The 71,169-nt window shown below is 46.5% G+C and overlaps 2 protein-coding genes across 3 annotated transcripts; both read right to left on the bottom strand.

Moving 5' to 3' along the window:
* Positions 1–12,720: 12,720 nt before the first annotated feature.
* RBM28 (RNA binding motif protein 28) lies at positions 12,721–48,653 on the bottom strand. Its single transcript, XM_028129071.2, has 19 exons — positions 48,481–48,653; positions 43,749–43,907; positions 43,349–43,443; positions 42,895–42,970; positions 42,308–42,400; positions 40,833–40,904; positions 38,956–39,166; positions 38,647–38,789; positions 37,177–37,249; positions 31,568–31,677; positions 27,432–27,505; positions 26,490–26,625; positions 24,224–24,288; positions 22,329–22,487; positions 20,204–20,353; positions 19,800–19,874; positions 16,909–17,165; positions 16,208–16,307; positions 12,721–14,245 (listed from the first exon to the last, which is right to left on the bottom strand). Exons 1-19 carry the CDS (start codon positions 48,596–48,598, stop codon positions 14,111–14,113), a joined length of 2,301 nt encoding a protein of 766 aa, XP_027984872.2. The 5' UTR covers positions 48,599–48,653; the 3' UTR covers positions 12,721–14,110.
* A 5,410-nt stretch (positions 48,654–54,063) lies between these two features.
* On the bottom strand, positions 54,064–61,946 carry PRRT4 (proline rich transmembrane protein 4). Of its 2 annotated transcripts, none has more exons than XM_008154042.3 (4): positions 61,295–61,946; positions 61,106–61,210; positions 60,638–60,757; positions 54,064–55,889 (listed from the first exon to the last, which is right to left on the bottom strand). In XM_008154042.3, exons 1-4 carry the CDS (start codon positions 61,944–61,946, stop codon positions 54,064–54,066), a joined length of 2,703 nt encoding a protein of 900 aa, XP_008152264.2. The 2 variants fall into 2 exon arrangements, with proteins under 2 accessions (XP_008152264.2, XP_054582525.1); XM_054726550.1 differs by having other exon boundaries at positions 54,093–54,628.
* Between the last annotated feature and the right edge of the window lie 9,223 nt (positions 61,947–71,169).

Genomic DNA, 71,169 nt, shown 5'->3' with positions numbered 1-71,169 from the left:
CCTCATCAACTAGCAATAACCAATTAGGAAATATAACGAGGGTGGGTGGGATGGAGGAGCACAGAGTATAGTCACAATAGCAACAACAATAACAAAAATACCTAGAATTGGCTTACCGACAAATGTGGAAAATGGAAATACTCTATCTTAAAAATTTGTTACCTTCTCTAGAACACATGGGATCATTAATTAGATGGAAAGGCATGCCATGTTCCTAAACTGAAAGACTGAATATGCTGCAAAGCTAAGCTGTAGAATTATCACAGTCCAATTAAAAGTTCAAAGTTGTTGTTAAGCATGCCAGTTATGCTAGGAACAGAAATAGAATGTTGGGGACCAGCTATAATTGTAAGAAATATTATTCATGTTCTGTTAACAGTGACTGTTTTGTTCTGATTAAAGAAGGCACATTCTAACCTGGCTGGGAGTTGCCCATGGGACCTGGGAGCTCACCTGGAAATGCAGCCCATCCTCCCCATCAGGGAGCTGCCTGTTATCATGGAAAGATTAACAACCGCATTGCAGAAACCAGAGCCCTCAGCCCTTTGAAGACCCTCAGCCCTTTGCATATCACAAGCCATTTGAAGACCCCCTCAGCCTTTGCATACCCATAGGCCTTTGCAAATCTCCAGCTTGTATTACTATAAACTGCCCATTTGGCATGCCCTTTGCCTACTTCCCCTTGTAATCTTTGTCCTTCTACCCAATATAAGCAGCTGGCTTATGGGGAGAGGCAGAGCAGATTTTTGTGGATGACCTGCTGCTCTCCCATACAGCTCATATATGATTCAACCCTGTCCCTGCTTAATTGGCTCATAGGCAGCACGGACCCGTTGGTTGTCCTGTTACAGTTAGTCTGAAGTTTAGCAGAAGAGATACATAGATAAGAATAGCTAAGAAAAATATTTGAAGATGAATAAGGAGGAATTTTGCCCTACCAGATATTGCATATACAATAAAGCTAAAGTAACGAAACCAGGAGATCCCTAGTACAAGAGTTGGCATACACGTTACTGGGTCATACTTACAAGCAGAAGTTAATATGCAAGAATCTAGTGTCCAAAGAAGGCGTCATCAAATTCCTGTCAGAGAGGCCACATTATTTAATAAATGGAATAGAGACAATTTGTTAACCATTTGCGGGGGGCGGGGGGGAATGATGCCTTCTCTCACAACACACATCCAAATAAATAGATTCCAGGTGATGAAAGAGTTTTTATGGGTTGAGTTATATCCTTTGAGGGGAGAGATATGTTAATGTCCTAGCCCCCAGCACCTCAGAATGTGACCTTATTTGGAAATAGGGTTTTTGTGGATATAACTAATTAAGATAAGGTCATACTAGAGTAGGGCAGGCCCCTAACTCACTGTGACTGGTGTCCTTACAAGAAGACTGCACATGGCCCTACCTAGTTTGAATCAGTGGATAGAGCATCAGCCTGCAGCCTGAAGGGTCCTGGGTTCAATTCCAATCAAGGGCACATGCCCAGGTTTCAGGCTCAATCCCTAGTGGGGGGTGTGCAGAAGGCAGCCGATCAATGGTTCTCTCTCATCATTGATGTTTTTATCTCTTCCTTTCCCTTTCTCTCTGAAATCAATAAAAAATATATATTTAAAAAGGAGGAGGAGGAGGAGGAAAAGAAGAAGAAGAAGAAGGAGGAGGACGAGGAGGAGGAGGAGGAGGAGGAGGAGGAGGAGGAGGAGGAGGAGGAGGAGGAGGAGGATGGGGAGGAGGAGGAGGAGAAAGAAGAGGAAGAAGAAGAAGAAGAAGAATGCGGCTGCAGGTGAAGACAGATGGGAGCTTTAGCCAAGGACCTGGGGCTACCAGAAGCTTGAAGAGGCAAGAAAGGGTCCTTCCTCCCCTACAGATTTCAGTCGGAGCACAGCCCAGTTATCACCAGACTTCTAGCCTCCAGGTTTGTTTGTTCGTTTTTTAAACCTTAATCTTACATTAAAAATTTAGTTTCCCAAAACTCAAAGTAAACAGCAACGTGGGAGATGTAATTGCTACAAAATGACAAGTGACCATTATTTTTAATATATAAGGAAAACTCTAAAGAAAAATGGGTGGAGACCAGGAACAGACAACTCACAGAATGCACGTGACTGTAAACATAAAAAATGTTTAATCTCATTAGTAATCAAGTCCTCATAAATTATAACTTTTGCTTTTCAAATTAGTGATATTTTATCTGATAGTGCTTAATATCGATAAGGGTGCAGTAAAAATGGTTTCCCTCCATAATACTGTCAAGATATAAATTTCTACATTTTTTAGAATGCAATCTGGTGCTAGGTATAAAGAGACTTTTAAAAACCCATACCTTTGACTGAGTAATTCTCCTCTTAAAAGTATATCTTAGAGAAACAATTAAAATATTGGCAAATATTTATGTACAAAGATGTTCATCATTGCATTATCCTATATAATAAAAGCCTAATATGCAAATCGACCAAACAGCGGAACGACCGGTTGCTATGATGTGCACTGACCACCGGGGGGCAGACACTCAACGCAGGAGCTTCCCCCAGCCTGCAGGCCCTAGGCCAGCCAAGGTGGGTGCCAGCAGGGCCCCCCCAATCAGCCCGCCAGTCACCCCGTAAAGGGAGGCAACCGGCGGTGGTGGCAGCAGTGAGGGGCGGGGCCAGCGAGCAGGCAGCACCAGGCCGGCCAAGGTGAGTACCAGCAGCCCCGCCCCCCCGCATTGCCCTGCCAGTCGTCCCACCAGTCACCCCACAGGTCACCCTACAGATAGGCCCTGACCGCCGGCCAGGCCTAGGGACCCTACCCATGCACGAATTTTGTGCATCGGACCTCTAGTTTATAATAATGACAAAATAGAAACAACCAGAATGTCCAACAATAGAGGAATCGCTGTATAACCATGTAATGTTAAATTATGCAACCATTAAAGGCAGTGATTTCAATCTATTTAGAGTCATGGAAACTATTCACAATAAAAACGTAAAACTAAAAAGCTTGCTATTATATGTGTGCTATAAACCAAATTTTAGAAAACATACCTACAGGGAAGGAAAAGGATTGAAATCAGTCAAAACATTTATCTTTTCTGGACAGTGTGATTTTATGGATGGTTTTAATTCTTTTGTATTGTGGTGAAATATATATATAATATAAAATATACCATTTTAAAATGTACATACACTGGCATTAAGTACATTCACAATGTTGTGTAAGCATCACCATTATCTATTTCAAGAACTTTTCCATCATCCCAAACTGGAACTCTATACCTATTAAACAATAACTCCCCATTCCCCCTCCCTCCAGCCTCTGGTAACCTGAATTCTGCATTTTGTCTCTATGAATTTGCCTACTCTAGGTACCTTCTATCAGTGGAATCATACATTTTCCTTTTGTGGCTTATTTCACTTAGTGCAATGGACTGAATGTTTATGTCACCCACCCAAATTCATTTGTTGAAATCCTAACCTCAAGGCGATGATGTTAGAAGGTGAGGCCTTTGGGCGGTGATTAGGTCATGAGGGTGGAGCCCTCCTGAATGAAATTAGTGCCCTTGTGAAAGAGACCCCAGAGGATCCTTGCTCCTTCAGCCAGGTGAGGTCACAGGGAAATGATGGCTACGGATGCGGAAGCTGGTCCTCACCAGACACCGAGCCTGCTGGAGGCATGATGTGGATTTCCCAGCCTCCAGAACTGTGAGAAGTACATTCCTATTGTTTATAGGCCACCCGGTCAATGCTATTCTGTTACGGCAGCTTGAACGGACTAAGACGTTTAGCACAATGTTTTCAAGATCCATCACGTGGTAGCATATACCGCGGTGCTTCCTGCCCTCCAGAACTTGAAATCTCTTGGGAGGAGACCTGGACTTTCTCTCGATTTCCTCCCTGTGTCCCTCACCGACGTGAAAGGATTCAAATGGTTCACCGCCTCCTTGGGAAAGGACACCAAGCCCTTGCTAAGACTCTAAATTTAAATCTCATGGAGGTGCCCCCGGCCCAGTGGCTCTGTGTAAGACCTTGGGAGCCGTAGAGGCCGTGCCTGGCCCAGGTGTGCAGCCCTCCACCCCTGGGGATGGTTATACTTCCTGGAAGTATAGGCAGCCTCACCCCCACCCCACGCTGTACCTCCACGGCTGCTGGGGGTCGCATGGAGATCACGCTCATATTTATTTAAGTGCCTGCTCCCTTCCCGAGTATGCCCCGGGCCTGGGCAGACAGAAAGACAACCCACCCCACCCACCCTCCTGCAGCTTGTACCCCAGGAGGAAGGACAAAACCCAGAAATAGACTCTCATTGGCGCCGCTGAGGGAGCCATAGCGCTCTGGGTGCGCAGAGGGGACTAGCTCAGGTCATTGGCCCAAATCCCTGAGGAACCGAGTGTTCTGAGCTTGGTAAAAAGGGGCGGGTGCTTTGGTAGGTGTAAGTCTCCTGTCCCAGAAGGTCTGCAGGAAAGGGACCTCTTGCCTTGCTCCAGCTTTCCCTACGTCGTCCTCATCTGGGCCTCTGGGTGTGGGGCTAGGGACGGCACACGCATTTTACTTAACAAGATGGTCCTTAGCACCCACCCACACACTGCGTGCTCAGCAGTGTTAGCCGCTGTAGGAACTACTATTTGAGGGCAGAGCACCCAGCCTCCATCCTCCCGGGAGTGAAGAGAGCAGAGGCAAAGGGTTCTCCCCCATGGCCAGCCGCACCCACACAGGGATGGCTGCGGGGCAGGAGCACCCAGCTAGCAGCTGTCCCCCGCAGGCAGGGAAGCAAGGGTCTGTGATTTCCTGAGCAGCCACTTCAACCCTAATGTCCCTTTAATAGCCCTCGTCAAATTGCCATGGCTCTCCCCAGAGGTTTTCATAACTATGGGAAATAAATAGCCTCTATCTGACCTCCAGGGAATGAGGATGTCTGCAAATTCCAGGAAAGGCCGTTATAAAACCGAGCGGAGCCAGCACAGCCTCTGGGCATTGGCAATCCCAATGCAAAGCCAAGGTATGGAGCTCTGGCTACTGCCAAGGAAGTCACAAAACAAATGCATTCACAGCTCAACCCGCTTTTCACCTATTGTTATGTGTATTCAGAACTGGGCAGTGATGGCACAGGGGAGTCAGAGAGAGGGACAAATAAAAACACTACAAAAGTACGCGATCCCTGGTTTCTTTTGCCCTTGGGTTGGGGCAGGGGGAGCAGGGAAGAATTGGTCAAGGAAAGGAATTAATTTTTACGTTAATAATTCGTTATGAAAACTTTGCATTATCGATTACATGAAGGAAGTTTTAAAAGGTTTCCCTGCCGCCTGGCCAGCGTGGCTCAATGGTTAAGTGTTGACCTATGAGCCAGGAGGTCACAGCTCAATTCTGGTCAGGGCACATGCCCAGGTTGCAGCCAGTGGGGGGCATGCAGGAGGCAGTCAAACCAATGATTCTCTCTCTTGCTCATTGATGTTCTTTATCTCTCCCTCTCCCTTCCTCTCTGAAATAAATAAAAAGCATATATTTTTTTTAAAAGGTTTCACTGTCATCCAAGGAATGTGTGAGAAGAAAAATGTCCTCCCTTTTCTTACCATATAATGTGAAAAGAGAAACAATTTTTTACCCTGAAAACATTTGGTGTAGCTGGAAAAAGTATTTTCAAATACAAGAGAGTTCCTAAATAGGCCCCAGAGACAGAGCTCTGGGCCAGCTTGGAGCCCTGCTCTGGTCCTGACCCAAGCAGCCAAGGGTTCTTAGGAGGGTGACGTTCTGTTTCCATCGGCTGTGAGACGGGGGTGGGCACCATCGCCAGAATTGTCGCCAAGATCACCTGAGAGAAGATGTGAGAGGGTTTTGAACAAGCCCTGCTCAGCCAGTCTTCATTTGAAATGAGCAGTGCTCAAACCCATTATGGGACGGCATGATCACCACTCTGCAAACCTGGATTGAGCCATCATAGCCAGACCACCTGTCCTCAGGCAAGCTGCGCCCACTTCTCCAACAGCCAGGCTGCCCTACTCTCCCTGGGAAGAGTCAGGAAGGGGATGCGAAGGAAGGAGGGTTCTCAGTGCTCTCTCTCATCTGGAAAAAAGTTTAAAGCCAGGAGGGACATGGAGGGGCCCAGCACCCCTGCCCCACTCACTCCCTGGGTCTCTCCCAAGGGATGGAGAGGCTCCGGGTCCCGGAACTGCCTCAGAAAGTCCCAGGTCCCAGGCTGAGCTTGATTGGCAGCCCCCAAGCCCCATTTTTATCCATACTCGAGTCTTGATCCAGAGTCTGTGGCTGTGATCCTGCCCCCTCTCAATAGCCATGGACTCCTCTGGGCCACATCATCCAGGAGCTGGTGAGAAGCAGGGCAAGGGAAGCCCGTGCTTCTTTAGGAAACTCTCTTTTGTACCAATGGAGAAACTGAGGCCCCTGAGGCGTAAGGTCATGGGGCAGCTGAGATCAGATGAGGACAGAGCACTGGCCTGGGAGTTAGAAGACTTGGGTCCATCCCCTGCTCCTTCCCGGTCTGGGCCTCAATTGCACCTGGAGATGGTAGCCATCGGTCTGCCTACCACCTGAGGAGGGCCTGGGGTCTGATTTGAAGAGAGGAGGCTTTCAGAATTCAGGTGGCTAGGAAGGGGCCCACGTGCCCTGCCTCTGAGTTGTTCATCATTTTATGTGTTACTCACTCTGAAGCAGCACCAGTCTGCTTTGCTTCCCAGAACCCTGCCGCGGAGCTGGTGGTGTTGAGGGCCGGCCAGCTTTGCTTACTCTGGCACCGGATGGTCAGTGTGCTACTGCAGGGGGATGTTTGTTGACGGGCTTTTATTTATTTATTTTTGTTAGTCCTCAACCCGAGGATATTTTTCCATTGTTTTTTTTTTTTTTTTGGTGTTTTCTTAAGAGAGATAGTGGAAGAGAGGGGGAGAGACAGAGAGAAACATCGATGTGAGAGAGACGAATCGATTGATGGCCTCCACAACCAAGGCACTTTTCCTTGACCAGAATCAAGCCCCGGACCGACACTCTAGCCACTGAGTCAAACCGGCCAGGGTTGGCATGCTTTTAAAAGTAAATTGTCTTTCATTCTGACATCAACCACAACTCTGCATCCAATTCCGATGTGTAGGTCCCCCCCCGCCCCCCCACACCCACACACACACACACGAAGCAATTCTCCCACACCAGCTGGGTGTCCTACAATTCAACTCCGTTCCGGCGCTGTCTACCTGGAGATACGGTCAGGGCCCAAAGGTGAAGGGCTCAGTCCTACAAGACTGGCCCTGCCCCACCTCAGCGCCAAAGGCAAATCCAGGTTGTCATCCGTGCTCCTTGGGCGGGATTAATTTGCTAGCGCAGCTCACAGAACTCAAGCATTTCACTTACTAGATTACTGGTTTATTATAAAAGGATGTAACTCGGGAACAGCCTGATGGAAGAGGTGCATAGGGCAGGGGTGGGAAAAGGGTCAGAGCTTCCATACTTTTCCAGGGGCACCATTCTCTGCCCCCGTCTCCACGTGTTCACCACCTGGAAGCTCTCCGAACCAGTCCTTTGGGGTCTTATGGAGGCTTTATTACACAGGCCTGATTGGTTAACTCATTGGCCATTGGTGATTGGTTCAACCTCCAGGCCTTCTCTCCTCCTATCAGAGGGTGAGACTGAAAGTTCCAAACTTCTAACTCCATGGTAGGTTCTCCTGGCAAAGACACAATATATTGTATGTTTACTATTATAAATCATATCATATTATCTTATTAGAAGGGTGCGCCTGAATCCCGCCCTGTCAGTGTACACAGTACAGGAACAGTGTTCTGGACCTCACCCCCATCTGAGGTGCCAGCCTTCCCCAACGTGGGCTAGAAGAATGCAAAGCCAGCACCTTTTCCTGCAGGAGCATCCCGAGGGGAACCTCATCAGACGCACAATGCTTAAGTATCATTTGGTTGAGAAGTGCGAGCAGTGCAGCGTCAAACCCAGGAGAGAGGAAAGGGAAGGACAAATGGAGAGAGGTTGAGAGTGAGAAGGGGACACTCGAGAACCAGTCTCTTACAAGTAGGCTTTTTGCACACACGGCCTTTAAAGTGCAGCTGAGTCTCTCCCTGGATCCCTCGGGCAGCAGGGCTGGACCAGGATGGGATGGACTCTGGCCACAAGAAGGATTAAGCAACATCTGAGGGAAGTTGCTGGTGGACTGAGGCCCAGACAGTGCAGGGAAGATGAAAAGGTCCCAGGTTCGATTCCAGTCGAGGGCATGTACCTTGGTTGCGCCCTGGCCGGTTTGGCTCAGTGGATAGAGCGTCAGCCTATAAAAAAGAGCAAGTGAAAATACATAAAATGACAGATTGGGAGAGATCGCTGCAGCAGACAATGGTCTAGTTTCTCCCTCCTCCTCCTCCTCAGTAAACAATTACTAGGACGGCATTACAGGGAGTTCTTGCCATCAGGGGGCTCACAGTCTACTTAAGGAGACAAACCCTACTAAAGAGATGACAAGTAAGTCACCTTATCTATCAATTCAGTGGATGCCAACCAGAAGGTGTGTCAGGGACTGAGAGAGGGATCATATGGCCCTGGGATGATTAAGGTCCCCAGGGAGAAATGGCCTTGAGCCTGAACTTGAATGCTGGATGGCACTTGAGTGGAGATAGATAAATCCATACAGATAGGCAGTGCAGAAAGAACACAGGTGGTGTGTTCAAGGGACCATGACCAGCAGTTTTTTTCTTTTTCTATCACTTTGTATTTTGCGGCCCTTCCACATATATTACCTCAGGAAATGGCTCTGTTGTCCTTCACAAGCCCAGCTCAGTCCTGGGACAGATGGCCTTCAGTGAGTTCAATGGAATTAAATGATCTCCTACTATGTGTAAATCATTGCTAAGGATTGCAAAGTGTGTTGAAAAGTATAAAATATAGTTGCTGCCCTCAAGGACAGAGAGGACTTTCCTTCTGTCAAGTGGCCAGTGAGGGCGATTCCAGGTGACTCTTCGGTCTGATAAAAGGCAGCGGGCTCCGGGCAGCATGGACCAGTCCAAGAAAACTGGATTCACCATCTATCAAGATGCTCCACTTGGAGGTGGTCCAAGAAGTTTCAGTGACTCTGCAGTTTTCTTCTCAGAATTGGTTTCCAGGCTCAGTCAGTCCTGTCTCTCACATTCTTCCCAGTGTATTCCTCCACAAGCACAGAGGCTTGTCTGCAGCCAAACACCAGTTCAGAATCAGAAGCCAAAGTAATTGCAGATGTACCTATCACTCACCTGTGGCTGGGCCACTGAAGTAATTAACTCTGCAATTAATTCTGGAAAGGAAGTGGACTGGAGCAAAACAAAGCAACACAGGTGGGTAACTTCTCAGTTGGTCAACCTTGGGCAAAAGGAAGTCTTTGCTTGGCCCGAGAGAAACAAAGCAACCTAATCCTGGTCCTTAAAGCGCCCGTGAGAGCTGAGGGGGAGAAAGCAGGAGCTGACATCACCTGAGACAAATTGAAATGCAAACTCGGCTTGGGCATCCTCACAGTCGAGTGATGTGGCTACTGCCATGAGCAGTCTACAGAGACGCTCAGGAACCTTCCAAGTTACATGGGCAGAGTTTCTATTTATATGACAAAATCGGCCGATGCCTGTCAGTCACTTCACAAAAAGGGAGTCGCAGGGGTGCTAAGCAGAGAAGTAGGACCTGGGTCAGCCGGAGGGATAAGATCCTGGGCGGTTGGCTCTCACTGTGGCGTACTTGACCCCTACTTCCTCAGATGACTGAAGGCCAAATACATGGTGAGAAGGGGGTCACTGGAGCCTTGAGGTTCTGGGCTCTGAATTTTTAGTTGGAAAACCTCTTTTCAAGGCAAGAACAAACCAAAGAGGCTGCAGGGCTTTGAAGACAGTTGAAGAATAGCTGCAGGCTAACTCTAAGGAAGGGACTGTACATCCTGAATCAGAGCAGAGAGCAGTGCTTCAAAACTACCTAATAGCCAAAAAACACAAAAACAAAACACCCCGCCAAGGAACGGCCAGCACACAAACCTTAAGATTCTTTATTTAAAGGAAATGTGTCTGAGCCAGGCTACTGTGTCACCAAACAGGAAAATACTACTGAAACTTGACCGTTTTTTCTGATGGCCTTCAGTCTTGGATGCTAACAAAAATGTTGGTTATTGGTGTTGTTTTTTAACCAAGCAGTCTGTACCTCCACCTTCATGTTTAATTCAGAAAACTCCATTTTATGAAACTTCAGGCTATAAAGCAAGTAAGCAAGCATACCTCTCCTTGCACTCATGCTCCCCGATAACAGTCAGGTGTGCCAAAGGAGAATACCACACAAGGAACCTGGTTTGTTGAGAATCCGGTGGATCATTTGTCCTATCACTTTTTTTAAAACCCTCACCTGAGGATATGTTTTTATTGATTTTAGAGAGAGAGGAAGGGGGAGAGAAAAACATCGACCCGTTGCCTCCTGTAACGCGCTCTGACCAGGAATCGAACCCACAACCTCTTGGTATACGGAACGACCTCCAACCAACTGAGCCACCTGGCCAGGCCTGTCCTATCATTATTTTAGAAGAACTGTGCAATCACTTTCCAAGCAGTTGAATGTTTCAAACATCCTGGGTTGCTAAAGCTGACAGAAGAAATATCTAGGTCTAAGAAAATCTGGAAAAGTTATCTGAAGGAACACTAATTTTCATCTCTCCTAAATGTTAAGATGTATTTTTGAATGTTAATGCACAGATATCTGTATTTTAGGGGAAAAAGTGGTGAGCAGACTGAGTTGGCCGAGGGAAAACAGGTCAGCTGACAGGCAGGTTGTGAATATTCGTGTATAACCTTAATAAAGTAGCTTACTCCCTCCCCAGTGGACAGACTGGGGAAGATGTATTGTCAAGTTATTGCAAGAACATTTCAAACTCCCCAAGTCACACTGTCTCAAGGTAACTGGAGATAAAGCCCCTGTCTAATTCTCTGTTTTATCCATCTTTAAACCAATTAAGGGCATTGTGGAGCATTCGTTTCCCAAGACAGTGCAATGAAATTGCCATATCCCTGGGTCAGCAATAGTTCTGAAGAAAACATCATTTATTACAGCACCAGGCTGGACTAAGGAATGAAGAACTTTGGGCTATATTTAACTCTTTCTCTGGCCTACTGAGTACTGTTTCTGCCTTTGCCCCCTTATCTTTTCATTCAAAAAAAATGTTTACTCAATACCTTCTATGTGCCAGGCTCAATTCTAGGTGCTGTGTCTACATGACTGAACAAGAGAGATTAAGTTCCTCTCACAATTTTATGAAACTTCAGGCTCTAAAGCAAGCAAGCAGGGGAAACAAATAGTTTCAGGTAGAGATGAGTGCTAAAAAGATAGTAATAAGCAGGATAATAGAATTCCGTGCAGGTAGGACAGAGAGGATGGATAGGAAAGCTCTACTTTAGTCAGGGAAGAGCTCTGGGAGGCAGTGACCACGCAGTGGAGATTTGAGCCATAAGCAAAAGATCTGAGTGAATATTTCTCCAGGCCAAGAAAACAAATACAAAGGTTCTGAGGTGGCAAAAAGTCACATGAACTGAAGGAAGGCCTGTGTGGCCAAAAATGAATATAAGGTCAAGAGTGGATAAAAATGAGGTAGGGGAGGTGACAGAGGCTAGAGAACCTAGGGCGTTGCATGCTTTGGGGAAAAATTGAAATTTCAATCACAGTGAGATAAGAATAAATGAATGGATAAAGAAAATGTGACCTGTATCTATAATAATAAAAGCATAATATGCTAATTAGACCAGATGTCCTTCTGGATGACCTTCTGGATGAAGTGGGGGCTGCGAGGGAAGCCCGGGTCCCAGGTACCAGAGGGAAGCCGGTGCCAGCAGCCGAGGGAAGGAAGGACTACTCTGCACGAATTTCATGCATCGGGCCTCTAGTATATAATATTCATCCATGAAAAAGAATGAAATGTTGCTATTTGTGACAACATGGATGGACCTTGCTTAGTCAAATAAGTCAGAGAAAGACAAATACAATATGTTCCCACTTATATGAAGAATCTTAAAGAAACCAACAAGAAAACCCAAGTTCATAGGTAGAGAGAACAGATTAGTAGTTCTAGGGGGAGGGTGGTATGTGAAATGTGTGAAGTGAGTAAAAAGATACAAACTTCCAGTTATAAAAGAAATAAGTAGTGGGGGTGTAATAATGTATGTCAATTACATCGCAATTTTTTAAAAAGTGAGATGAAAACCACTGGAGGATTTAAACAGGAGCTAAACCTTCTCAACCATGGCCCAGACTTATTGAGGACCAAGTATATGAAGGATATAACATAGAGCAGCGGTCGCCAACCGGTGGTCCGTGAGGTCTGAAAGGTTGGCGAGCGCTGACATAGAGAATGATCAGGTTTTCTCTTGAAAGGGGCCTCAGGGCCTGGGGTGAGACATATCTTGGGTCACCTTGGGGCCAAACAATAATGAACTGACTGATACCCACCACCTCCTTTAGCCCAGTCGCCTGGTACTGGGATCCCTTGGACATCATAGATGACTACGCCCACACTTAGCCGTTCCAGAGGTAGGACTCATGCCCCATTGCAGGCCCCACCTGCATTACAGCTCTTCCTGATACTGAGTCCAAACCTGATTCCTTGTGACTTTTACTCATCTGCCCCTTACACCCTTCCCAGGCTCTACCAACAGCTAATACACTGCAAGAATTCTCAAGCAGGTCAGTACCAGTTACTCATCTGACTTTTAACTTTTTATTATGGAAAACTTCAAATGTTCACAAAAGCAGAGATAACAGTACAACAAATCTTTTATTTACCCATGACCAACTTCAACACCAACCAACTCATGATCAATTTAGTTTCCATCTCACATTTTTATTTCCTTGGCTAACTTCATCATTACATGTCTTACAGGTGTGGTCTGGTCGCTCAGAAAACTAGCAACTCACCGGAGACATCCCATTTCCACTGACACAGCCCAACAGTCCTATTACATTGTGGCAGCCACGTTGTTTCTCCAGTGCAAAATCACCTGCCTCAAACTCTCCCACCAGAACTTGTGCAGTTTTTGGACCCAAGAAGGGAATTTATGATGCTCCCTGTGATTTTCATCCTATCAGATTCAGTTCATCCCTTCAGGTTATTATGATCCTTTTGGACCTCAACCCTCTTATATTCACTATCCCTCTCAGCTTTTGTGACACCATAAATTCTGAAAAGTAATGGAAGTAATCTCTATCTTCACTGAGGTTAAATTGAGAAAGAATATGAACACGCATAAGAATGAATTAGAAAAAGAGTTTAGAGCTGGGAAGGATCACGCAAAACCTTTAGTTGAACTCCTCATCCCATAGATGAAGAAACTAAGACTCACTGAGTCTGTCTGGTTCAAGGCCCTCCATTAGGTAAAGGCCGGTCAGGCTAGAGGCTAGGCCTCGAGCTCACTGCTCTGTCTGCCACCACTTACCTCTCTAAGTCCTCAGGCAGAGGCGTTTGATGATAGAAAATGCAGGTTATCACCAGCCAGGCTAGTGTCTGTGGACAACTGCAAACTGATTTTTTGTCGACTACCAGCAATAACCCACTCATCTGGCAAATAATTATCACATGTTGCTCTCTGCCAGACCCATTGCCCTCAATTACTTTCCAAGTTTCTCCCATCCTCAGAGATTAGGTTGGAAATCATTTTTCTCTGCTCTTTCTTAATCAATTCCTGCAGTATATAGGACTGTAAGTGAATTAGAGTTAGGGATATAAAAAATGTTCATAAATAATAAAGGATTCATATATATCAGAAATAAGAGTCTGTTATTCAAATAGTCACAAAATATCTTATCTACAGAATACACTTAAAATATACATCTTAAAAATTCAGCACTCAAGAATGCATTTTACAATTGTTTCCATTTTAGAAACAGAGTTAAAATGGATAATAATTATAAACACAATTTCACATGATAATCTGGATAATGAGCAAGAAGCATCACAATGTTTTTCTGATATTTCTCTTTATGGTTAACTAACCACACAAAGTCCAGATGAGCACAGCCCAGGAAGCCCCCGCAACAAAGTGGCAGTGCGTCGGGGGGTTCCTCCCCTCAGCAAATGGCACCGGGGTGGGAAGGAGCGCAGGAGCTTTACCAAGAAACGCACAATCCAGCTCTTATCCAGCCGCTGGCATCAACTGTCAAACCACTTGCTTCTCTTTGCGAGAGGCACTCCTTTAGAAGATCCCAATAGTTTCTGCTTATATTGTTCAACCAGCTGGTTGAAGCGAATTTCTGTCTTATTTCCCTTAGCTTTTTTCTTAGGCACCTACAAATGAAAGGTAAGAAAACAAAAGATAGTCAATTTCAAGCAGTAAATATCAGCTTACCCGAAGGCCACCCAAGAGAAAAAATAAGGAAGTATAGCGATCTTGTCCACCAAAAGAAGGGGACTTCCAGAGAGTGACCCTTGCAGAGAAAAGCCCTCAAAGAATCACCTATTGGTAAGAAATCAGACCAGGAATGCATACGAGCACACACTGCTCAGGTGTTTCAGAGGCCACTCCAAATGCTCACTTGAATCTCCTCACAGGTGAGTCAGCCCAGGTGTGGGTGCTTTCCCTTGCCCTTTCCCTCACCAAGAGCAATGCACATTGGATTTCAGAGACAGAGCTTTATAAGACAGTATTTATAGATCCGAGACTTTCCAGACACAAGAGATTTTTTGAGGATGATGGGAAACTAATGGTTCATATACCCTTAAAAGAAAGAGAGTAGGGAAGGAGAAAGAAAGCTTGACCACAAATGTTCAAAAACTTAGCTCTACTATTCTCTCCTAAATGGAAGTAGGGTTCTTTGGAAAAGTGGCTAATGCCAGGACCAGGGAAGAAATATGTAAGATGAGCTGGGACATCTGATTGTACTAGAAAGCAAGGACAATAACAAAGACAGGGTTATCTCACAAGGACTCAGGGGTCAACCTGGCAAAGTTTCTGCTGGCCTAACAGGTATGACTGCATTTGATGGAAACATCAAGTATATAAAAACTCAGGAATTCATAATGCTATAAAATCTTACTAGTCACCATAGGAGGTTGATACGACATCAACTCATTATTCTGAAAACTGGTAAAAAGAAAAAAATATCTAACATTTATCCTGTCTTTCCTATAGTATATCATGGTAACCAAAAAGTTGAAAAGTTTTTTTCTAGAATTCTACTAAAAAAAAAAAAAAAAAGCAAAGGATTGATAAAATTAGAAAATCACCATTCTGCAACCCAAATTGAAATCATGGATCTAGACAGCAATCCTTAATGGTGCTAAAACCATCAGGTGAGCAGTTGGTGGGGGACTTTACCAATGGAGGGATAAGGTAGACAATCCCTAAACCTACTGATGAGTTTGAGCATCACCAAAAATGAGGCAACCAGACATTAGATGCCTTATGATATGATGCAACAGAAAGCACACAGCATTACCTATGAAATACTTTTGCCAAGAAAACTGAACTTGAATCTAATCAAGCCTCTAGATATGGCTACCAGTGTATAGACAGTATGGGGTGTTATAGAAACAATTTAAATGACATCATAAGGAAGCAAAGCAGCTAAACTTAAAATGTAATACATTCTAAAAGGCAAATGACCTGGTTTCTCCAACAAACTGAGAGCATGGAAAAAAGGGGGCTGACAAGGAAGACTGGATATTATTGGGGGGGAGGGGGAGAATTTAGAGATATAAAACCAAATGTAATATGCAGACTTTGAATGCTGCTTCATACCAACCAACCATAAAAAAATATTTTTGAGGCAACTGGGGACATTTTAATATGGGCTGTGTATTAGATGACATTGAGGGCTTCTTGTTAATCTCATTAGATGTGATCATAGCTGTGTGTGTGTGTGTGTGTGTGTGTGTGTGTGTGTGTGTGTGTCCTGATCAGTTGGAGATACTTTCTGAAGTATTTTTTTGAGCAATATACATTTCCCCATAAGGCACATTTACAAGTGAAGTAGAGTTTGCTTTAATGCCCTGGGGGCAGGGAGCGTGTATGGAGGACAGGTAAAACAGGATAACTGCTGAAGCACAGTAACTGATATGTGGGGGTTTATTTTCCTATTCTCCCCACTTTTAGGACTGTGTGCCTCAATATCCGCTAAAAAGCTGCAGTCCTGCATGTAGTTGCAATTTAGAAGCCTGTTTTTTTTTTTTTGCTCAACTAATCAAGGTACAAAAGCAGCTGCCAGCCCCAGCAGAGCATGTCATGCCAAAGCCTCGTGCCCTACTCACCTGCTTGGGAGGTAATTTCTGCTTCTCTTGCTTCCTCTGGTTTATCTGGGGCTTTGGCTTTTTGGGAGGGAGAGACTTCACTTTGCCTTTGTCCCGCAACCTGAAAGAATACAGTCACGGGTCACCCCGAGTTCTTCCTCTAATTGGCACTCCTGAGGTTCTCTCAGCCAGGAAGATAAAATGCCTTTTCTTATACTGGCTTTTTCTAACCCATGACAAGTCATTCTAAAAAGAGATATTGCAACAGAATGTCCTAAGGCTCAACATTTGTACATTTGGTTTTTGTTTTGGTTTAAAACCTCAAGAGAATCTCAAAAAAACTTCATTTATTTAACAAATATTTTTTTGAAGATTAACTTTTGTTCATAGCACTAATCTGAGGCCCCAAACAGAAACTGCAGGGGAACCTCAAGTAAGTGGGCCTCAGCTGACAGATGACCATCTGGACAGGAGGAAGCTCTTCAGAAAAGGAGGAAAATGGCGTGAAAGCCCGCCCTGCAAGGCTCCTCTGAGGCCCCCTCTGCCAGTCCTGTTCTGGCGTCCATGTGGTCCAGGATTGACACCTCTGTTTGGGCTCTGGGACGGGCGCAGCACTAAACATCCCTGTCACCCAAACAAAAGCCACGAGAGGAAAAGAGCTAAGCAACAACAAACCCTCTCAGAAGCCATCCACGGTTCTACGCCGTCATCCTGCCTCTCACCTGATTTTGGGTCCTCGGTGTGAGGGTAACGCCAGGACCTTTCTTCTCTTCTTCCCATCAGGTAACTCCACCTGCTCCACTTCGGCCTTGGTCTGGAATCCTGCCCATGAGCTAGAGCCCGCCTTCCCCTTCTGCTCTGGAGGGGCCTTGCTTTGCTCCTCTGTGTGGTTTTGAGCTGCTTTCTGTTGCTGGTCTTCTCTAAGCTCCGGTGGCTCCTGTTGGGGCCCACCAGTTGTAGACTTGGACTTCATTTTTTGCTGCATAAAACAAGAGACCACCATCTGGTTTCTGGATGAGGTTTATGTGCTGGAAACATGCAGCACAAGAGGAGTTTTAGGTGAGCTTGGTGAAAAGAGAGGAATTCTTCCAACCAAAAGGTAGAGACTACAGGAAAGTGAATCCAAGTGGTTCACAGGCCCTAATATAGTAACAATGGTTACTGAGTGGAGGCACAAAATAAATACTTTCCTTTCCACAAGCAGAAACAGAGGGAAAGTACATGCGTGCACAAGTCTTGAAAGTCAGTGGGGTGGAGGGGCGGGGGAAGGCTAGTCACATGGGAGAATTATTAAAGGTGAAATAATGGGAATACCAGAAGAAGAAAGAAAGGAACAGAAGAAATATTTGAAGTAATAAGGACCGAGAATTTTCTGAAATAAATAACAGACACTAAACAGATCCAGGGAGCTCAACAAATAACACAACAAGATAAATACCAAAAAATTTACACCGAGGCATATTATATCAAACTGCAGAAAATCAAAGATAAAGGGAAACTCTTGAAAGAAGCCAAGGAGGGGGGATCCCTTACCTACAGAGAAACAAAGATAGTATTACATTGGATTTCTCTTCAGAAACCATGTAAACAAGAAGAGAATAGCATAAAATATTTAAAGGCCTTTTTTTTTTTGGGGGGGGGGGGGCGGGTGTGGTAAAGAAGTCACCAACCTTCTGTATCCAGTGTAATTATCCCTCAAAAGTGAAAGAGAAGTAAAGATTTTCTTAGACAGCTCTGGCTGTAAGGCTCAGTTGGTTGGAGCATCTTCCCATATACCAAAAAGGTTGTGGGATCGATTGCCAGTCAGGGACATACCTAGGTTGTGAGTTCAATCCCTGGTTGGGGCGTATATGGAAGGCAACTGATGGATGTTTCTCTCTCTAAAAAAATCAATAAAGCCCAGCCGGTATGGCTCAGTGGTTGAGCATCAACCTATGAACCAGGAGGTCACAGTTCGATTCTCAGTCAAGGCACATTCCCTAGGTTGTGGACTTAATCCCCTATGTGGGGCATGCAGGAGGCAGCCGATCAATGATTCTCTCTCATCATTGATGTTTCTCTATCTTTCTCTCCCTCTCCCTTCCTCTATGAAATCAATAAAAAAAATTTTTTTTTAAAAAAAGTTAAGAACATTAGAGAATAGGAGGCATGGATCAGACTGTTGGGCCTCAGAGGGAGGGTAGGGAAGGATGGGGGTAAAGGGGAGAGATCAACCAAAGGACTTGTGTGCAAGCATATGAGCCTAACCAGCGGTTAAGGACAACAGGGGGGGTGGGGGCATGTGTGGGGAGGGGTGAGGGATGGGAATGGCGGGATGAGGACAAATATGTGATACCTTAATCAATAAAGAAATAAAATAAAAAAGATACTAAAAAAAGATGCTATGAGAAGTATGGCATCAAGGATGGTACATATTTATGTTGCACTCAAGTGGAAAAAGAAAATGAAGTTTCACATGAAATTAATGTTGTAGTTTTGTCCTTTCACCTTAAAAGTTGAGATAGGCACATTGATACACAAAGATCTATTATATGCTATCATATGCCGTCTCTGCTTCTAAGTGGTAAGGGCACATACAGATGGGGAGAATAGTGTCTACCTTTCAGGACTCACAGCCTAATGGAGATAAAAGACACAAATAAAGTAACTTTAGAATCACCTCCTGAAACAATGGCTTAAGGCAGGAAATAAACCCAGAATAAAAAAGTTGCCTTGAACAAGATCTAGATCACAGGTTTTCAACCCAGGGCATTGTGTTAAGCACTGAACCTACTCCTCTACTGGTCATGCTCACACTATCCACCACAAAGACTGCAAATGTCTGATATCTATGCAAGCTAGGGTATAATAGCAAGGTCAGCTGTAATAGCTTTGGCATCAAGAATAGTCCGGTCCTATGCCAGGGGCGGGGGAAATGGGTACAAGAGTATTGACTGTGTGCTGACCATGCACACGCAAGACAACTTACATGGATTAACTCATTTAATCCTCATCAACCATGTGCGTTTCACAAACTAGAAAATGAAGCTGACAGAGGTAATAACCTGCCAAGGACCTCAGCAAGCAGCAGAGGCTGAGTATGAGCATAAGTATTTCCATTCCCCAAGTCCCTGTTCTTTCCTCTATACTCCACTGGATTAAAAACAGTACTAAAACTATCAGGCATCACATTTCTGGAGCCATCTGAGAAGAAAGAAGAATTATGCAAGAGACAGCTGAAATCTACAGGTAATGCACAACTTTAATCGTGGCCATTAATTCTGACATATGGACCATCAACAAGCACTGTACAGAGCTGCTGACTGGGAGTATATCAGGCAGTTTCTCTTCTCTCCTTCCTTTCCCTTCTGTGGAGCTCTCACAAGACAGGCCAGCAGAGGAGGTGGCCTGGAGAGTTCTGGGAAACTACGAGTAAAGAGTAACAAAGGACCTACTGAGGTAGAGTCCTATTTCAAGGGGGCAGATCACAAACTGAACAAAACAGCAATTTAAATATGGCCTTTAAAAATTGTTTTAACTGAAGTGTACATTTAAAAACAGTAAGCTGCACGTTATGTGTTATGAACAACAATTTAAAAATAACAAAAACAGAAAGAACGTTTCAGTTCTGTACCTGGCTGCGCTGGATCCTCAGTTCCTTTATTTTAAGCTTCCTTCGATCTTCCAAAGAGAACTCCACTATTGGTCTCTGTGTCAGAAGGAGACAGAATGTCATTCATTCGATTTCTTAATCTCTGAGTGCAATCAGCTGAGTTGTCTCCCACCATTGCCCTCTTTTCTGCAAGTCAGAGGTGGCTGCTCACTTACTCTACTTAAAGGTAAGGGGCCCGTGGTGTAGGTAGTCTACACAATTTAGAGTTCCTGCCAATCACCTTATTACCTGAATCACCGCTCATTGCCTCCATCGACTTGCTACTCTTTCCCATCATTCAAATGTCTGAGAGAGCACTGGACACAAAGGAGAGGACTGGTTTTCTGCAAAAGGGGGAACAGCTCTCCCCACAGGATGAGGCTCACCTTCTGAGGCCCATAGATTTCTGGGTTGTTGTTGATGTGGCGTAGGGCAGTCAGGGCATGCTCGTGCTCCTGGAACTCTGCAAAGGCGTAGCCCAGGGACTGACCCTTAATTTTCCCATAAACTCCTTTAAGGTCTCGCATCACCTTACACTATGAGTAGAATAAGGAAAAGAATCAGTAATTACAAGATGAGGACCTTAACAGATTCAGTTATTAGGACAGATTCTTCAGCTAGATCACCACCACAAGAGTTGTACTGAAATAACACTGTGAATGTCTGTTTTATTAGAATACAGCTACTGAGAGCACAAAGCAAATTAAATAGATATTTTCATGCTTTCTAAGAGTTTACAGACATCAACACTGACCTACAAATAAGCATGCATATAAAATCAACTCTCGAAGAAAAATTATAATAACTACTAACAATACATACAAGGTGAAAGGTCTATGGTACCTGAAGTTGTATATTAAGTTATCACTGAGGATAAAATGTAGTGCTAGAGCTCATCACTGTAGAAACCACTCAGAAAAGCAATTACTGCCCTGGCCGGTTTGGTTCAGTGGATAGAGTGTCAGCCTGCAGACTGAAGGGTTCGATTCCAGTCAAGGGTATATGCCGGGGTTGCAGACTTGATCCCCAGTGGGGGGTGTGCAGGAGGCAGCTGATCAATGGTTCTCATCATTGATGTTTCTCTCTCTCTCTCCCTCCCTTCCTCTCTGAAATCAATAAAAATATATTTAAAAAAAGAAAAGAGATTACTAAAGAAGGGAAGGAAGAAGGCCTGATGGCTTTAGATAAGAAAGGCATTTCAGGCATGGGGAGAAGCCCCCCCAACATGCAGTCTCAGAAATACAAAAAGAAGCTTCAGCAGTCTTTGCTTGGCACTCAGATCCTCCCTGATGTGGCCTTTCCCTAATCCTTAAGCTGAATGTAACAGGCATCCTGGGGCACTGAGGTACAGCAAGGAATCTTGGGAAAACTGATCGTTCACATCTACCACTCGTAGAAGCTGTAGTTCTCATTTTGGAGAGGTCTAGGATTAGGAACACTTGGATGCTCATTTGGTGTATGTCCAGTATCTACTGTGTGCCATGTACTATAGGGAAATCAAGAAAAACATAAAATGAGGTTCCTGTCCTCAAGAAGCTTACTCTCTTGCTGAGACACTATACTCACACATATGAAAGAACTAAAGAAAAAACTTAATACTATGCAAATATTGTAAAACACGTAAGTTTCTATAAATGACAGGTTTTAAATGTGCAGACACTTAAGTGTTGTGGATGTTGATATGAGGAATTACACAACTGACCCCTATACCAGTAACACTTTGAACAGTTTTACCAAGAGTGGCATGTTCACATTCTCTCACGTAATTCCCCAAATACCAATACCATACATTTTGGTGAGGCTCTCAGGGATTAGGAAAAGTTATGGGGATAAAACAGAGCACAGAAGATTCATAACACTGGCTTTGTTACTTTTTCAGTAAATACTGATCGATAGATTACTATGTGCCGGGTGCTATGCCAAGCATTAGAAACAATGAGATGACACCTGCCCTCAAAGAGCTCAGTCTGGTTGGAGAAATGACTGTAATAGTAAGCACTATGACAGGGGGATGCAAGCGCGCTTGGGGCAAACGGGAAACAGTGTCTAACGTGTCGGTGTGAGCAGTGTTTGTCCAGCACAGCTGCTGAAGACCCGTGCAGCTCCCTGTGCTCACCACAGGGCACTGAGGACTCTCACCATAGGCTGGGAGCCTAAAGGATAGCAAAATGCTCTTCTAAAGAGCAAAGCACACAGATTATTTTCTCTGCAAGAAAATTAACATTACAGCACCTGGCATAATGCTGAGCACACAGCAGGCATTCAATAAGTGCTTGCTAAAGTACTTCACTAGGGCAGAGACTGCCTCACATTCTACTGCAATCTGGTCAGATGTGAAAGGCAGTTCTTAGAAAAAAGGAAAAAAAAAGGCATGAAAACTGCCAAAGTCAGCCCTGTCTGCTGACAATGTGTCCAGAAGAAAATCTGTCAATCTGCTAGTACCACAGCCTGAAAATAAATGCTCGATCTGACCCAGGACCAAAGTTCTCAGTGGACAGGGCCAACTCTCACCTCCTTGATGCGCACTCCCTTCTCCCCTCTAGTGGCATTCAGCAGCAGCTTTCTGAGCTGTTTGTCATCCACGGCCTTGGGGAGATTGTGCAGGCAGAGCCTGGTGCGGGAGACAAAGATATTCTGGTCCTTCAGTTTCTGATGCTTCAGCAGCTCAAACTGAAAGAACAAAAATTGTTAACAATCCAATCCACCCTTTAAAAATGCAGGCTCACAGTTCTACAAAAGGAAAGAACCACAACCCCATCCAGTAACTAGGCACATAGAGAAAAGGAGGGAAATCACCCACCCTGCAGCCGTACGATCCCAGCACAGGGAAAGAAAGGATCAGCAGGCAAGATGGTGGGCATGTGGGACAGTCATGGATGGCATCAGACCAAATTCGAAATCAGCCCTAACTGGAGAAGTTACATGAAATTTTTAAGCCACAATTTTTTCACCTACAAAGTGCAACTGTAGATCAAAATACTAGTATAATGTCAATTTCTCAGCAGTGATGCAAGGCCAAAATGGGGAGATACACATAAAATCCTGACCTCAAAACTTGGCCCAGAGTAAATAAATAATACTGTAGTTAACATTTATGCCCAGTCCTGATCTACCCACCAACTCAAACTATCTAGCCTTTCCAAAAGGAAATGGAATTTCTTTAAAGATTATTTGAGAGAATGCTGTCTTGTCTCTACTCTGCCACCCTTAGGCAAAGGAATGTCCATGACCACAGGAACAAATTCTGCTTCTAGAGCATCAGCCTCTACTGTGCTGCACAAAACACCGACCCAGGGCAGCCTGTCTCTAAGATGAAAGATGACATTCTTCTCCTGATTTGTTTTTAAAATTAGAAAAATTAGTAGAAAAAAGGTTCAAGTTATATTTTTTCTTTCATCAAGTCTTCTCATTCCTGGCTCCTTATTTGCCAAAGGTACTAACAAATCACACAAAAAATGGATGCTCTGGAAATGAACAGTAAAGGGATATTTGAAGAGGCCTAAGTTCAACAGTCTGATTTTTCTTCCAGAAAAGCTGTGCCTGCTGTCAATTATAATGCACATAATCTATGAGCTTTTTGCTAGAAAAATTCATCTAAGAGAAAATTAAATGTGTCACTATTGCAATGTGATCAGAAAAGGGTATACAATGCCCCTAAAATACCATCGTTTCCAGATGCTCAGTAACAAAAAGGTTGAGAACACTAGTCTAGATAGGAAACTACACAAAAGACACACTACCTCCTACTGTCGTTATATTCTCATCTCTGTCCACCATCTTCTGCACTTTCAGGTTCCACAGCTAATTCTAGGTTGGCTTAGCTCTATGAAAGTGAGCTACGTGGGCAAAAGTAAAAGATACTGGGAACTAACATTACCAAGCAGCAGAGGAATTTAAGGGCATCAGTCAGCAGTAGAAACTCTCATAACATGGAGCTTTCCAAAAATGACTGTATAATCTGGAGACCTCCTCCTCCTCCCCAAAATGGACATCTTAACTATCTCAAGACGCACATCTACCTTCTTCCCTACTGAATCCAGCCTACTCTGAACTTCCTTTCCTAGGTTACCCTGCATTTACGCTGACACCTAATTATACATAGTCCTAGCCTCTAAGTGTCTACTACACGATCTCTAAGCATACTATTCAGCAGACTTTACTGCTGAGCATTAGGACAATAAGAATAAGATCCAGTTCTTCTAATGGCATATAATGGTGAGCTAATGTTATGATAACTTTGGGTTATTTGCTGTTTCACCTGCGTGCTTTTTTCTCTCCAACAACAGTGTAAGTATGGCCTGTTACCAAAACTTGGCTCTTGGATGAACACCTCTACCATTCAATAATTATTACTTATTGATTTATAAGTCATGTAGAACCTGAAGGGTGGTACCTAACCTACTCACCCGTTCTCTTTTGGCCATATCTGCAGCGCTCACACCCTCTGCAGCCTTCGTCCCAGCACGAATCACTGCAGAAAGAGGGAAAAAGGCCAAGACATCAGCAAGGGAATTTTCACTGAGCAACAAGAGGAATGTGATTTGAATGATGCAAGCTCTTTGTACAGGGCCCAGAGGACTTTGCTGGCCAGGACATAGAGGCATTTGGGTAGGGCCAGAAATAGGCTACAGGGCTAACTTTTTAGCTCAGAGCTGCTCTCAAGGACTAATACTCTGAATCAGCGATCGCCAACCTTTCGGACCTCATGGACCACCAGTGGTCCGCGGACCACCGGTTGGTGACTGCTGCTCTGAATAGTTTGTAATTTTGTTCCTCTTCTCCTTCCCTCCCCTACATGCCCAATACCAGCTGGAAAGACCTAAAGGAAGTTCTGAAAATAAGTACATTTTAGGCATTTGGATGCAAAACTGCTCCACCTGTACCCTGGCCCTTGGAATTTCACTGCTCATGTACTAGGGCAGTGGTAGGCAAACTGCGGCTCGCGAGCCACATGCGGCTCTTTGGCCCCTTGAGTGTGGCTCTTCTACAAAATACCACGGCCTGGGCGAGTCTATTTTGAAGAAGTGGTGTTAGGAGAAGTTTAAGTTTAAAAAATTTGGCTCTCAAAAGAAATTTCAATCGTTGTACTGTTGATATTTGGCTCTGCTGACTAATGAGTTTGCCGACCACTGTACTAGGGGATCATTACTAAGTGGTGAAATAAGCCAGCCCAGAAAACAGCCAAATCACCATATAGAGGCCTAGTATCAAACGCTAATGACCTACCATTACCAGTCCACATTGGGCAGTTGTGCAGCAGGTGGGCTGACAAATACTGTATGACCTAGAGCAGTGGTTGGCCAACTGCGACTCGCGAGCCACATGCGGCTCTTTGGCCCCTTGAGTGTGGCTCTTCCCCAAAATACCATGGCCTGGGAGAGTCTATTTTGAAGAAGTGGCATTAGAAGAAGTTTAAGTTTAAAAAATTTGGCTCTCAAAAGAAATTTCAATCGTTGTACTGTTGATATTTGGCTCTGTTGACTAATGAGTTTGCCGACCACTGACCTAGAGGGAGGGATTCTCTTTTTTTAAATTAAAGCTAATTTCTGATTATCTTTTTTTTTCTTTAATTGATTTCAGAGAGGAAGGGAAAAGGGAGAGAGAGATAGAAACATTAATGTGAGAGAACCATTGACTGGCTGCCTCCTGCACGTTCCCTACTGGGGGATCGAGCCCGCAACCCGGGCATGTGCCCCTGACCAGAATCGAACCTAGAACCCTTCAGTCCACAGGCCAACACTCTATCCACTAAGCCAAACCAGCTTGGGCTCTGATTATCTTTTTAAGAGACAGGCACTCTGCACATTTTAAATCCAAAGAGTAATTTTAGTCATAATTTTCACTCCTTCAGAAAACCACTTATTATAAATCACCCAGCCAGTGTGGCTCAGTGGTTAAGCATCTACCTATGAACCAGGAGGTCACGGTTCTATTCCCGGTCAGGACACATGCCCAGGTTGTGGGCTCGTTCCCCAGTGTGGGGTGTGCAGGAGGCAGCTGATCAGTGATTCTCTCATCACTGATGTTTCTGTCTCTCTCTCCCTCTCCCTTCCTCTCTGAAATCAATAAAAATAATATATTTTTTAAAAAAGAAATGATAACAAGAAGCAAAGGTAATTTGAGTTTTTCCTCCCTCTTTGCCCTGCCAATATCTGATGAAAAGGTCTCAAGGCCAGCAGGCAGAAAAGACGAGACTGGCTCATCTACAAGTTGGGTGAAAGTTTCCAAACAGAAAGCCACATCTACTAAAGTGAAATAATAATATAACACTACTGCCCTGGCCAGTGTGGCTCAGTTAGTTGGAGCATCGTCCCATGCACCGAAAGGTCACGGGTTCAATTCCTGGTTAGGGCACATATCTAGGTTGTAGGTTTAATCCCCAGTCAGGGTGTGTACAGGAGGCAACCTATCGATGTATCTCTCTTACATCGATGTTTCTCTCTTTTTCTTTCTCCCTTCCTCCCTCTCTAAAATAAAAAAATTTTTTTAAAACAGAAACAGAAAACATTAAAAAAAAATAATAATAATAATAATAATAATAATACACTACTATTGAGGACATTGAGGTTTTAATGTGAAACATGCCCCCAAACATAAATATTGCTGGGTCACTGTCACAGCACAGGGCCAGCTTCTCAGAGGCCTGGTTTACGTCTCCCATCCACTACTCACAGCCTTCTCGGGCCAGGTAGAGGTTCCGGGTTCCGGTCGGCTTCTTCACCTTCTTTGTCCGGAGCTTTGCAGCCTCATCACGGGTCACTGCCAAGTCAACCTTGAGTTGCCGGCCATCCAATTTCAGCCCGCCACCCTGTAACAGATTGCAACCCTGTCTCTTAAAACATGTAACAAGTAAAAACTAAGCAAGTGACAAGGAACAGCAAGGAAAGGGAAACAGCAGATCCCAATTAAGCTATGGAACCCAACCCCAAGATACTGTGGCCCAGCTAACAGTATTTACTATAGCTGTGCAAAAGGCCATGTGTGTATTTAGGGCAGTCAGGACTAAATAATTTATTTTATGCGAGATGATTAGGCCCAAAGTAGGCCCAAACTGAGGAAACTGATGTGTAAATGGGCAAATTTTTAGTAATCTAAAGAAAGCTAATGAAATGGTAGTGTTATCTCTACTCAAGAAAACTTAACAGACAATGGCAATACAAGATAAGTATCTCAAAACAACTTATACTCGGTTATGGAATACACAGAAAAATTCTCCATCATCCACACACTTTCTCAAACATTTACCCTTCACAGATGGCCCAATCCTGTCTTGTTCCAGTTTTTCATGTTATCAGCCTAGGATAGAGGCTGACATATAGATAGTGATCAATAAATAGCAGGTTCATCTTTCTACCTGTTCTCACCTATAAAATAGGAATAATAATTATACTAACCTTATATAACCCTATAGGGCTGATGTAAGGACTACATAAGACAATGCATGTGCCTATCTAATGAGCGTGCCTATGAGACACTAAGTGCCCAATAACTGTAAGCTTTACTATTATTACATATTGACAACATAATAATAACAATGCTTTGCGTAAACAGCAGGTGTTGCCCCTAGGAGCTACGACTGCCTGGATTACAGGGGAAAGGAAATGTCTTCCTTACCTCGGTCTCTGCAGAAGCAGCTGCAAGGCATTTCTGAGCTGCTTCTTGAGTCATGAACTGAGCAAATGCACAACCTGTACAGAGAGACAAAATTCAAGTGAGAATTAAACTCCCATGGCCCACCAGGAAGCCAAAGACAACACACAAATGGTGGGAGGCTGACACAAGTGGAAGGGATGGTAGCATCCTTTTGTTAAATACCGTTGAGACAGGCACTGTCAGGCACTGATAAAATAGCACAACTGCTCACAACGAAATTTATTACTTCCTTCATCTTTTCCAATACTCCTAGAACTTTAGTCTTACCATCCCTCTCCTTAGTAACAAATATCCACAAGTAATTCCAGCCTACCATTTTATTCAGCATTGCTTACTGCATGCCTATTAGATTTAAAAAATGAGGCAGCAACTACTTCACCCTGAAATTAATTACAGATCTCACTGTCATCATTGTTACTTGGGAGGCATTAGACATGGGGACACCTGCCTCTTGGAGTAAAAGGCCCAGGCCTCTATCAAATGAATACAGCAGTGAACCCGAAATCCATGAGCTCAATTCTCAACTCACAGTCCAGAATTTCCACAGGTACCCCTCTCACTGGTTAGACGCAGGGTCAATTAGCCCATCCTAATTTCTGTTATTGATATTTAAAAAACCACCACCTTTTTTTAATGTTTCATAATATTCTGTTAGTATTCTGCACTGGGAGAGTGATGTTTTGTCACCTATAAGAATGAATGGCATAAGAAAGGGTGAAATAGCGCCAGTTGCAACAACATGGATGGACCTTGAGAATATTATGCTAAATGAAATAAGTCAGTCAGAAAAAGCTAGATGATTTCACTCATAGGTGGGAGAAGGAGGTCCTAATATAAGGTGACAGGAGAAGATTTTACTTTGGGTGGTGGGCACACGGTGCAATACACAGATCTTGTAACACAGAAACCCACACCTGAAACCTATGTGTTCATGTTGACCATGTCTCCCCAATCAATTTAATAAATAAAATTTTAAAAAGGGGGAAAAAAAAGAATGAATGGCAGCAGACTCACTGAAAGAACACATGGGCAGGCCAACCCAAGGGTCACCATCTAGTGAGATCTTTCCTGCCTCCTCCAGGCAGAGCCAAGTGTCCCACCCTGCCAGTCCTTCACTCACATCTCTATTTATAGCACCATTCAGATGGCATCTTCACAAAAAGACTAGATGCTTCCGGAATAAGGGCCATGTTTCTTGGCTGTTCCCATATTCCTAGCACTTACCATAATGCCTGGCATTAATAAATACTCCATATGAAGAAACAATACAGAAATATGGGAAGGAAATGTTTCTAATAGGCAGATTATTCTATTTGTCCAATATGAAAAAAATGGATATTTCTCTTTGAATGGGTAGGGATTTTATCATTGGAATTTCCAGGGTCAGTACTGAATTCAGTCTTAATACTTCCCTAAAAGTCTGCAGATAATATTCAGCTCTTCCAAGCAGTGAAATGGCTTGCTGACAGGGATAAACTGGAGGAGGAGGCCAAAGCTGTATGAATGAGTAGGCAGAAAAAGTGCCAGAAAAATTTAATTATGAGCTAGGGAAAGACATGCATTAAGAAAGAAAAAATAATGAGCTCTAACTGGTTTGGCTCAGTGGAAAGAGTGTCGGCCTGCGGACTGAAAGGTCCTGGGTTCGATTCCGGTCAAGGGCATGTACCTTGGTTGCGGGCACATCCCCAGTTGGGGGTGTGCAAGAGGCAGCTGATCGATGTTTCTCTCTCATCGATGTTTCTAACTCTCTATCCCTCTCTCTTCCTCTCTGTAAAAAATCAATAAAATATATTTAAAAAAAAAAAGAAAGAAAAAATAATGAGCTCTAACTGGTTTGGCTCAGTGGAAAGAGTGTCGGCCTACGGACTGAAGGGTCCTGGGTTCGATTCCAGTCAAGAGCATGTACCTTGGTTGCGGGCACATCCCCAGTGGGAGGTGTGGCCTTTTTCTGACTCTCTATCCCTCTCCTTTCCTCTCTGTAAGAAATCAATAAAATATTTTTTTTTAAAGAAAAAAGAATGAAAACTATACTTAAGATCATTAACTCTCAACTAAAATTAACAGACCAAGGTAGAGATTAAAGCAAGTCAACTGTACACTACATTCTGAAAATATCAACCCAATACAGCACACACTCAAAAAGTGACAAAAGACATCACACTAAAGCAATATCCTACCATACTTTAAACATTCTATGCAATTCCAGTTGCCCATTTTTAGAAAAACATACTGGAAATAGAGAAGTATAATTGAATATCAGCGCTTAAGGCACCTTAAGTGATTACTCTAGTTGAACACACTAATTTTACAGATAAGAAAAGCCCACAGTGGTTAAATGATTTGCCAAAAATCACCCAGCTGGGCTATGGTTTAGCTGGGATTAGATCCCTAATCTCCAGGAAGCAGTTCCATTTTCTTTCCAGCATAAGGCCTTATGTACATCTTTTTTAGCCAAGTAAAACCCAAAAATGCTCATAAGAAGATTTAAAAAGTAGGTTAACAATCCATGGATAGGCTCCAGGGAGCCCACAAAACCTCAGAAGTGGCCTTTTTCTGAGGAAATGGTTCATAGCTTTTGGTAGAATGCAAAGGAATCAAGAATTAGAATGAATCAAGAATTCACTGCCCATCCAGTGTGGTTGTTATTGAGCATCAACCTATGAATCAGGAGCTCATGGTTCAATTCTGGGTCAGGGCACATGCGCGGTTGCAGGCTCAATTCCCAGTAGGAGGCATGCAGGATGATTGATGATTCTCTCATCATTGATGTTTCTATCTCTCTCTCCCTCTTTTTTTCTGAAATCAATAAAATATATATATATATTTTTAAATTCCCTAGCCAGTTTTCTCAGTGGTTAGAGCACCAGCCCTCAGACCAAAGGATCATGGGTTCGATTCCAATCAAGGGCATGTCCCATGTCTGTGGGTTCAATACTCAGCCCTGTTCAGGATGTGTGCAGAAGGCAACCAACCAATCTTTCTCTCTCTCTCTCTCTCTTCCCATCTCTTCTTCCCTCCCTCCCTTCTCCTTCCCTTCCACTCTGTCTAAAAATCAATGGAAAAAAATATCCTCAGGTGAGGATTAAAAAGAAAAAAAAGAGAGATCCCTAATCGGATAGAGCATTGGCCCACAGAATGAAGGGTCCGGGGTTCTAATCTAGTTAATGACATGTACCTTGGTTGCAGGCTCGATCCCCGGGCCCTGGTTGGGGTGTGTGCAGGAGGCAACCAATCCATGTGTCTCTCACATCGATGTTTTCTCTCTCTGTCTCTCCCCTTTCCTTCCACTCTCTTTAAGAATCAATGGAGCCCTAGCTGGTTTGACTCAGTGGACAGAGTGTTGGCCTGTGGACTGAAGTGTCCCAGGTTCGATTCTGGCCAAGGGCACATGCCTGGGTTGTGGGCTCGATCCCCAGTGTGGGGCGTGCAGAAGCCAGCCAATCAATGATTCTCTCTCATCATTGATGTTTCTCTCTCTCCCTCTCCCTTTCTCTATGAAATCAATAAAAATATATTTTAAAAAATCAATGGGAAAATATCCTTGGGTGAGGAGTAACAACAACAACAAAAAAAAAACATTAAAAAAAAAGAATTCATTGCTTTAGGAGAATGACTACAATTGATGAAATCAAAGATTATGAAAAGTAATATACTGAAATGAGGAATGGTCAACCCTGGAAGCTCAAAGAAATAGCGTTAGGGAAAAAAATCTAAGGCAGAACCCCTCTTACATAGTTTTCTTTCTGACTGCTACCACTGCGACAAAGTTTCTATCATCTTCCATCTCTAAGAAACGCAACTAAAAAGATCCCAGTTATGTCAAGCAATGTGGAATAATTAATACCCATGAGATGTTATCACATTTGAAATTCAAAGAACAACAAATGGAATTCATTACCCTAAAGTAAATAAGTGAGGGCTTAAAAAGCTTAGACAAAATTATGGCTGGCAGCTGCATGAAATATGCTGCATGAATTTGACCTCATAGAAGACAACCTCAGAATGTCTTTGATGCTTCCATGGACCACAGAAACTTGGGCTGAATGTGAGCCCCTCAGTGCGCATGGTTTAGGGCCTGACCAGCTGACATCAAATACCTTTAGAATGCTCTGTGTCTGGATGTAAGACAATGCGGACATATTTAAGATCTCCAAATTGCTGGAGGAGCTCCCCAAGATCTTCTTCCTCTGAGTCAAAGGACAGGTTTCTATGGAAGACAATTAGATCACAAGAAAGGTCAATTACAAAAGATCCCATGTTCTGGTTACAAAATGAGCGAGTTAGACACCAACTGGAGTGGTTCCCTTGCTCAAGACCACACTGCCTTGTTCAGGAATAGGACCAAAAGGGGAGGCCTCCAATGGCCAGGTTTCTGATATATGACTCTGCCCCTTGACCTTCCTCTGAGAATCAGATTCTCTCTCCAGGAATTTAAAACTTGAACAGAGTTATACAAAGACCAGAAGTTGTAGATGCATATTCACTTCAAAACAGCAGTGTCCCACCCAAGGGAAGCTTATGTCTTGATCTGGGTGGTGGTTACATGGATATATGTATACGTTCATATATGTAAATATGCATAAGTAAATGTCTACGAGCATATACATGTTTTGCCACACCTTGTATATAAATACGAAAAATTTCACTGAGTTGTACATTTACATTAATACAGTCTACAGAATTTGTTATACCTTCAGAAACTAAAAAAAAAAAAATAGCCCTAGCCAGTTTGGCTCAGTGGATAGAGTGTCGGCCTGTGGACTGAAGGGTCTTGGGTTTAATTCCTGGTCAGGGCACATGCCTGGGTTGCAGGCTCAATCCCCAGTAGGGGTTGTGCAGGAGGCAGCCAATCAATGACTCTCTCTCTCCCCCTCTCCCTTCCTCTCTGAAATCGGTAAAAATATATTTTTTTAAAAGAAGTTAAAAAAATAGTGGGGCGTCCTCAAAGAAAAGACCCACTGCCACCTGCAGCGGAGGTCCCAGAACTGTCCAGAGTTTCATCCCATTCTTGAGGTTTGCTCTTTGACAACTACGATTCTGTGGGCCAACCTAACAGTTATCCAACAAACCTGCTTTTTCACTTTAATTGGCCAAAATTACTTTCCCTGATTACAAACAAAATACTCAAATGTGTGTGTCTCTCTCTCTAATTAGCCATTTTCTTCTCAGTGTTGCTATGAAATCTCGGTTTCAGTTAAAATTTTATAGAAGTCAGAAAATCCTTCAAGTGAAGAGATTAGAGAGTACAAATTGGTTGTTACAAAACAGTCATAGGGATGTAAAGTACAGCATAGGGAATATAGTCAATAATATTGTAAGCCCTAACCAGTTTGGCTCAGTGGATAGAGCATCGGCCTGCAAAAACTGAAGGGTCCCAGGTTCGATTCCGGTCAAGGGCACATGCCCAGGTTGTGGGCTCAATCCCCAGTAGAGGGCATGCAGGAGGCAGCCAATCAATGATTCTCTCTCATTGTTGATGTTTCTATCGCTCTCTCCCTTTCCCTTCCTCTCTGAAATCAATAAAAACATATTTTTAAAAGTAAATAAGTAAATATAAATAATATTGTAATAACTATTTATGGTGCCAGGTGGGTACTAGACTTATCCGGAGGATTTACTAGACTTATCCATAGGATAACTTTGTAAATTACATAATTGTCTAATCACTATGCTATACACCGGAAACTACCTGTAATATAAAATAATATTGAATGTCAACTGTTAATCAAAAAATAAAAAAAGAATTAAGAAATTTTTTATAAAAAATAAAATCCTTCCAAATAACTCAAAAACAAACATGGTAAAGTTTTGTGGCTAAGTGCAAAAAACAAAACTACGTATTTCTCTCCATGGGATTAAAAAATGTTGGAAGGAGATTTTGTTCTACTAAATTTCAACACAGTGTAGAGTCCTCATTTCCCCAGCTATGCAAAACCTTCCAAGGGTAAGAAAAAGTCCCAAATAAATATCTACAATTTTGACCCTGGTTGGTGTAGCTCAGATGGTTGGGCATCATCTTATGCACTGCAAAGGTTTCTGGTTTGATTCCTGGTCAGGGCACATGCACTGGTTTTGGGCTCAATCCCCAGTAGGTGGCATGCAAGAGGCAGCTGATCAATGTTTCACTCTTACATCAATGTTTCTCTCTCTCCCTTCCTCTCTCTCTAAAAGAGCAATAAAAAATATTTAAAATAAATATCTACAGTTTTACTTCTCTTAAACTCAGTTAACAACCCCATAAATGATTCTATCTTATGCAGTAACTGAGGTAAAAAAAAATGTTCTGGCCCAGCAGGTATGGTACAGTGGTTGAGCATCAACCCATGAACCAGATCACAGTTCCATTCCAGGTCAGGCACATAACCAGGTTTCGGGCTCAATCCCCAGTAGGGGGCATGCAGGAAGCAGCCAATCAATGATTATCTCTCATCACTGATGTTTCTATCCCTCTCTCCCTCTCCCTTCCTCTCTCTGAAATCATTAAAATAAATAAGTAAATGTTTTTAAAAAGTTCTGCAATAAGACACATCCTAGCTACCTTACTTCTTCTAATATGCCTTATCATGTACACAATTTTCTTTCTTTCATCCCTTTACCTTCCTAAGTTCTTTGTTAATTTAAATGATGTATAAGGAACAGTATCCTTGGTATTGAGATCACAGGCTTCTATGTGTGATGTTTCTTCTTTCCTGTTAAAATCCTCTGAAAGTACAAAATTATTTATATGGCAATTCCATGTAACACAGTAAAAAGAAGTTATGGAGAGACGTGCTGCAAAGAAAAAAATGGGTTATAGCACAGCATGCATAGGCTAAACTCATCTTTGTAAATATTTATGATGATGTGGGCATGTGTGTGGGTGTTCTCTGAGTAGTGATTAAGGTTAATGTTTTTGCGTCTTTCTGCACATTTATTTCCTAAATTTCCTACACTAAACATAAATTACTTATATAATAAAAACAATCTCAGAAGACTGTGCAAGAGGATAAAATACACATCTACACTAATAAAAGAAAAACATGCAAATTAACCATCACTCAGCTACACCAAGCCACGCCCACCAGCCGATCAGGAGTGAGTATGCAAATTAACTGAACCAAGATGGTGGGCAGCCACGGAGCTGGAGTAAGCAGGAGGCTTGGGTTACTCTGGAAATGGAGGAAGCCAAGCTCCCCACCCGCCCTGGCCTCCGCTCAAGGCTACAAAGTTTCAATTATAGAAGATAAATAAATCCTAGATACTTGCTTCCAGCTGGCCCTGGCCTCCGCTCAAGGAGGTGCTGAAGAAAAAAAAAAAAAAAGGAGGGACTGGGACCTTGGGTCGTGGGGGGGGGTGGGTGGTGACCAGGCCAGGATGGGATGGCAGGGGCTGTTGGGGATAAGCAGACTAGCAGGGGGGCCAGTTGGGGGTGAGCAGGCTATCAGTAGGGATCAGCTGGAGGTGATCAGGACAGCGGTGGGGTGGGGGGGGGGGGAGGGAAGCAGTTTAGAGTGAGCCGGCCAGCAGGGGGGCAGCTGGAGGTGAGCAGGCCAGTGGGGAGGGAAGGTGGGGGCGAGCAGGCCAGCAGTGGGGACAGTTGGGGGTGATCAGGCTGGCGGGGGGCCATTTGGGGGCAAGCAGGCCAGCGGCTGGGGGCAGTAGGGGGTGAGCAGGCCAGCAGGCAGAGTGGTTAGGGGCAATCAGGCAGGCAGGCAGGCAGGCGGGCAGGTGAGCAGCTGGAGCCAGCAGTCCCGGATTGTGAGAGGGATGTCCAACTGCTGGTTTAGGCCCGATCCCTGTAAACCGGCAGTAGGACATCCTTCGAGGGGTCCCAGATTGGAGAGGGTGCAGGCCAGGCTGAGGAACACCCCCAACCCGTACATGAATTTCGTGCACTGGGCCACTAGTCTATATATAGAAAACCCTAATATGCAAATAGACCGAACGGTGGAACAACTGAACAACCGTGCACTGACCACCAGGGGGCGCACACGAAACATGGTGGGCATCGGCAGCAGCAGGATGGTGGAGCAGGTGAGCGGGGGCGCCAGACCAAGGTGGGGTGCCAGTCACTGTCATTGGGGTGAGCCTCTGGTGGTTACTGAAAATTCTTTGCTCCTGCACGCCAATGTCCCACCCAGAGCTTGCACCTGCTGCCGGCGCCGGAGCCACCACTCACACACACTGCTGGCCAATGCCGGCTCCGATCACTCAGCGCCATCAGCAGGTACAAGTAGCGGCTGCCGGCCCCAGTTGCCCCCAGGGCTTCTCCACCTCCCCCTGCTCCTGAAGGGCGATCGGGGCAGCAGCCACCACACGCAGCCGCTGACGGCACCAGCCCTGCTTGCACCCGCTGCTGGTGCCGGCCCCAATCGCTCCACGCTGTCAGCAGGTGCACTCCGCACTGTCAGCGGGTGTAAGCGGGGCCGGCACCATCAGCGCATGGAAATAGCAGGAGTGGGGTTGCCAGCAGACAAAAGACTGGAGGCCGAAGCAGGAGGGGCTGGGCAAGGGTGCAGAGGATGGGCCGAGACCCACCCCTATGCCCACCGTAGCCTTGCAGCCCACGGTTCCTTTCAAGGTGCACGAATTCGTGCACTGGAACCCTAGTTTCTCAAATAAGATTCAAATGGCTCTGCACATTGGTACTTAAGAAAGAACAAGAAAGCATATTAGAGGTGTGCTGAAGATATCCCAACCTCCTGAAAATGCCAATCTATTGCAGTCAGTAGGACTAAAATAGCAATGGGAACAAGAAATAAAACCCATCTGCACCCAACTCTCTCCCTCAGTTTCCCTAGAAACAGATGGGATGCCTTACTTTATTATGGACACTACTTTAGAAGTTAGGCTTGAAGAGAGAAATGGTTTGAGGTAAGTGGTGTCACCCCTCTCTAGCACTCCCCTTAAAAGAAAGGCCAGCAGTGCCCGGCTGGTGTGGCTCACTGGCTGAGCACTGACCTATGAACAAGGAGGTCATAGTTTGGTTCCCAGTTTGGGCACATGCCCAGGTTTCGGGCTCGATCCCCAGTAGGGGGCATGCAGAAGGCAGTCGATCAATGATTCTCTCTCGTCATTGATGTTTCTATTTCTCTCTCCCTCTCCCTTCCTCTCTGAAATCAATAAAAATATATTAAAAAACAAAAAAACTAAAACAAGTAGGATGTCTCTCATGGTTGAAGAATTGATTTATTCCAAATGATGCCACCCCAATTACAAAGAATGAAATCTAAATAAGGCCCTTGCTGGTTTGGCTTGGTGGACAGAGCGTCAATCTGCAGACTGGAGGGTCCCAGCTTCGATTCCAGTCAAGGGCATATGCCCGCATTATGGGCTCGATCCCTAGTGGGAGGCATGCAGGAGGCAGCCCAATGATTCTCTCTCATCACTGATGTTTCTATCTCTCTCTCCCTCTCCCTTCCTTCCTGAAATCAATGAAAAAAAATTATAAAAAGAAAAAGAAAATAAGGACAACACATGATAACCCCTGCATAAATACTTCTGTACATGGTTCTGATTCTATGTTTCTCATTGTTTGCTATGCTCCTAGAGCCAGATGTGCTAATGGTCTTAGAGGCATCAAACTTCTGGTCTAGTTAATAGAACTAGTACAAAAAAGTAAAGAGGAAAAAAAGGAGAAGAGAAAAGGAAGGGAGGGAGAGAGGGAGGTAAGAGAAACCTATGATGACAACACAAATAGAGCAGTTCTTAAAGTAAAAAGGCATACCTTATAAAAACAGTTTTCCCTTCATTCACATCAGAGGGTAATTTCCTCTTCTTTTTCTTTGAGACTTGTACATCTAAAGTAAAAAAAAAAAAAAAAACCTGAAAAATCTTAGTGTAAGCCATACAACAAAGGGCTAACTTCTTAAATATATAAAGATATTGCATAATTCAGTAAGGAAAAAAAAATCAATTTAAAATGAACAAAGGATATGCAAATATATACATGAAAAGACTGTCAAGCTCACTCATAATTAAAGAAAAACAGCACAAGAAATTAGATACAATTTTTTACCAACAGATTGGCAAAAACCAAAAAGATAGATTAAATCTAATGTAGTAAGGATATGGGATAAAAAATAGAGTCCCATATGCTGCTGTGAAAATGTAAACTTTTTAGAAATATAAAACATAGAACACTTGAAAAAAAATAACACAGTCACACATATAATATACACTATATTGTATATGTGTATGTTTTTACCCATAACCTTTAGATATACCAGAAACATAACATTGGCTGTCTCTGGGGAAGGATCCTACGTGGCTAAGAATCTGGGTATAAGGGAGACTCACTGTTTGTTTCTAAGAATAGATATACATGCTTATATATACACAGAAACTTTCTGGAAAGATACAAAAGAAACAACAGTGATTACTTTGGGGGACCTTGAGGGATTGGTGAGGAACTTTACTTTCTATACAATACTCTTCTGCAGTATATTTTTTATTAATGTTCTTTCATTATTATGTATTAGTCCCATAATTTTTTCAAGTGAAAGAAAGGTAATAGACAGCTGAATCTGGTTGTAGAATGAAGGTCTTGTAGTCCCTTCAGTATAAAAGTTTCTTTGATTCTAAGGTATCTACCATTCTCTCCTCATGGAAAAAGCTTTTTCCTTCAGATTTCTTATATGGTCCAACCGACATGCCAGCCTTACAGAAAAGGAAGCAGAAGGGAGAGACCTGATAAGTAAACAAAGACCTCCATCCAGACAAAATGAAGGATCGGTTATTGGCCACTCCGAATTCTGCAATGACCTACTTCCCTCAATAAATGCTCTGAGTTTGCCCAACATTCCTGATAAACATAGCAATAGCATTTGGTTACCGTTTTACAAAATGCCCCAAGAAATTCTTTATCCCCATCTCAACTCAAAAGAGTTGTTTAAAATCCACCTTGGTCTTAGATGTAATATCCTGTTTATCCAATTTTCATTCAGGGCTGGATAATTAGAAAGATAATCAAGAGAGAGAGGTAGAATTAAGCTACGTTTTAAATTCCCTAGGAATCTTAACCCTCAAACACCACTCCAAACTCATTTAAAAAACAAAACCAAAATAATAACAAGTTTTCATCTTCAGCATTTCAACATAAATTTGACAAAACACCTTAGGGTCCTATTCAAAGAGGCCTGCACTGCACTGATGCACATTTCTCGTATTAATTTAAATTTGAAAATCCCAGGCAAACCTTCATCCTCCTGCTCTTCAGTGTGGGTGTCACTCTGAGCCAGGTCCTCTCCACTATCAACACTATCACCTTCCTCCAGGCCGCTGTCCTCATCAGAATGATCCTCGTCACTGCTTTCTGAGGGCACTGGTCTCTTGACTGCTCTGCAAAGGCACAGTTTAGAACTAAGAACGTGGGTGGACAGAGGGGGCTATCCAACTCTATTACACTTGTCAATTCCGCAATGATGAGGACAGGAAAAGTCCTTTTTCCCCCCGCAGAGACCATCCTGCATCTTCCTGTTGTCTCAGAACAAGCTAAGTGGCTTACCCCTTGTGAACTTGCACACACTTGGTCACTTTCGATTCTTTATTCTTCTCCTCCTCTTCATCATCACCATCATCACCATCTTCATCATCATCTTCTTCCATATCACCATCATCATCATCATCATCATCCTCTTCCTCTCTCATAACCTCTTCTTTCCTGCCATTCACTTTACCTAATTTCTGAAGTTTAGGTTCAGGTTGCTTCTCCTCACCTACACGAGGAAGTAAAGAAAGTTAGAAATTAATTCCGTATCTAAAATAAGGTTATTTTAAAAGTAAATAATACCATCAAGTTCCTAGTTCCTTTAGTTTTACAGAATCTCATGTATTTCTCTTATCTTACCTAATAATAGACAAACGTAAATTGACCATACCTCCGCTACACCCACAGCCAATCAGAGTGAGTATACAAATTAGAAGGCCAAAGATGGCGGCCACCCAGCTGCTCCAGGCATGGAGTGGCCAGGCGGGGCAGGACGCCTGCTATGAGAGGGAGGGCAGAGGGCGAAGGGATCTACAGGAGCGGAGTGCCACAGCGAAGACAAGACTGCAGACTCCAGAGTCTACAGCAAAGACGAAGATGACAGACTCCAGCCAGAGTCTGCAGGGAAGCAGTGAAGACGAAGAAGGCAGACTCTGGCCAAAGCGAAGGCCTGGGTCCTGGGTGCCAGAGGAAAATTGGTGCTGGAAGCCAAGGGAAGGAAGGCCTATTGCACGAATCTCTTCTAGTTGTATAGAATAAGAGAAAGTATGAAGGAAAAAAAAAAAAGCTCATCACTGAGATTTCCTTGGAGGCTGTCACATTCACTCATCAAAAGCCTGAAGGTTATCTGGCTCAGAATGAGAGAAGCAGCAATTGAGACTTCACAAACAGCTCACCATCCTGCACCACAGCCAGCACAATGCACACTCTGGAGCCCAACCATGAACTTTAATCTCGGTGAGCTCTGGGTAGCCTGAAAGCCAATTGTTTTCTAAGTAAAATGCAAGTTTTAACTTTCCCTATTCTTTTTTTTTTTTTTTTTTAATATATTTTTTATTGATTTTTTACAGAGAGGAAAGGAGAGGGACAGATAGCTAGAAATATCGATGAGAGAGAAACATCGACCAGTTGCCTCCTGCACACCCCCTACCGGGGATGTGCCCACAACCACTGTACATGCCCTTGACCGGAATCGAACCTGGGACCCTTCAGTCCGCAGACCGACGCTCTATCCACTGAGCCAAACCGGCCTCGGCACTTTCCCTATTCTTAATGTTCCATCCTTTCTTACTATGAAAAGCTGAGTAAGGACAGCAAGTAGAGGGAACAATGAACTCAGACCCACTCCTCACTCCACACCTAGGAGTGGGCTTAGACTCAAAAGATCCTATGTTTTGGACCCCAGCTGGTTTGGCTCAGTGGATAGAGCGTTGGCCTGCAGGCTGAAGGGTAGAGGGTTCGATTCCAGTCAAAGACATGTACCTTGGTTGCGGGCTCAATCCCCGCACTGGTCCCTGTGGGAGGCAACCAATTGATGTGAGAGACACATCAATGTTTCTCTCTCTGTGTGTTTCTCCCTTCCACTCTCTAAAAATCAATGAAAAAATATCCTCAGGTAAAGATTAACAAACAAACAAAAAAAGATCCTATATTTTGGGACCAGGTCACCAGACGGGACAATATGAATTGACAAACAGCTCTGGGTTTCTGAGCCAGAAGGTATTCAGAGTTTTTCTTACTACTCAGTCTCATTTTGGGGGCAAGCCTGTGCTTTTGGTATCTCCAGCCCAATAGTCTCACTGACAAGCAGATTCCTACATACTTTTATTGTAAAGTTGCTTCCACACTCACCCCAAAACATACAAGCCCTCCTACACAGCACCACCACATCTTACCTGGGGCCGAGGCAGACTGTGTATTTTTATATTTATCCTTTGCCACAGCCCAATCCACAGCTACTGTCCGACCTGTCAGACAAAAAAGTAACATCTTTTTAACACTTCTATCTCCTGTAAATGGCTTCTTATTCATTAAAGAAGAATAGTGGTCCTAAAATAAAACTCCTAATAACTGTCTATTCTTTTTAAACCATAACCTTTCTTTTAACAATGAACATAAATTTTGCCTTCCTACACAGCCACCACACCTGGGATAAGATATAATTTTAAAAAATAATTGGAACATTGCTTCCAGTTAGACCAAGTTTCCAGTTAGCAAGAAGCAAACAGCCCTGGCCGGTTTGGCTCAGTGGATAGAGCATTGGTCTGCGGACTGAAGGGTCATAGGCTCGATGCCGGTCAAGGGCATTTGCCCAGGTTACGGGCTCAATCCCCAGAAGGGAGTGTACAGGAGATAGCCAATCAATGATTCTCTCTCATCACTGATGTTTCTATCTCTCCCTCTCCCTTCCTCTCCTGAAATCAATAAAAATATTTTTTTTAAAAAGAAGCAAAACAGGCATTTTAGAATAATTTGCACCATAGTCAGAAGGTAGGAAGTCTCTAAGCCAATCCTTCTTTACTACCTGGTAAATCAATACCCAGAGTAGCCTCCTGGTCAATTTACTAGCCCACGGATGCTGAATAATGCTTATAACCAAGAAGGAAAAACGTACAAATCTCATATCCCCTAGACCAGTGGTCAGCAAACCGCGGCTCACGAGCCACATGCAGCTCTTTGGCCCCTTGAGTGTGGCTCTTCCACAAAATACCACGTGCAGGCGTGCAAGTACAGTGCGATTGAAACTTCGTGACCCATGCGCAGAAGTCAGTTTTCAGCTCTCAAAAGAAATTTCAATCATTGTACTGTTTGATATTTGGCTCTGTTGACTAATGAGTTTGCCGACCATTGCCCTAGACCAGTGATGGCGAACCTATGACACGTGTGTCAGCACTGACACACGTAGCCATTTCTGATGACACGCGGCCGCTGAGGCGGCCGCATGCCGAGGATGAAACATTTGCTGCTCCTGAGGATGAAACATTTGCGAAATAATGTTTTTTCCTCAAAGTGACAAACTACCCGAGTTATGCTCAGTTTTTTGACGAAGTTTGACACACCAAGCTCAAAAGGTTGCCCATCACTGCCCTAGACAATGACCTGCATCCATCAGTGATTATTTCAGGAACATTTTTTCATTACGGATTTAAAAGAACACTCATCTCCAAATAAAAAAGAAAATAATGACATGGGTTCTTTTGAGTTTAACCCTAAGATCAAATGTTAGGAATACTTCACCAAAATAGTTTCTATATTAGCAGTGAGACTCTCAACAATGGAAATACCTTTTGAAAATGTAGCAAGTGGGTTACTATGCTAATTCACCCCAACACCAGAAATATCTAGGTCAGTGGTCTGAGTACAAACTTACCCTTTATCTCTTTCATGTTCATGCTTTTAAGAGCTTTTCCTGCTTCCAGCAGGTTTTTGAACTGAACAAAAGCAAAACCACGCATCTTTCCATCTGTGTGCAAGTGTACAAAAATGTTAGAAACAGCAGGTGGAAAGCCAACAAACGCAAGAATATACAGTAACACAGGCTTGCCAGGCAGCCAGTCCCTTGCCCAAAACTTATGTCCTCCTATTGAGTATACCCGGACTTGGGCTTGGAGAAATGCATTTTCTCAAACTGTAACTTGTCTTCTAAAACTAGTTCTGATCTAACTAAAACTAGTTCTGATCTAACTAAAACTAGTTCTGATCTAACTAAAAATCTAACTAATTCAGGGGATACCTAAACTAAAAATACCTAATTTAAATACCACCAGCACTATTACATGAGTTTTTATTACTGTGCCTAATACTTTATATATATCACATCATCTAGGGCTCACAAAGAATATGACATGAAGCTTGCATTTCTAGTTCTAATGGTGCTTAATTCAAGGGTAATATGAAAAAAGACCATTATGCTAAATAATATTCATCAAATCCATATCAATGAAGGTTTGCCACTACCTGGCTTCCTAGGGATGTTAACTTCTAGGACGGCTCCATATTGAGCAAATATGGTCTTCAAGTCATCTTCTGAACACTGAAGACAAAAGTAAAGAAAGAAAAGGAGAGATTATCTCAGCAAGTAAACATGAAACACTAATTACTAGATTAGTTCATTAGGAAAAACTTGAATATTTTTACTCCTTTTTTACTTTTGAAACTAGGACAAACATTTCTAAATAGAAGACATCTTACTCTGTATCTAAGAAGCAAAAAGGACAAATATCAGAGAGCTTTTCCTCCCCACCCTTTCTCAGGAAACATCTTCCCTCATTGTCTTAGTCCTTGTTTATACAGGCCCATTTTCTGAATTCAGCAAGGCTAAGGTTCATTCCCAATTTACCATCAGGTGAGGAGTTCCACCCGTGACCAACAGCTTTCAGAATAGGCAGTGTTAGCGTTCTCTGTCACTTACCTTAAAGCTCAGATTCCGGATAATTAATCTGGCTTTCTTATCTGCCACTTTGGCCTTTTTAGGCTTCCGCTCCTTCTTTGGGGACTCTGAATTTTCTAAAAAAAAATAAATAAGAGGGAATGGAATAAGGCTGTGCTCCAAAACCATCCACCGTGCGGCCCAGGACAGCACAGGAAAAAAGCTACCAGCAGCAGACGGCACTTACCACGGGGGCTGGTAGGACAGCACCCAGGACCACAGATTTTCCAGACTCAGAAGTAAACAAAATACATTGGATAATTTTGGATATAAAAACAAAACTCAGGAAGCTCTAAATTTGGAAGATTCCCGCACCCTCATCCTGCCATTCCACTTCCTCTTCACCCTGGAAGAAAACTCCCTTCAGTTACTGGAAACTCACCATTTCCCCCCTTTTCCTTGGACTTGTTCCTCAGTTTCTTCTTGGCAACGCTCACATTGATCTTGCAGCCTTCAAAAGTGGTAATCTCCTTGAGGGCCCTCTGAACATCTTCCCGCATAGAAAAAGTGACATAGCCAAAGCCTCGACATGCCTTACTCCCTGAACAGTGAGGAGGAGAGATCATCATCAGTCAAGAGCCCTAAACCAGTGAATTCTCAAAGCCCTAAACTAGCAGATACACTGCCAGGCCATCCTATCATCAGTTTGCCAAAATCTTCCAGACGGATAGAAACAAGGTTGACATTAGTGGCCCCTTCACTACTTTGCTCAGAACGTGTTGGGCTTCCTCTTCTGCTTTGGTGTCTTTGCTGAAGGCTCTTCTTCCTCCTTTCCTGATAATCTCAAGATTATGGAGGATCTGTGACAAAAATTACACCCCCAAAGAAGGACTTGCAGCAATTTCTCACTAAAGTCTGCCCACTCACCTTTCAGAAAATAAGACCAAGAAAAATCAGGGCCCTTCCTGATCAGTACAACCAAAATAAAGCAGCTGAAACATGAAGGACTTCAGTGCCAGAATAAAAACGTACCCACAATAAATGCCGTGCACTGTGTATGTCTGCACAAAGCACATATTTACTTGAATCCTCACAACAATCCTGTGAAATTATTCCCATCTTAAAGAGGTTAAGTGGCATGCCCAAGTCACTAATACAGAGTAAGACTTCATCCCACACCCTCCCTCCCATCCCACCAGGTGCAGCACTCTTTCCAATACATCTAGGCTGTCTGGACAGAAAAGTATATGGTTTCCTAATAAGAAAATAAGAGCTTTCTTTAACCCTTTGCACTCGCTTGCTTTTTTCTCGATTCTTTTATTCTACTCGGGATTTAATTTTTTAAATACCCCAGATTTTACAAAGCACGGCAGTAGAATAAAAAACTGGAGTTTCTTTTCATACAAACTTATTTGGATTTTTTTATATTTCAAATTACTGATACATTCAAAGAGTAATTTTAATCTCGACATCCGAGTGCAAAAGGTTAAAGATTTAGACACAGGTAAAAGGTAAGATTACATGTAGACTATACTCTGAGGACTCAAAGAATTCCTACTCAACAGCCTGTTCTTCCCTAAAACACAACTATCCCAGACTGTAGTGTTTCTTAAATTGTTTTGAGTAATGAATATAACTCATTATGTGAACCCAGTCCACATACATATATATTCCTATATAAAACAAAACAAAAAAGTTCTATGAATACTTGTGCTTTACCATATATGAATATACTCCTAGTTCATTTAAAAACTAGAGGCTTGGTGCACAAAATTCATGCACTGGGGGGGGGGTCCCTTAGCCTGGCCTGTGCCCTCTCACAGTCTGGGAGCCCTCGGGGGATGTCCGACTGACATCCTAAGTCGGCAGTCGGACATCCTTAGCGCTCCCACGGAGGCAGGAGAGGCTCCCACCATCGCCACTGCACTCACCAGCCATGAGCCCAGCTTCTGGCTGAGCAGCACTCACCCTGTGGGAGCACACTGACCACCAGGGGTCAGCTCCTGCGTTGAGCGTCTGCCCCTTGGTGGTCAGTGTGCATCACAGCAACCGGTCATTCCGCCATTTGGTCAATTTGCTTATTAGCCTTTTATTATATAGGATTCTAGTCAATCACTAATGGGTAATGATCTGCAGCTTAAGAAGCATTGCTGTATAGCACGCTCATTCTCTCATTCAGCCACTTAAAATGACAAATAATCAGGCATGTGCAATGGCTCATCTAGCAATTAGAGCCACGATGACAATCCTACTCTAACTTCTGTTACTAACAAAACAGAAGCTAAGGATGCAGTGATTGTTAGCACACTGTCAGCCTACCTACTCACATACTCAGATACTATGGGGGTGGCGGGAGCACAAGAGGCCAATTCCCACCACTTGTTCTGCTGAAAGGCAAAGAAACAGCCACCTAGAGAGACAGACTGATGACTTAGAAGGGAACTAAACTAAATGTATGTTCTGGGTAACATCAGGTGCCTGTCTTGAGTATCCCTAAAGTCTAGGTAAGAGGAAGGAATGCTTCTACAATTAAAACCCTTACAATTCATCTTCATTCTAATACATGCCATCCCTCCCTCACAGTGTGATGAGCATCAAACAGAATGTGAAGCATACAGCAGTAATCCACAAGTCAGTAAATATCTCCAGTGGCTCAAGCCAAAACCCTTAGACTCAGACTTGACTCTTTGACCCCTCTTTTTCTCATACCCCACATCTGATCCATCAGCAAATCCTCTCAGCTTTACCTTAAAAATATCCATATTCTGCCCTAACCAGTTTGGCTCAGTGGATAGAGCATCGGCCTGCGGACTGAAAGGTCCCAGGTTCGATTCCGGTCAAGGGCATGTACCTTGGTTGCGGGCACATCCCCAGTAGGGGGTGTGCAGGATGCAGCTGATCGATGTTTCTCTCTCATCGATGTTTCTAACTCTCTATCCCTCTTCCTTCCTCTCTGTAAAAAATCAATAAAATATATTAAATATATATATATCCATATTCTGCCTTGGCCAGTTTGGCTCAGTGGATAGAGCATCAGCCTGCGGACTAAAGGGTCCCAGGTTTGATTCCAGTCAAAGTCACATGCCGGGTTGTGGGCTCCATCCTCAATGGGGGGGCATGCAGGAGGCAGCCGATCAATGATTCTCTCTTATCATTGACGTTTCTATCTCTCTCTCCCTCTCCCTTCCTCTCTGAAATCAATAATAATACATTTTATATATATATATATATATATATATATATACTAGCAGCCCGTTTGCACGAAGATTCGTGCAATAGACCTTCATTCACCTGGCTGCCTGCACCAGTTTTCTGCCGGCACCAGGGACCCAGGCCTTGGCTGTGGTCACCGCCTTCTGCCTTCTTTCAGGGTCCAGGCTTGGCCCCAGGTGGTGGCCTTTTGCTCTGCTGCACCCCAGTGTCCCTGCTAAGGATCATAGGAGCCGACCCCCTGGTCGTTGCCTGCGATCCGTGCAGGCTCCCCGCTGGTGCCCAAGGCCGGGAAAGCCTCCGCCCAAGGCTTTCCCGGCCTTGGGCTCGGGCTGCACCCAGCGTCCCTGCACCAGTTTCCTGGTGGGCGTGGCTTGTGGGTGTAGCGAAGGTACGGTCAATTTGCATATTACTCTATTATTAGGTAGGATATATATATATGGCCCTAACTGGTTTGGCTCAGTGGATAGAGCATCGGCCTGTGGACTGAAAGGTCCCAGGTTCGATTCCGGTCAAGGGCATGTACCTTGGTCGCGGGCACATCCCCAGTAGGGGGTGTGCAGGAGGCAGCTGATCAATGTTTCTCTCTCATCGATGTTTCTAACTCTCCCTCTTCCTTCCTCTCTGTAAAAAAAAATCAATAAAATATATTTTTAAAAATAAAATAAAATATATATATATATATATATATATATCTCCACATTCCAATCACTTTTTACCACCCATGGCTATCATCCTCGTCCAACACCATGGTCTCTCGCCTGGATTATTGCAAGAGGTCTCCCTACTTCTGTTCTATTCTCCAACAGCCTACTCTCAACACAACAGCCTGACAGAATCTTTCAAAATGTAAGCCAGATCATACTTACTGCTCCCTGCTCAAAACCAGTAGTTTCCCATCTCAGGTAGAAGCCAAAGTCCTTGCAATGGCCTATGAGCTTCTACATAATCTGGGAACCCAGATTTCATCTCCTAATTCCTTCCTTTCACTCCACTCCAGTCACCCAGGTCTCCATGCCATCCCTCCAATATACCAGGCACAGTCCTCCTCAATATCCTTGAGCTTGAAGTTTCCTCTGCCTAGACTGCTCCTCTCCCTTGACAGACACGTTCACTCTCACCTCCAGGCCTTCCCTGGTTAATCTGTAACTGGCACTACTCTACGCCCCTTATACATCCACACACACACATACACACACTCCCTATCCTTCTTCCCTGAGTTATTTTTCTTCTTAATATTTACCACCATTATCACTATATATTTTGCTTATCTCTCTGTTGGCTGTCTTCCCATCTTGAAGACATAACTAAGAGCAAGGCTTTTTGTTTGGTTGTGTGCACTGATGTATCCCCAGGACCTACACATGCCTGGCCCTTAGTAGGCATTCAATAAATATTTATCAATAACTGAGGAAATGAGTAACAGGATGGTTGAGAGCTGGGGGGGGGGGGGGGGGGGGGGGCGGTCTGGTGATCAAATTCTGGACCCGGTACTTACTAGCTGTACAGACTTTAGCTAAAGTTACCAACTTCCTCTAAGCCCTAGATTCCTCGTCAATAAAATGGGGTTAAGAGTCTCCACCTAATAAGAATGCTGAGAAAATTAAATGAGGTAACAGGCGTGCAACTCAGCACCATACCTGGCAACAGCTGACTCTCAATAAGCCTCACTGATCCTTTATTGAAAGGTTGCTTATTTTCACTGTCACCAAATGAGATTTTGTATATGAGCGTGCATAATAACCGGAAAGCGCTACTTAAACTAAGGGAATGCTTTGACGTTCAGAAACAGACCCCTATGGACTCATTTAGGACAGAGTCAGTTTGAAAAAGGAACTCAATTCCCAGAGCCTTCTCTTAGGGGCGGGTAACGAAGGCGGGCACGCTGCAGTTTGGGAGGGGTCCTCACCCCCATCCCCGCTCCCAGGAACCCCAGCCCCATCCTGGACGCCCCGCCCCCTCACCTTTCTCCGTCACCACGAAGCACTGCTTCACCGGCCCCACCTGACTGAACAGCTCCTCCAGCTGCTCACTGCGGGCCGAGGGCGGGAGGCGGCCCACAAACAGCGTCAGCCCTGCCATGAGGCCCGGGAACAGGCGCGCGAGGCCGCGAAGGAACCGGGCGCACGCGAGTCAAAGCTTCAGCACGCAAACCACGCCGAGAAGCCGGGAGACTCCGGAAGTGCTCTGTACTGAAAAGAGTCCGGAGGAAACGTGGTGGGACGGGGACAAAGGTTCCGGAATGGGGGAGAAAAAAAAAAAAAGGTGACTCCCGGGGCGGAGCTTCCTGAACCGGGCTCCACCCCGCTCCACCCACCCCCACCTGCGTACCCAAGGCTTCGTCACCTTTTACCCTGCAAAGAAATCTCACACCCAAGAGATGGATCCCAATTTACCAGGGCAGGCAGAAGTCGTTTTGCTCGCGACCTAACCCAGGTCTGACATATAATGGATGTTTAATAAATAGTTTCTGAAGTGCCACCACAGACTCCCAGATGACGTGTGTAAAATGCAGCCAGAGTGCACATAGACACAGCACATCACAAACATCATTCAAACAATTCTCATGTTCTCAGAGGATGTGAGACATCTGCCACACTGTAACAGATAACTGTGAACTGTGCCTCTAATGATTCACAGACAAATTACAGCTGCTAAAGTACACATAGAAACAGATGTATGCAATCATTCTTTCAATAAATATTTACTGGGTTCCTACTATATGTGCTAGGCCAAAAAAAGAAAAGAAAGAAAGGAGAAAGAAAGAAAGAAAGAAAGAAAGAAAGAAAGAAAGAAAGAAAGAAAGAAAGAAAAAGAAAGAGAAGACAGGGTCCCTGCCTTCATGGAGAATACAATTAGTGCAAGTAGACAGACATTAATTAGAAAATGTTTTACAAATGAATCACAATATGCACACTGCAAAATCACATGAGAACACATCCAAAGCAGACATAGCATCCAGCTTATACACACAGACCTATAACCCAGGCCCTCCCAGACACAGGGGAAAATCTTCCCTCAGGTCAGCTTATCAGATAGATGCAAGGCTAAGGGGACCTCAGTTGGTCAGGGGATCTGGGTGCTCCTGGATCCTGAAACACAAAGAATGTTTGTCATCCCATTGGGCTCAGGAATTGATCTGTGTGCCATACTGCAGCACTTTGCAGAACATCCAGCTGAAAAAGTACCCGATTCATTTTTTTTTTTTTTAGTATTTTTCTTTATTGATTTCAGAGAGGAAAGGAGAAGGAGAAAGAGATAGAAACATCAATGATGAGAGGGAATCATTGATTGGCTGCCTCCTGCTCGCCCCCCACTGGGGATCGAGCCCGCAAGCCAGGCATTTGCCCTTGGCCAGAATCGAACCTGGGACCCTTCAGTCCGCAGGCTGACGCTCTATCCACTGAGCCAAGCCGGCTAGGGCCCGATTCATTTTTAATAATTACTTTTAAATGGTATAACCTGAACACATGGTAGTAAAAATTCAAAAAGTACAAACAGTACAGTGAAAAGTAAGTTTCCTTCTCTTCTCAAACCCCATTTACTCTCAATAAATTCTGGATGGATGGGTGACTGGTTGATAGTGACAGGGAAAACACAACATCAGATTTATGAAGCCCTAGCTCCAAGTAAGTAATAAATAGATACTTAAAAGAAAACGCCACAGTTATGTTAGAACACATTTTTAAGGCTATGGGGTTAATCCTACACAAGATAAAGTGAGACAAATAGACAAAGGAAATGGGATGGGTCATTCAAATAAAGTTGATTTGGGATTCCACATTCCTTCCTTTTTTTTTTTTCGCCTCCTCTCTTGCCCCCTCACCGCTCTAGGAATCAAAATTCCATCCTCAAAGATTAAATTGCAAGTTTCTGGGCCCCAGCTATGGGGAGGCCTTCCCAGCCCTGGCTGCAGTGTGCACAGGGAAAAGAACCAGCAGAAGAAGGCTATTCTAACGTTCCTTTGGGACACCCCCTACAATGCTAAGTTCTAAGTGCCTGGGACCCAAGCCCTCCTGAAAGAACAAAATGAAACTGTGTCCCTGTGCCCATCAGGGGGCAGCAGCCACCCACAGTGTGAAGGAGTTTTGTGCGCTAGTGGAGGATAGCAATGCAACTGATGCTTTTTACATTTCTTACATTTCAGACCTGGCTCCCCAGCTCAGTCTCCCAGCTTCGGCCTCAGCGCCAGCCCCTCCTATCCATTCACATCAGGGACACCACATGGTTCTTTGATCGGGAATATTTGCTCATCCATCTCCCCAGGACACATGCAGGGTTCTTTATTAAATAGCAGGAGTCGTAATACCCTGCACCACACCAGCAACGCTGCTTCCAGGGGAAATAAACCGCTGGCCTCTCTGTCATCCATCACCGTGCACGAGCCACGAAAGGAAGTACAGAGGCCTGGGCTGTTCTCAGCCGCCTCTCCAAAAGCCTCCTCCCTCTGGCTTCACTCCCCCTTGAAAGGCAAACCTTCCCATATCACTGCATACTTCTTGTTCTTAGCGCTTCTCACAACTCTTATTAGTTACTTGTTCTATTGCAATTATTTATAAGAGCAACTTTTTAAAAAAATCCTCACCCGAGGATATTTTTTCCATTGATTTTTTTTTAGAGAGTGGGAGAGAGGGAGAAGGGAGGGAAAGAGAGAGAGTGAGAAAGATAGATCAACATGAAAGAGACACATTGCTTGCCTCGCACAGGCACGTGACTGGGCAAGGATCGAACCTGCAACGTGCCTTTGACCAGGAATGGAACCCACAACCCTTCATTCCATGGGCCAACACTCTGACCACTGAGAAAACTGGCAAGGACTATAAGAGTAATTTTTTTTTTTTTAATGTTAACAGACAGCCAATGGTCATTGGTGTTTGTTTGTTTGTTTTTATTGATTTCATAGAAGAAGCGAGACGGGGAGAGAGATGGAAACATCCATGATGAGAGAGAATCACTGATAGGCTGCCTCCTGCACATCCCACACTGGGGATCGAGCCCGCAACCCAGGTATGTGCCCTTGACCGGAATCGAACCTGGAACCCCTCAGACCACAGGCTGACACTCTATCCACTGAGCCAAGCCAAAGTCTAAGAGTAACTTTTTAATGTCTGCCTTCACAAAAAGACCTTCAACTTTTTAAGTTCAGGGCTAGCATCACCTTGTTCACCTCTCTGGCCCCAGTACCTAGCACATTGTAAGCATTCAATAAAATGTTTGAAGGAAATTGGATGAAAGAAGGTAAGTTTGTCTCTCGGTCTCCTATAGTACTAAGAATTGGAACGGAAGCGTGTATGCATTAGGATTACTTGGGCTCCTCTGGAAAACCTGCTTAGGGTATGGGCTGAGTTATGAGGCAAAAGGGAAGGGTTGTCTCACCAAAATCTCAGCCTCTTTGTCATGTCAAAGGTAATTCTTTGGGAAAAGTATTGGAGCTGTAGTCCCCTGTCCTGTCCCACCCCCATCTCACCAGCCCCATTCAGAGCTTCCAGACAGAAAAGCTGTGTGTGTGTGTGTGTGTGTGTGTGAGAGAGAGAGAGAGAGAGAGAGAGAGAGAGAGAGAGAGAGAGAGAGAGAGAGAGAGAGACTGAGACTGCTGGCTGGGGTATGAGACATGGACTGCTTTGTCGGGAGATGTGTGCATGAACTGAAGAACCCCTGATGGGAAGAGTGAATGAGCAGCTGGCATGGCAAGAGGATTGGGGTGAGAAAGAGATGGCAGAGAGAAGTTGCATGTGGGCAGAGGCAAACAGCAAGCTCTCCTTCCATGTCACAAAGCAGCTCTGATGCTGGGGTGCTACAGCCACCAGGACACCAGTGAGAAATGCCTGTAATTAGGAGGCTGACAGTTCTCTGGGCCTCAGCCCAGAGTGACAATGCAGCAAGAATTTCTGAGCCCAGCTGAGCCAGCCCCATCCCTCAACCATGCCTGCCCCCGCTCCTCTCAATTTCTTCCCCAATATGACCCCTCACTCCTCCCACAAACATCACTGACTCCCTCTTGCTTCTGAGGTCCCAGGCCCTGTGCAAGGAGAGCAGTGCGCTAATTCTTCCGCTAGGGCACTGGACCTGATCTCCTGCTTCCCTCTTGGCTCCCTCCCTTCCCTCCTCACATCCCCACCAGCTGATGGACAGAGTTGGAAGAAAAAACCACTCCTGGTTCTGTTTTTGCACTTCCAGGCTAGGATGTGGGTCCCTGTAATGTGCAGGACATCTGCCAAAACACTGCCAGATTTTCGTTTTCAAGCCTAATTTATGACTCTGTTTTAGTGCCACTGAACTTCCTGCATCTTAGTCGAATGATAAATGCACGCCACAGAGCTCAGAGCCAAGTGCTCTGGACAAGGCACGGGTGACAGGGTGCTGGTGGTTTGGATGTATCCCCAGGTCTCTGCACTGTGAGTTCTGCTTTGGTGGGTAGGATACGGCGGGGGTTTGGGGAAGGCAGGCTTTCTCCAGGAAGGATCTGCACCTCCGGGAGGTAAGTGCTCTACAGGGGAAGAGGGCTGGGAGTCCAGCCTTGAAGGGGCCCTGTTGGTAGGTGGAGCCCGTGTGAATTCCTCTGGGAATGTGGCAGGAAGATTGCTGGGCTCCCCGCTCAAGGTGACCAAGCCCTTGATATGTGTATCAACATTTCCACAACGAATTTTACCAAGAATTAGTCCCTAGCCCCCTGAACGCCAGGACCTGAGCCCAGCTCCCAGGAATGCAGACAGTCCCACCAAAGACTGTAGTTTCTGCCTCACCTCTAAGGGCCACGTTCCATCTCTGGAGAAAAAAAAAAAAAAAAAAAGCCACTTCCCAGAGAGTCAAATGGTCTTCAGTGGGCTGCTCCCAGGACCCTCACTCATCCCAGCCACAGGACAAAACTCCTTGCAGTTGGGAGTAAAGGTCCCCGGGGTCTGGGATGGACCCACCCCACCCAAATGCTGCTTCTCTTCCAGTTCTGGCAGAACCACTAATGCTGTTGTCTCATCTAAGCTTTTCCAAGAAGGTCAGATCTTTCTCCTCTGAAAATATTTTATTGATAAATTAACTCTGATAGCGCTCACCCCCCCCACACACACAACAGCTGTAGAGTCTCCTAGGTGGGCCATGGACCCTTCTCTAGGGAAGGGTCATGTGGAGAACAGGGAGTCTCTCACGCAGGGATGGGACTCCTGGGCATGGCAGAGGTGGGTATGGGGCTGAGGACCATCCCGAGGTCTTCTGAGGATAGCCCCCCTCACTCAGTACCAGAGTGGGCAGTGGCGGTCAGGAGTGGAGCACCTTGGAACTTTATTGCTGGTGAATGCCAAGGAAAGTGGGACCCCTGCCAGCCTAGAATGGCAGCTGAGGGCATCGACGCCCAGGGCTCCAGAGGAGGTGGCACTAATTCCCAATCAACAGAGCCTGGCTGCTGACCCACCCACCCAGAAGCCCCTGGATGGGGGAGGAAGCAGGGCGAGGTATGTGAGCCAGGCCGGATCGGGGAAGGGTTACAGTGTGCAGGTCATGGGCAGAGCTGACGCCAGGAGGGGGCGTGTGGCCGGCACCGAGGGGCTTCCTCTTCACAGGTCTATGGTGTCGCTGCCCATGCTCAACTCGTCGATCTGTCGGCAGGCGTCCAGGAATTGCTCCTGCAGCAAGGCCTCTTCGGCCTGCAGCTCACAAGCAGGCTCTGGGGAGTCGCGGGAGGACGGGGACAGGGCCTGGTAGGATCCTGAGGCTGGGAGGTTTGGGCTGCTTCCAGAGGGCCGCGGGGGACTGAGGACGCAGACCAGCGGGCAGCGCGGGGGCCTGTCCGGGCTGGAGCACAGCAGCATGGACGAGCTGTCCCGGGAGAGTCCGCACAGCGAGCCTGAAGATGCGCTACTGCCCGCGGGCCAGGCCCCGGGAGAGGAAAGGCCTGGGGGCGCGGAGATGCCCGGGGCCTCCTCGGACCTCCCCCTGGGCCCAGCCCCGGCCACCGCCCCCAGCGAGGCGGTGCTGTAGAGGCCGAGCCCCGGCAGGGCTTCCCCAAAGGCAGGGCCCTGGAAGAGACCGGGCGCGAGCAGGGCCTCGCTGCAGAGGGCCTCCTCGATGCTGCGCCGCAGGTTGATCGGGGACGGCGGGATGAAGTCCACGGTGCAATCGCTGCAGGGGGAGGAGGCTACGGAGGGGGCCGGGTTGGCCGCTGACCCCTCGAAGCCCCGGCAGGCGCCTCCCTGGAACAGGAGGTCGGGGCCCGGCCCTGCCAAGGCGCACAGCTGCAGCAGCTCCGCGTCGCCACGCGCGATGGCGCTACCCAGAGGCTCCTTGTCCGGGGACCCGGGGACCCAGCGCGCGGGCAGCAGCGGGGCCGCGTGGCCGGGGGACAAGCGGAAGAGTTTGGCCCAACAGCGCGGCGGCACGCGGGGGCTGCAGAGCGCGGGGTAGAGGCCCAGCAGCGCCAACGGGAGCGCGACGCCCACCTCGCCCAGGCGCAGGCCCAGCTGGAAGGCCCACCAGGGCCAGGGCCCCTCCAGACCAGGCTGGCCGCCGTAGCCCAGGGCGTGCAGCACCTCGTAGCCCTGCAGGGCCCCGCTCAGCAGCCCGAAGGTTCCGGCCACCGGGGCCGTGCGCGCCGCGCGCCGCCAGGAATCCCGCGGGGCGAAGGGGCTGCGCGCCTGCGGGAGAGGCGTGGCGCCCTGGAGGCCGGACCCTCCCAGGGGCGCTCCGGCCCGCCGCCTCCGACCCCCCCAGCAGGAAAGCGCCAGCAGCAGCCCGGACAGGAGGGCAGCGAGGAAGGCGTGCAGCCCGCGGGAGGCGAGCCGCAGGGGCCTCAGCGGGCGGTGGGCGGCGCTCCCGAGGGCGGCGGCGGCCGCCAGCGCCAGGCCCAGGAGCAGCAGCGCGGCCAGGCCGGCGGGACAGCGCGGCGGGCGCGGCCGGGCCAGCAGCAGGCAGGCCAGGCCCAGGCCGGCGGCCAGGCAAGGCAGTGGGAGGTCCTGCAGCAGCAGCCAGGCGAGCGCGGGCAGCCGGTCGCGATGCCCATAGGCGTCGTAGAAGAGCGGGAAAGCCCTCGTGGTCCCAGCCGAGAGCAGGAGCAGGTCCAGCAGCGCCAGGCAGGGGGCGCCAGGCGGGCAGCGCCAGGGCAAGAGGGCCAGAGCCAGCAGCGCCAGCAGGGCTACCAGGCCGAAAAGGGTGCCTACCCCGTACACATGGGCCTCCCAGGCCAACCCCCAGCGAGCCCTGGCCTCTGCCCAGTCGGCCTCCAGGGTCAGGAAAAAGAGGGACAGCGGCGCTGCAGGAGGCTGCCCCTCGCCTTCAGGCAATTCTCCAACGCTGCAGGACCCTGGCCCACACGCTGGCTGCACAGAAGGGTTTCCGAGGCTGGCTGGAGAGGGATCATCTGGACCAGAGGTGGGGATGGTGGCGTCTGTGGGCAAAGAACATTTGTCTGAAGCAGTTGTGCAGCCCTCCTCCTGCCACTCCTGTTCTCCCCCAGCCGGCCTGTGTGCGGGTCAGAATCCTCATAGCATCCAGGACACCCGTCTTCATATGAGACTGGACCTCTCACCTTCCCCTCCCCCATCAAACTCCTCGTGCAGTAGTTTCAGCTCTCATAGCCTTCCCAGACGCCTCCCCCTCCCCCCCCCCACAACCCACCCCCAGCTCCCTGCTTTGTGCATTTCCCTTCCTCACTTTGTGACCCTATTGCGAAGGATTTTTCTTAAGAAGTCCCAGAATTTTACAACTGGGAGGGACTGTGGAAGCCCCTTCTAGTTCAATTCTCCCACCTGGAAGGAAGCTTCATGAGAACAGGAAGTTTTGTTTGCTCTGCTCACATCTGAATCCCTGAGCCTAACGTGGCCCCTGGCACAGAGTTAGCATTGAATAAATGATACCCCGGACAATACAGGATATACACTGAATAAACGAATCCTCTTACTTGCCAGATGAAGATACTAAGGGTCTGCTGAGAGGCAACATGACTTGTCCAAGGTCACAAGTGGACAGAGCTGCCACCAGAATCCACATCTGAGCCCCAGCCGGAGCCCCTTTCCAGAATTCCAGAGCCTCTTCCTAGTACCAGTTGCTTATCTCTTGTTCTGTACCCCTGACTCCCAGCTCCCATCCTGGAGCTAGGAGAGGCTCCCCTGCCCTTTTTCACTTCAGGAAAAGCCTCTACACAGACAGACAGACGACACTCAGGCACACTCTTGTGCATGGGGGCGCCTACACACATATGCAGCAGGAGGAAAAGTGAGACATTCCTGTCCCCACCCAGCACCCTGAGGAGAATACCTGTCCTATCCACTTGCCTTCCTGCTTGCTACACCCCCACCCTCAGCCTCCCCTTGTGATCCCCATCCTGACTCGGTCACAAAGACATTGGTCTAAGGCTCTTAATATAGATGCCTCTTTAGTTCTAGCTCCATTTTCTAGAAGGTGGCATTGAGAATGGACTCCCCTGGGTCTTGAGGCTACCCTTGAACTCCTAGGAAGAAACAACTGGGGAGATCATAGTGGGATAAAATGCTGAGTGAGTGAGCCCCTCAGGGGTTGCTCTGGGGTTCGATAACTCAGGCTCCCAACCTCATCTTGGGCTCCAACACCTTCCCCACATCCTGAGAGAAAGGGAAGTCAAGTAAGAGGTGAGGAGTAAGATCCCTAATTCTACTCTCCTGGAGCAATAGATGAGTTAGAAAGAGTTAGATCCAAGGATTCTCCCCATGGCCGGGCAGCAAAGGGAGGGTGCTGGAAGCTGAACCTCTCCCTACTCCACCTACCAGGCTCAGCAGAGCCGCAGCTGCTGGCAAGGGTGGAGGGAGAAAGATGGTGGAGAAGGGTGGGGACAGCCTGATGCGGATGGGGAGGTGCACAGGAGGCAGCTGTAAAATGATGGGCGAGGGTCTCCTGACAAACAGACTCCTGCCCCAACTGCCTGGCCATGCCCAGCCATGCTTCGGGAACCATGCCTCAGCTGGACCATACAGGAAGAACCCAGGAGAACCCCCTCCCCAGGCTGTGCCAGCTCCTGAGAACAAGGAACAGGAGTGAGGAGGCAGAAATGGGCTTTGGAAAGAGAGGAGGGGAAGATAGAATCAGACAACTGCAGAGGGCGGAGAGGGAGCAGCCAAAAACTTAAATATCCACAGCTCACTGCCTACTGCCAAGGGCAGCAAGTGCCCTGGTCCCTGTTCCATCGCATCCACACCTGAAACGGAGAAGAGTACCCACTGCATAGGCTGCTACGAGGGTCAACGGATGATGTGGGCAAAGCTGTTTGGAGTGCCTGGAGCATAATAAGCATTCAATACGTGACTATTGTTGGTGTCATCGTTATTGGCTAATGTCCATCACCAATCATCAGTTTGTGATGGTGTTAGTGTTTCCGGCCTCAAACTAGTTCTCAGTTTAACTAACAAAAGCCTGTTGTCCCTCAGCACATCCTAAACTTGCTTAGAAAATCAACACTTATTCAAATGAGCAAACATCAAGACATTCTCACTTTGTAAACCCTGTTTGAAGAACACTGCTTGGATGGACGGACCATCCCGGAACACCTAATGAAGACATAGCTCTGAGTTAAAGACACAGCTGGAAAGGACAGCTTGCTGACAAGGGGTGGGCACCACATGCTCCCTCCCTCACCCTCATCCCTTGGTGCCCTCCAATGCCCTTGCCCAACCAACCCACTTCTTCTGCAAAGTGGATGGGTTTGCCTGGTCTTTCCTTGGCCGTGGTGGGCTCTGCAGCAAGGCAGGGAGACCGTGCCCAGGAGCCCCACCAGCCTGCCACCCGCAGGCCTCCTCCTGGCTCCCTGTACAGACAAGTGCAGCTCCCAGAGGTCTGCCCCACTTCTCACCCGAGGGCCACGGGGAACCCCATCTCTCACCTCTGTCCCAAAGCACTATGGCAGCTAGAGCAAGTGTCAACATTCCTAAGAAGCCAGAGAAGGAATCAAAACCAGAAAATAGGCAAAGTACAGGCACAGCTCAGGTGTCAAAGGAGGGAGTTCTAAGTAGATGCACTGCTCTCAGGGGGCACGGCATGCCCGGTGCACCCAGCACTGGGCCACGTGGGTGGGGGCAGGTGAAGAAGACCCAGCTTCTGCCTAAAGGGTCCACTTGACCTCAGCCCGTGTCTCACCTTTCGAGGCCTCCCCAGAGGAGCCCTCCGTCTCCCTCAGAAGAGAGGGACTTCCTAGGATCCCTCTCCTGAGCAGGCCTCCCTTACAAGATGGTCCCACTCTGGCTCTGCGGCCCCTCTTGACCTCAGGGTCGAGGGAGGAGATGGGATGTCAGTGTGAGTAATCGGTGAGGTTGAGCTAGCTGGGGAGGAGCCCAGAGAGGAGACGCTGGATTTATGGAGAAGTCAGGCCTGATTATCCACCAGCTGCCCAGATCAAAGGGCAGGCTCCACTCTGGATGCCGGAATCGGCAGCCTGTTCAATGTCCCGGCCCCATCCCTCTCCCCACCCCCACCTCCAGGGTTATGGAGGATTGATACTTTCTGTGAGAGTGACATTTGAAATATTTAACAACTGGAAATGGCACAGGTGCCAGCAAGGGTGGTCAGGGAGTGGAGGGGAGTGCTCGGGGGCTAAGGGCAATGGGTACTTATCAAATGAAATACACGTCTCTCACAACCTAAGCAACTGTTTCTGTGTGTACTGGCTGAATACAAGCTCTGTCCTAGGTAAAGAGACCTAATGCAAGGCAACAGAAGCCCCGGGGTCAAAGGTTAACTGCACCTAAGTTAGAGAGGTCCTAGAGGAGACAAAGAGAGACTCCCTTGGTCCCCTGATTGACACCACTCCCCCCACACACCGCTGGTTCAAGCAAGGCCCCTTGGCCTTCTCTCTGAGAGGACTGTAGCTCGCTTGGGTTTGTCCAAGAGGAATACTCAGGAAGAGGCTGGGTTCCTGCAGCCATCAGTGAGGAGGGGGAAGGGGGGGGGGGCTGGCGAGCTGGGCTGCCTCTGATACTGTCCAGACTCATTAAACCTGCCTGGCAGCGCTGCTGTCACCAATGCTGAGAGACTGCCAGGCAGCATCCTTCCCCCGAGGCCACAGAGCCTGCCCCCAACCTCAGAGCAGATCCTGGGCAGCCTCTGGAGTGCAGTGAGCATGCAGGAGGGAGCCAGAGTTGGGTGTGTTGAGTCCGGAGCTGCGAGAAGCTGGGCGACCAGTGGTTTCCAGAAGCTGAGCTGGTTCCTAGTGTGGGGTGGCTGAGAGGATTCACAGCTACAGTAAACCCTGTGCAGAGCAAAGCTGGGCCTGGAGGTCCCTCTCCGTGGCTCCCTCGGCCTCACCTACCAGAACCTCTCCCCAGCCAGTGTGCCTTCTGTCCTGTGGGTTATGTGCTATCCTATCACATCTTGGGGACAGGGTTTGCAGTGTCTCAGAGGAAGGGTCTGGAAATGTATTTGCGATGCAGCGGGGGAAGAAGCAAGGTTAACAGCTACTATTTAATGAGCTTCTACTTTGTGCCCAGCCTCATGCCAGGAGCTTACATTATCTGGAAGCTCACAATAACAGAATAGGTACTATTATTAAGCCCTAGATATCTGAGAAAATTTAGGTCCGGGGACACTAAATAACTTGGCCTAACGTCACCCAGCCAGTTAGTAACTGGGATTCAAAGCCAAGTCTCGAGATTCCGGAGCTCCTGGTCTTTCCTCTGCACCGGCAGCTTGTCTGCATGCTTTCTTGAACAAGGATGGCATCTGTCTGCTCAAGATCTTCCCAATGAGGAGCCCAGCCCTGCCCGTATCTGACAGCATGTCACGTCAGATCAGGCAGCGAAGGAGAGAGCCCCAAGTTTGGGGTTGGGATGGGGATCAGGCCAGACAGACAGGAGTGGAGGGTGGGGTTGGCACTGAGGCTGTGGAATTCACGAGGGAGCTCCTGTGTCTGTTTGCCCCTGATACATTTGTCTACATCCTGCTCTGCCTGGGATTGCAAAACTCCCATAGGACCATTACTTAACTCTGTGTGGGACGGCCGGGCAACACTTGTTCTCAAACCATTAATATGTGTCTCCATGGTGATGATGAAGAGAATGGTGATTATGATTATAATGACAATGAAACAAAAGGGTCCCGGGACACCAATGAGTGGCTAACCTGTAGTAAGTGCTCAATAAATAACTGTCAAGTTCAAATGAATGGGGCACTTACCTAGTGATGTTGTTGCAACGGAGGCAGCGCTCAGGGAAGCAGTTGGGTCTGGTGGGCCTGGGCTCGGGAGCTTTCTCTCCAGGGCAGGTGGGGGTGGGGACAGCGTGGTGCCAAAGAACCCTGCAAAGGGAGCACGTGGGCTTTGAGTGCCATCTTACCAGCCTTGGCCTCTGGGCTTTTGGTGGAAAAGCCTGTCTTTCCCCAGAACTTGCCCTCAGAGAGCCACCGTCCCAGGAATTATAGCCACATGGCTACCAGGAGCTAAGCTCCATGGACCAAACCAAACTTAATAGGGCCAAGAGGGAATTTCCTCCTGGGAGCAGTGGCCCATGTCCCAGGGCCAGGAGGAAGCAACGCAGACCTCCCCTGGAGTCAAGGAAGCAAGGGCGTGCTGCGTAGGCCCCTGGCGCAGGGCCTGACATGCAGAGGTAGTCTGAAAATGTCCGTGGCCATGAAGTCAACACTCACCGGGCGAAGCCGAGACTCTGGAGGCAGAGCTCGGGGATGCCGTTGGGCCTGGGGGGCTCACGCCTGAGAAGTTCCGGAGTGGGGACAGAGTAGTGCCAAAGAACCCTGCAAAAGGAGCCCGGCTGAAGCTTCCTCCTACCTGCCAGGCAGCCCAGCAGGGGCTCCCTTCAGGGTGGAGTGGGTACTCACCAAACGGTCCCAGGCGTCCGGCAATCTCTGCCAGACTGGCCCGCAGACTGGGCAGCAGGGGCAGGGTTCGATGCCCGAGCGTGGGGGCTGCGCCTGCTCTCAGTGCCATGTCAAACTTCAGTTCCAGCTCCGTCTGGTGGGGCCTGGGGGCACTGGATGGAGGTGCTGTAGCCATCAGAGCAGTGTCCCAGGTCACAGTACCCATCCTGGGCTGATAGGGAGCAGTAGGCCGGTTGGTGGGCCCAGAGAGGGGGGATGTGGATTCTAGAGGCAGGGAGGAGGCCCAGGGTGTAGCACTGCCTTCAGCAGAACCCCACTCTGGGGAGTAGTTCCCAAGGGAGCCCACCAGCAGTTCCCAAAGGGGGTCGGTCCTCAGTCCACTGGCCACCTCTTCCTCCAGCTCCTGGCTCTGTCCAGGAGACAGTGGGTGGGTCTCCGTGACGGGGCTCCCCCAGGCCGCAGCAGGTCCCCGAAGGTGGAATTTGAAGTTAAGTCCCAGATTGAGAGACAGCATAGAGGCCTCACTCTGAGGTGGTGGGGTCAAAGTGGTGAGAGGGGCGCCTGGGATGGAGGAAGCAGGCTGGGGGCCCATGGGAACAGCGAGGAGGACCCAGCAGAACAGCCCCAGCCCCAGACAGCCATGCCCAGCCATGGCCCCACTTGGTCTCAGGTAGCCTCCGTAGGTAAGGGACTCGGTTCTTCACCACCTTTTGAGCACAGAGGTCCTGGAGAAAGGAGAGGCACGGTGAGCCCTGGCTGCCTGCGGTGAATGGCCCCAGAGAGAGGCTTCTGATCACATAGAAGCGGGGGGGGGGGGGGGTGATGCCAAGGGTTCTTCCCAGGAGAGTTGCCAGCTCCTTCCTCCTTTCAGGGCCCAGCACAAATCTCTCCCCTTCAGTTTCCCTAAGGCTCCCTCTCCCTAGACCCCTGCCTCCCCCACCTGCTCAATTTGGGGTGAGACCACAACCAGCTGCTCTCATCCTTGACTGATAGTAGATGGGATGGACCTGACTCCCAGACGCAGATCCCTTCCCACCCTCTCTTCTACCCTCCCTTCCAACCTCAGATATTTATTGAGGCTACTGCGTGCCCAGCACCCTTCGGGTAATACAACTGTGAGCAAGCGAACCCTCACAGATGAGTCTCAACCCAGGCCCACCCCCACAACATCTTAGGTTGGTCCTCTACTCACTCAGACCCAGGAGTACAGGGCCCTGGGAGGGGAAGCCCGGGCTGAGTGCCCTGGCAGCGATGGAGAAGGCAGCCAAGCTCCCTGTCCCTTCAGCCTTTCCCCTCTTTCCTGGGGCCTGGCCTGCTCCCTTCCCCTTAACCCTGGGAGTATTTGGGGGAGGGGCAGCTTGGCCATCTCTGGTTTCCTGGGGAAGACGGCCAGGCAGGCAGGCTGGGCAAGGCGCTGCTGCAGGAGACTGCTGCCCCCTCCCCAGCAGCCCCTCCCTGCACACACATCTGATGGGGAAGGGGAGGGTGAGCCAGGGACACATGTGCACCCGGCACCCTTACTTCACACACAGCCACACCTAGCACCCATGACACACTCACCCACTCACCCTTCACACAGCCTTGCACACAAGTGCGCTTACACACACATTCAGTCCTGCCGAGCACCCTCCCTCCTACATGGGTTCATGTGAGCTCCCAGCCGCCCCCCCCCCCCTCATTCACACACCCCTACCTCACAGACACACACAGTATATACAGTCACACTGAGAGGCACACACCCCTGCACACATGCACATACTCCTTACAGACACACATCACACAGCATCCCCTCCACACACACCCTGCAGGCGCGTACACACACACACACACACACACACGCACACACACACACACACTCCCCCTGCACCGACTGGCCGACCTGCTCCTCTCGCTCCCTCTCGGAGGCGTCTCCCCTGCCAAGTCCCGGAGACGGGGAGGTCGCGGCCCTGGCGCCCCGCTGGGCAATGCTCCGCGGAGTCTCGCTGGTTCTCTCGGTCGTGCCGGGTCCCAGCCACCTCGGCTTCGCCAGCGCGCTGCCCCGGGTCTGGCCGGGCCCGGCCGGCGGCCCGCAGCGCTCTCCCCCGGCGGGCGGCCCGGCCCGCTCCGCGCTTCCTCCCGCGGCACCGCCTCCTGGCTGCGAGCCTCGCTCCCCGGCTGAGCCGCCCGCGCCGGGCTCGCGGCACCGCGGTCGGACCGCCTCCCACCCCCTTCCCCTCGCTCCGGCCCCCCTCCCTCTCCCCGCCTCCTCCCACCCTCCTGCGGCCCGAGGTCCGCCCCCCACCCTGGCCAGCCGGCGGGCGCGCACGCCTGTGCCCCTCTCCCCCGCGCGCGCTCATTCACCCGGAGCTGCCCATCCGCCGCGGCGGGCGCGGGCGCCTCGCTCTCAGCCCGGCGCGGGCAGCCACGCACTCCCAGGGCGGCCCATCACACACCGCCACCCTCACGCACGCCTTCCCCGGGGAACACACCGGTGGGCCTGAGCACCGCGCGCACGCGCGCACTCGTGTGCGCACACACACACACACACACACACGCACACGCACACGCGCGCACACACACACACACACACACACACACCCCTGGCTCCAGAATGTCACCCCCATGGAAAAAGACCCACTACGTTTATTGAGCTGTGAGTAGACGTGTAATAGGCACTTACCTCTACACCTTTTGTCTCACGAGTCCTCAACACAGGACTGTGTGTGTTCCCATTTCACAGATGGGTAAATTAAGGCTCAGAAAATTAACACATTTGCCCAAGTCTCACAGTTTGCAGAGACTTGAACCCATTCTCTGGGCTGCCCTCTCCACCCGCTCGGGGCTTTCAACAGTTGAACTGCAACTCGGAGCGCCTCTCCTAGGCACAGGTGGACTGGCGAGTGTCAATTCATGTGGGTTGTTAAAACTGATTTCTCAAAGTACTTAGAATTTCAGAAATGTCTGCCAGAGAGAATGGTGAGCTAAGTGTTTCCAATGGGGTGGGGAGGAAACAGTGAAGTCAAAGAAAGTGTGCAGCCTCAGGAAGGTGAGCCCAGGCAAAGGCTGCCATGGGGGGAAGATGACTAGAGAGCAGGTTGGTCACTGTGAGTGCCTCGTGGTCCTTGTTATGCTGTCACATGACTGGTTTCAGTAGGATTGACTCATTTATGTTGTCTCGAGTCTCTAAATCCCTTCAGGTGTTCCTCCCAAAATGCTAGTGTTTAAAAGTATAAGGGGGAGGGGGGGAGGACATAAAACACGGGAGGCTCCCTGCACCAAATAAAGCTGTCCCTCAAACCCAGACATCCTCCTGTGTGCCAGGAACCATGCTGGGATGCTTTAGGAATCCCCTCACTTATTCCTCATCACAAGCCACACAGAGAGAGAAATTATTGTCACCATGTTTCACCTTTGTATGTGATCCTGACCCCTCCCTAGCTGCTCTTCAAGGCTCTCCAGGGGGTGCTTACAGAGTTACCTAGGCCTGGTATAGGGAGCTGGCATAGCGCTTTGCCCCTGGCACATGCTCAGTGAACATTAGATACCTGAGGAACAAACACATGAATGATTCTGGGGACCAAACACATGAATGATTCTGGGTTTCATTTTCGAAAGGCATCCAATTTGACTTTGGGTACAAAATACAGAATATGTATTACAGAATCATACACTTGAAACCTATAAAATTTTATTAGCCAATATCACCCCAATACATTTAATAAAACAAATGTTTTTAAATAAAAAAGGAAGCCAAGACTCAGTTTCTTATCACAGAATTCCCCCAACTGAGATAAGATAAAATCAGACCACCAACTGAGCCCCTCTCCAGGGAATGTCAAGTGAAGCCTGAGACTTATTCTGGGTCCTGAGGCAAAACATTGCAAAGGGCGCCCCTCACAGCTCACTATGGCCTCTGGTCCGTTAGGGGCTGCCTGGAGGCTGCATCCTGGGATCCAGCCCCTGGTTTTCTCTCAGATACTGAATAAAAGTGATCTCGCTAGAGACATTTTCCTTGAATCCTCCTCACAGAGAGGCTCATTTCCTGCTAGTCATGTTCACTTAATGACTTCTAAATGGAAAGACAGAAATAAACAAACCCCACTACATTAAAATAGCAATCCTCCATGACCAAGTAGGGTTATTCCCAGGAATTATATTTAAAAATATATATATTGTAAAGGAAAGTTAGGGCTCTGGGTTAAGATGGCAGTTGAATGAATACTTCTAATTTCACGCCCTCCCCAAACCCCACTAAAATGTCAATAAAGATAATTTTAAATCAAGCGATAAACCTACAAGGATAGAGCAAACAGGGGAAAAAGACAACAGCCACAAAAGTTTTGAAGGAGGATGGCAGACCCCCATGCGGTTACTGACTTATCAGCCCTGAGGAAAAAGACGTGTCAGCCGGTAGTGGAGGGAACTGAGAGCCAACCTGACTTACAGTACAAGGTTCTCAGAAGGCACAGAACTTTGCAATCCGAGGTACCTCTGGAACTGGGGGAGAGATTGCTAATATAAGGACCAAGAAGTGAAGGAGTTAGAACTCCAAGTCACTGGGAAACAGCCCCTCCTCTATCCCAGCAAGTCTGGAGGACTTATTCTGAAGAAGGGAAAATGGAGGGTATTGGGTTGGAGAAGCTTCAGTATGGTTATGAATGGAGATACTATGCTGAACATTGTGAAAGTAAGAGGATTACATGTCATAGGAGATGCTGAGTGCACGGACCCCGAGCCTTCTCCCACCATTGGGCTCCCAAAGCACTGGAAGCAGGACCTTTGCCATCTAGGCAGGAGGCTGGAAGACTCTACTCTGGGGTATGTCACTAGTCCAAAAGGAAAGACCTAAAGATACTGACACAGGCGTTTTCCCAGCTAAATCCCCCAACAGTGGCAACCCCAGCCTGTGAGCTCAGTCTTTGACTAGCTTCCCTCCCACCCCCACAACCTTATTCATGCCGAAGATCACCAGATGTCCAGGACATTTTCTAATGCAGCAGAGAGAGACAAAACAAACAACCAGAAAAAGTAACCTGGAGGAAACAAGTTATGCAGAGAAAAGAAAGTGTCCAAAAGACCACTGTTAAAAGCCTTAGAGAGATAAGAGAAGATACACTATCCATGAAATAAGAACAATTCGCTATACAAAGGAACATCCAGAGAATAGCAACAGCAACAATTATGTCTTGAGAAATAAAATCACAACAGCAGAGACAATAACACCTATAGAAAGATAGGAAGATAAGGTTGATTAAATCTCCCTGGAAAGTAAAGCATACATACTAAGAGATCGAACATATAGGACAGAAAAGGTAAGAACCTTAGAGGACAATTCTAGGAGTTCAACATCAAATTAATAGATGTTTCAGCCATAGCCGGTGGACTAAAGGGTCCTGGGTTTGATTCCGGTCAAGGACACATACCTGGTTGCAGGTTCAATCCCCTGCCTTGGCCAGTTCTCTCTCTGTTTTCCCCCACCCCTTCCACTCTTTCTAAAAATCAATGGAAAAATATCCTCGAGTGATGAATCATCATCATCATCATCATCATCATCATCATCATAGAAGTTTCAGAAAGAAAAGAAAAAAACAGAGGAAAATGGAAGGGAGAAAATCACCAATGAACTAATTTGAGGACATTTTCCAGAACAGAAGGACATGAGTTGCCAGATCATAAGGGTGCGTTCACCAAGACCCAAGATTGTGGATGAAGATAAACCCACACTAAGGCAACACTGGTAGTTAAAAAGCAATGCTTTCAAAATGCTGAAAAAAAATTTACTTTCAATCTAGAATTTCTATCCATTCAAGCTATCAAGTAAAACGATAGAATATATACATTTTCAGACACGTAAGAGTTCAAAAAGTTTACCTCCCATGCACAGTTTCTGGAAAAGGTACTAGAGGAAGTGCCCCACCGAAACCAGAAAGTAAATCAAGAAAGAAAACGTGGGATGGCCGAAACCGGTTTGGCTCAGTGGATAGAGCATCGGCCTGCGGACTGAAAGGTCCCTGGTTCGATTCCGGTCAAGGGCATGTACCTTGGTTGCAGGCACATCCCCGGTAGGGGGTGTGCAGGAGGCAGCTGGTCGATGTTTCTCTCTCATCGATGTTTCTAGCTCTCTATCCCTCTCCCTTCCTCTCTGTAAAAAAATCAATAAAATATATTTAAAAAAAGAAAAAAAAAAAGAAAACATGGGATGCAGGACACAGACGCACCACAGGCAGAGGCGACAGAGCTCCTTGGAAGATGGTGAAGGGACACCCGGATGCCAGCTGTCCTCCACAAGCACCAGCTCAGATGGGAGCCGTGAGACTAGTCAGGAGACGTTGATGGCGGTCACCGCCAAGATCCTTGATGCCGGGGGAACAGCTGTGGAATCTCAGGTCAGAATATTTGGGCGAGCCTGCTCCAGTTCTTACTTGCACTTGCCTTCTTTTGACCACGTGCGCTGAGGCTACTTTCTCCCCTCCAGGCCCTGCTGCCTGCTCAGGAAATGTTCCGCTCTGACCTGCCCCTGAGAGAAGGGGATGGGAGTGAGCTCGGAAGCAGAGAGCACAAAGCAGCCCACTGCCCCTGACCATGTTCCATCCAGCTAGCCAAGGTCTGGTTGGCACTACAGCCCTTGCTTCAGGGAGTTCTGTGTTTCCAGGACTCCCTCATCACCTTGCCCACGGGTGGTCCCAGCAAAGGCCCTTGTAAACTCTCAGAGATTTTTTGCCCCGTTTCTTTGCTCTTCACAGCAGAAATTCTCCAGAATTGTCTGTGCCATCATCTCTACTTTCTTACCTCCTGTCCAGCTTCCGAAACAACTCTTGACCTCAGAGAAGCCAAAGCCACACCTAGATCCTGAGGCTCAGTGGCATCTCTTCTCCCGAAGTCTTCATCTAGCAGGAGATTGCCCTTTCCTTTCCCAGTTAGGATTATGCTTGCTTCTCAGCATTATTTGGGAATATACACATATGTGTTGAAATTATAAACTAAAGCAAGAGGAGGATTTACCTGGAAGTCAAGAGACTCCTTCCCTGGGGTGGAGGAGGCAACAGGGAAGTGGATATGACTGGGGGAGGGGAACTCAGGGATTCTAAGATAGTGATCATGTCCTATTTCTTACCCTATGTGGTAGATATATGGGTGTTCATTTTATTATTTGTTTTAAAATAATATATACTTTTTTCCTTTTTGCATGTACTTTTATATACTCTTCTGAATGACGATACATTTTTTCAATATCAATTTAGATGCATTAAATAATATATCAATAGGTCAACTAAGAAAACTATCAAACTATGAACCAGGAGGTCATGATTCAATTCCTGGTCAGGGCACATGCCCAGGTTGCAGGCTCTGACCTGCAAGGAGGCATGCAGGAGGCAGCCGATCAATGATTCTCTCTCATCATTGATTTTCTACCTCTTTCTCCCTCTTCCTTCCTCTCTGAAATCAATAAAACTATTTAAAAGAAAACTATAATCATTTTCATAGATACTTAAAAGGCATATTTAAAAATTAATAATGGAAGGATATCTCCTAAATTTATAAAAATTCTATTTCAAAAGAATAGCTAACCCTATACTTAACAGTGAAAATTTTAAAATCCCTTAAAATTAAAAACAGAGAGCCCTAGCTGGTTTGGCTCAGTGGATAGAGCGTCGGCCTGAGAACTGAAAGGTCCCAGGTTCGATTCTGGTCAAGGGCACATGCCTGAGTTGTGGGCTCAATCTCCAGTGGGGGACTTGCAGGAGGCAGCTGATCCATGATTCTCTCTCATCATGGATGTTTCTATCTCTCTCTCTCTTCCTTTCTCTCTGAAATCAATAAAAATATATTTTAAAAATAAAAATATTCATTAAAAATTAAAAGTGGAGATTCTGCTATTAATGCTGACATTTAACTTTGACTTGCAAATTGTTGCCATTGCAAAAAGATGAGAAGAAAAAGTAGAAGGGAGATTAAGAGAAATGGAGAAAGGAGAAAGAGAAGTAATAATAAATGTAAAATATTGGAAAAGAGTAAGGAGAAGCCAAAATATCATTATATTGTGAAACATTTGGAAAACATTAGAAAAAATCTAATTAAATTAAAGCAAAATATTCCCATTAATAGCTTTTCTACATAAGAATTGGAAGAAAAATCACCTTTTACATAGGCAAAATACTTTAAAGAAAGAAACTTTCTACAAAATGAAAAGAACCTATGTGAAGAAAACTACAAAACTTTACTGAGAGATATAAAAGAGGCCTCAATAAATCCTTTCATAATGTATATGTACATCAAATCATCACATTATACAGTTTAAATATATTATAATGTTGTCAGCTATACATCAATAAAGCTTTAAAAAAGGAAAAGACCTTGATAAATGGAGAAACAAATCTTGTTTTTGGATCAACCTCTCAACATTTTAAAGGGTCATTAAATTCTTGATTTATATGTTGAGTACTATTCCAATGAAAATAAAATATCAATGAGATTTTTAAAATTTGAAATTATTATTCTAATGCTCACCTGTAAGACTAATAGGCAAAATTCTGAAGAACCTTTGGGAAAAGAATAGGGGCAAATAGGATATATAGCCAAAAAAAAAAAAAAAAGAAATGCTCCCCTGGGTAATATGTATTCTTTTACATAAACATTAAGCTAATTACAAAGTTGCAATGATTTAAAAATCATTTACATAAATATTAAACTATGTTATAGAGCTATAATGGTTTTTTACAAAACTGATTCTGGCACAAGAATCAATAGGAAGGTCAAAGCAGTGGGAAGGCCGAAACCGGTTTGGCTCAGTGGATAGAGCGTCGGCCTGCGGACATGAAACTCACTATAGACCAGGTTCGATTCCGGTCAAGGGCATGTACCTTGATTGCGGGCACATCCCCAGTAGGGGGTGTGCAAGAGGCAGCTGATCGATGTTTCTCTCTCATCGATGTTTCTAACTCTCTATCCCTCTCTCTTCCTCTCTGTAAAAAATCAATAAAGTATATTTTTAAAAAAAAAAGCAGTGGGAAGAAGCACTAACCAAATTGTTGCCCCGTTTCTTTGCTCTTCACAGCAGAAATTCTCCAGAGTTGTCTGTGCCATCATCTCTACTTTCTTACCTCCTGTCCAGCTTCTGAAACAACTCTTGTCAAGTCACCATGGCCTTTAGATTGCCAAGTCCAATGGACCATTATCTTCTTCCTTGACCTTCCTGAAACAGTAGACCCATCAGTCACTTCTCCTTGCACACTCCTTCTTCTTGATTCTGGAGACACCGCACCTACCGGGTTCTCCTCCTTTGCCCCTCTGCCTCCTCCACATACAGTCTTCTTTGCCTAGGTGATCTCACTTGGTAATACGGCTTTAAATACCAACTCTGACCTCTAAGCTCCAGACTGATATTGTTCAACCACCTCCCTGACACCTCTACTTAGCTAAGAGACGCTGCAAACTTTTTACGTCCAAAATAGAATTCTTTTCCCAACCATTCTCTCTAAACACACACACACACACACACACACACACGTTACCAAAAGGTCTTTTTCCTCGGCCTCCCCATTCTTTCCTGCTTTATTTAATAGTACTACCTTTCTCCACTCAGTTGACTTGCCAAAAATAGAGCTGCTGTGTCTCATTCCTCTCTTGCTCCCACCCTTACATCTAATTCATCAGCAAATCCAAAACACTTCTCATATCAATGCCCCTCACCTCTCTCCATCACCAACAACATCTCACCTAGGTTACTGCTTCCTCTCCCCAGCCTCTGGCAACTACTGCCCCTTTTACTGTCTCCATAGTTTTGCCTTTTCCAGAATGCCATTTGATTGGAACCACACAGTATGTACCTTTTCAAATTGGCTTCTTTCACTTAAGATCTAACAGATGTTCAAGAGGAAGTTGCTGTTGTTGCATTG

This window comes from Eptesicus fuscus, chromosome 14 (genome assembly GCF_027574615.1).
Source record: "Eptesicus fuscus isolate TK198812 chromosome 14, DD_ASM_mEF_20220401, whole genome shotgun sequence".
Taxonomy (NCBI): Eukaryota; Metazoa; Chordata; class Mammalia; order Chiroptera; family Vespertilionidae; genus Eptesicus; species Eptesicus fuscus.
The sequence above is the reverse complement of the archived record's forward strand: the minus strand, read 5'-3'. Positions and strand labels throughout refer to the sequence as shown.

Bases quoted from the DNA above. Each gene is read 5' to 3' on its own strand.
- PRRT4 (XM_008154042.3), bottom strand. From the start codon at position 61,946: ATGGCTGGGCATGGCTGTCTGGGGCTGGGGCTGTTCTGCTGGGTCCTC. The intron at 61,211-61,294 runs GTGAGTACCCAC...CTCCTTTTGCAG, and splicing joins CGGACGCCTGGGACCGTTTG to GGTTCTTTGGCACTACTCTG. The intron at 60,758-61,105 runs GTGAGTGTTGAC...CTCCCTTTGCAG, and splicing joins CAGAGTCTCGGCTTCGCCCG to GGTTCTTTGGCACCACGCTG.
- RBM28 (XM_028129071.2), bottom strand. From the start codon at position 48,598: ATGGCAGGGCTGACGCTGTTTGTGGGCCGCCTCCCGCCCTCGGCCCGC. The intron at 42,401-42,894 runs GTAGTGGCAAAC...ACTTGCACACAG, and splicing joins TAACATCCCTAGGAAGCCAG to ATGGAAAGATGCGTGGTTTT. The intron at 16,308-16,908 runs GTGAGAGGCAGG...GTATTCTTTCAG, and splicing joins CACCGAGGACCCAAAATCAG to GTTGCGGGACAAAGGCAAAG.